Raw genomic sequence first — 72,089 nt, 5'->3', positions numbered from 1 at the left:
AGGACAGACCACACACTCCACTGTCAGGCGGACTGCACGCCCAAAGTGCCCTGAAAGGAAGCTGGAAGGGGGGCATCTTTAGGGGACTGCAGAAAATGAAAGAAGCACCCTTACACTCCTTGTACTGAAGCAACCTTGTGGTTATTACAAATCTAAGAAATACAACTTTAGTGTATGTATAACTTATTGGGGTTTATATAAACTTTTCTAGTGGAAGGTTTCCATATAAGCTTACACAGACTGAGGCTTTGATTATGTATTGTAAGAGGCTCCTGAAGCTTTCATCATGCAAATCAAATTTTTTTTTACATATATCTTGCATACTTTTCTATAAGATTATGTTTCAAATACACTTAACTATATGCACGCACATCTATCAGAACAATGTGGCCTAACCTTCCCACTTGGATACTTAAAGCAATATCAAATTATAAGGAGAGTGCGCTTTCCACACAAGTGATCTTGCGCAATTTCCAGAAATGTGAGTAAACCTGAACATACTTTCCCCTATGTCATCATCAAAGTAGTTATCGACGCATGGTTCTTGTAAGTCATCATCATCGCGAGAACATCGGGTCAGATGGCTGGAGCCGGCAGCTGACAGCCAATTAGCAGGCGCGTCGTGGCGTGCTTTCCAGCTCCATATTTTCAACAGGGCCGGCCCCTGCTGTGATGACAAAACCATTTGTTTCTCCGGCCCTGTAAATAGACAGTGTCCAACAGTATTTACTAATAGGGGTGGAGCTGGACAATGTCCTCTATAGCTGGGGCCACTGAAATTGCGCAGCAGGGTTGACTAAACTATGCGTACAAAATGGCAAATTATGCAGCATAATGCAGCACATTTTTTGATAGGATTAATTATTTTGTATTTTTTTAACATGTTAATACTGTATGAGCAAACATTTCACCTCATTACTACTGGTATAACAATCATATACATAAATGAGAAATTTATGAGCAAAAAGAGTCGTTAAGAATTTACAACCCCAATAGCTCTAACTCAAGCCAGTGTGAGACCCATTGCATTGCAAATGCTTGATTTCCTGGCGGTCCTGAACAGCAAAAAAAGTAAGTCAGAATGTCTGCCCTAAGTAAAGCGGATCACCTGAAGTGCTTAGCCTGATGCCCCAGGGTCTGTGGAGCCACTGGTCGAAGGTTTCTGCCAGCACAGCCAGAGGAGGCTTCGCCATCGAAAACATAATGGTTCACCCATGCCGTAAATACAGTCTGCAGACTATCGGTCTGATTCACAAAGCTAAACCTAGACGTGTGCCTAAGTTTACATTTGCTTTGGAATTCACAAACTCAAAGTCAAGTTTGCGACTGCGGAGACTCAACAGTTGGTGTGGAGAACTCTGCACTTATGAAGATGCAACATGCCTATCTTTTTATGTACGACTTCTCTGCCCGGACTGCGGAATACATTATGTACCTCATGATGTGATTGGAGTCCTTTCTGCAAATTTCTTTGGTCTTTGTATAGCATCTTCCTGTTAGACATGGCCCTTCTTAGGGGATTTTCCTAAAACATTTTTTTTTTTTCTCCTGGGTTTTTGCTGACTCTCTTTCCATGACCATAGGACTCTGGGCACCTTCCCCTTGTATTGCAGTGGGAAGTGCGCGCACCCTTCCTACATATGCAAGGAAGTGATGCAATAAGCCTATATCAGGGGGAGGGCACTGTCTCTCCAACTCATGAGTGTGAGGTCGTCGAGGTGAGCCGGAGGATGGCCTGGACCACAGTGTCTGCATTGTGCTAACCGTTGACCTTCTAGATTTTAGTTGCATCGCATACCGTGCTGCGTGCACACGTGTGCAAGTGTGTTCCATACAGACCTTTCTGATTTCTTTTCCACTGCGTACCAGTGCTGAGTGAGTGCGTCAATGTGGCAGTGATTGCCTGAGGACTGCCTGTCAGTGATTATATTGGCCAGCAATGTTGCTTTAAATGTTGATTTCTTGTCAACAGAATACTATGTTTGACATTAGTTTGACTCGTGCAGCCTTTGCCCACCAAGCTGCTTAAAATTGTTGTAATTATCTGTGTGTACACGGTTCTGATATCGTTATGATCTGGGGTGCACCCTAAACTGTGTGGTATTGCATATTATAATTGCCAGGGTGGGCCTAGGGTTGACAGCGTTATGCACTGCATAAGGGTGCTGGTGGATAACGTCGGATCTCTCCCTAGTGTGCATACTGCTGATGTCATTTTTAAGCTTATTGGGCCTAGTACTGCTTGGAATATTTCGGATTGTGATATATACCCAGAGGTTCATGATGTTCATATCGTGTTAATTAATGTGTGTGTTGAATACAACCTTTATTTACATACCACGTGTGAAGTCTATTTTGTGACTCTCAGTGTATTTATTATGGGAGTGCTGTGCCAATGTTCTACACATTGCCTCTGTGATAAGCCTGACCGCTCAGTGCCAAGCTACCCAAGGGGGAGTGTAGGTTTGTACAGTGAGTGTAATCACCCACCCCCTATGAGAGTGGTAGTTGCTGTCTGGCTGGGGCACCACCAAAAAATCACCCAGAATGGGCCACTACCAACATTTGTTGGTAAAGTGGTGAGATAGGACCTGCATTTGCACAGGATTGCACGGTAACTAACTGCGCGCCACACTTCATGTAGGCAAAGTGTTCCTTTATTTCCTAAGGTGTGCCTGAAGGATGGATTGACCTCAGTGTTGGTGAGTTTTCTTCATTATGGATCTCTGTTTCTGCTCCCTCTAGTTTTCCAACATGCCTGGGGTCCTACCCAAAGGGGACTTGTTCGAACTGACTGATCTAGACCTGTATAGGGTGGTGCAGCTGGAAGGGTTCAGCCAGGAGAGGCCAGTGTTTGACAGGGGAAGTGCCACAAAGGTGGATCATCAGAAAGCCCCAGAAGGGTCAGTGAATGGTGGGAGGGATCCCGAGTAAGGGGAGGGATCAGAGCTGATGGAGGGGTTTCCAGGTGGACTAACTATGGACTAATTATGAATGGGGGAGCCCCTGCCCTTTCAGACAGGGGGGAGTCTAATTGGCCACAGGTAGCAGTGTGTTCTTCAGGGGCATATCCTCTAAAGAGTTGGAGGACAGAAGGGAAGAAAGGACGCTAAAATTAGAATTTACCAGATAATACAAGGAGCAGGCCCTGGACCTAGCCTTTGCTAAATTAGAAAAAGAGCAGGTCCTTGCCAGATTGGAAACCAAGCAAGCCCTGGCTGAGAAGAGACTAGCCATGGAAGAGAAAAAGATGGTCCATGAGCTTAGCCTCCGAGAAGTGGATGTTAGAACCCTACAAATAGTGTCCAATTGCAGTAATGGTGGCAGCATACCTGCTGTGTCTGACAGTGAGAGGAGAGTTTGCATCCCCAAAAACATAATACCAGGATTCCATCAGGGGAGGGACATCAAGAAATGGCTGGAAACCTATACAGCTTTTACAAGGCACAGAGTCCCAGATCTGGTCAAGAATGCCATTTTGATCAACATGTTTGGAGGAGGACCCAAACCATCTGCCTTGGAGGGAATGGATTTCTTACGCTACCCTGGAAAGACATTGGGGGATGTTCTTCATTTGGATGGACTGGCATTCTCACAGCTATGGGTGGGGGAGATTTGGGTCAGTGTAGGCAGTTCCCCATAGAGCTGGGTGAACAATGGGTCCCATGTTCCTTCTCTCTTGAGGGAGGAGTTGGGGATAGGCCAAAGCCCAGGAGGCCCCATGTTCCTTTTCAAAGTGAACGGGGACTTGGAGCGGGCAAAAGCCCAGGAGGGCCCATGTTCCCTCACAAAGTGCGGGGGTAGTCGGGGAAGGGCAAAAGACAATAACACCTTACACCCAGCCCTTGAGCCTGGGGATCCCCAAATTGAGTGCCAGATGGGAAAGCTGGCCTGTGCTGGAAGAAAATGAACAATGGGGGGTTCCCTAGTAGCAGGGGTATGTGAGGGATCACCGGAGCCAGTAGCTCACCGGTTCGGGATCTGGGGGGCCCTTTTAAAAAAGGGAGCAGGGGGAAAAATAACTCACCCCTGGCCCCTTGCCAGTCCCAGGGTACAAACCCTATGCTGTAGGACCAGCTGCAGGAAGCCATCCCTGACCTGGTCAAAAGGAGAGTGGGAGAAAGGTGCAAGATATCTGGGGTCATTGGCCCTTCCTGTTGCCAGCCACAGAGGGCAGAGGTCCTTGGGTGGCTAGGTGCTGGGTTGTGGATGCTGGTGGCTGTTTGTTCTTTTGGCCAGGTGCTGTTCCAGTAAACTAAGGTGGCCCAGGGGTAGGGCCAGAAGTACCATACCATGACAGAAGGGGCCACACCCTAGAATGGTCCACGAGAGCAGCAAAAGAAAGGGATCCTACTCGGATCATGACGCCTTGAGCTGGAGAGGGTACACTGCAGTGGCGGACCATCAACCAGTCTCTATCACCCTGAGCCAGGTAGTTTATCAAGGAGTGTGATTAAACTACCCTGGCATTAGGCGGGAGGAGGGTCATGTTGGACATGGTCCTTCCTAGGAGATTTTCCTAAAATACTTTGCTTTTTCCTTCTGGGTTTTTTGCTCACTCTCTTTGCGCGGTCTTAGGTCTCTGGCACTTCCCTCTGTACTGCAGTGGAAAAGTGCGCACACCCTTCCTATACAGGCCAGGAAGGGGCACTGGTTCAGGTGCAGTACCCAGGATTGCCCTGAAAAAAAGGCACACCACATACCTGGAGTAGGTACAGCCCTGGCTAGCGGTTGGACACAGCACTGAGTGTTTCCACCACCAGAATAGCCTATCAAACATGTATCAGGCCCACCATTGCATGCCTGTGGAAGCGCGGTTGCACTTGTACTTAGGTTGGCATGACTCATTCCTTAGCCAACTGTGAGTGGGCCTTCTACTACCCTTGAGCACCCCTGAAGGGTGGAGCAGGTGGTAGATTAAAGCCTGGGCCATGGGTGTTCCATGTCCGAGTAGTGAAGAAAACCCACATGGGTTTTCCCTACCTAGGATGTAGGCTGTTCTCATAGGTTTGGTTGCTTCTCTTTAGTGGCCTTAAGGTTCTGGACATTTTCCCACTGTAAGTGCAGTGTGGAAGTGAACCCCTTTTTTTTTACACCTGTTAGGAAATTTTCACAATGCAGGGATGTGCCATATTTAATTGAATGCAGCGCACGCCTGTGTTGTCCTCTGCGCTGGCGCTAAATTTAGCTGCCAGCGCCAATGCAGGCATCCTTGCACCATCATTCAAGGATGTCTGTATTGAGGGATGTGCTTGTTTATGTACTGGAAGGTATCCCTTCATGCACATAAAGAATCACTAATGGCGATTTTGCACGTCTGTGTGTGCTGCAGAATGTAGCCCACACAGCCTGCAGCACATACAGAAGGGCCAAAGTGTAATTTTGAAATGATTGTTTATGTGCAGGAAGGGACACCTTCCTGCACATAAACTACCATGTCTGGCATTTTGCTCTTTCTATGTGTGCTGCAAAATGCAGCACACATAGACATAGCAAAAAATGAGGAGCAATAAAAGTATTCCTCCTCGTTGCGCCTTGTTAAGCTGGGGTTAAATTTTGGCGCTGCCTTAGGTTTTCTAAAACTCGTAAATCCGAGGCAGCATCAAAATGCAATGGGTATTGCTGTGGCACGCCCACAGCAACACCCTTTGCACGCCCCTTCCACGCAAAGGGCTCCGCATGAAGGGGCTGTATTGACAAGGTGGAGTCAAGCTACAAAATGTGGCTTAACACCACCTCTTACATACGGCACAGGGCATAAAAGTGACGCTCTGCTGGTGCTAGGGGCTCTCAAATATGCCCCTAAGTGTCACCCTGCATGCATAGTGCAAAATGGTAATATGGACGGCACAGTCTGGCTTTGTAGGGCAACTATGCTGTATCAACATCTGACACCATTGTGCTGCTCGGAAGTGGCATGTGCCATGTAAGAATAGAACACTGCTACAAATATGGACTACACAACACATGCACCTAAATAATAATCATCACTTTTGGGAACAACATAAAAATTTCCCAGGCCCTTGAGCCACTACCCAAGTTTGTCAAGTCCATCAACACAGTCCATAGAAACCATTTCACAAGAACAGGAACATACACTACACCACAAGCAAGTCTGTGTCACCACTCCAACTTAAAAGTACAACTGCCATGGGATGTTCAAACCACTATCAATACTTATCAACACATCTCTTCTCTATCCTTTGCAGCTGATCAAGGGTACGGCATCCAGCAGTGGGTGATGACCCCTTTTGCCAAACCCACAATGTGGAACGGCGGGCCCACAACGAGGGACACAGGAAAATTCACAATGTGGTGGAGAGGACATTTGGCCTCCTGAAATCAAGGTTCAGGTGCCTGGCCCTGACAGATGAAGCATCTTGTATGCTCCACCACTTGTTTGCAAGATCATCCTGGCATGTGCAATCCTGCGCAACATTTCTGTCCTGACAAAATATCGAGGGAGCAGATAATGTGGAGAGGGAACAAATTAACACTGCTGCAGGAGTTTGTAGGAGACTCCACATTGTGGAGAACTTCTACACATAATCACAATACTTTAAACATCACTTTGTAAATAGCCCTAATAAATCACTGTGCACCTGAATCCCCTTGGTCTACTCATTCTCCACTACATACACTATTGGAATGCGACTCAAACCTCAGTGAGCAGGTAGGTAACACAAAGGTGACCAGTATGGTAGCAACAAAGTTTGTGACATGAGTGGGTCTAAAGCCACATCTCAGATATCAGTTACACGTAATATGCGGGCATGTGGCTCCTGAAGGTCTAGATCCATGCATCACCACATATATTGTCCTGTCAAGTGTCAATAACTAGGCCCTCCACTTCAACAACATCAGCTTTTCCTGCAAGGTACATGTGTGACAAGGGTGGAACATCATTGTGAACTTTGGTCCCTCAGTAAATGCCCAGGGATTCTAACCAATGACCGATGCTGAGCCCGCACAGTGTATCCATGGGATTGTGTCCCTGCACTGCCAATGTGCACAACCCTGGCACATGGTTGACTGTACCTGACGTATGGCACACACACATTAGCTGTGGAGTGCGCAATGGGTTGCCTTGACTACATAATCAGCTATGAGTGAAGAATCACTATTCAAACACATGACCCAGAGTCACCATCCATGGAATTTTTGGAATAATGCACCACCACATGTTCAACTAGGTTGAATGTAGGCAGAGTAGAAAAATATTCACTATGTACATAAGGTGCACGGGGCCAAGATGGCAAGCGTGAAGGATTGCTGTGCGCGAAGCTCCGAGCAAGCCCTAAAAATATCCTTACTCAATTTGCGACATCCACCCCTTATGACAGCGAAAGGGGAGAACTTGACATACTGAGGAGGACTCGAGGTAACAGTACTACCTCGAAGAGGTAACCGGCAGACAGCTGCACACACAGAAGGCAGGCAAACGGGTGTGCTGCATCCAGAGTATGTGCGGCTCGGTCCGGTATGAGAGAGAGCTCCTCCAGAGAGAGGTTGGAGAGAGTGAAGGTGCAGCAGCTGGGCCCAGGGACACCCATCGACGCCCCCCGACATCGGGGGTCACATCTACCCGCTGCGGTCACGCAGGCCTACATGGAGGTCTGCAGCTGACACAAGGGTGGCCGGAGCAGTGCCGGGGTCTTTGCCGAGGGCGACTCCCCAGATGCCGGCTGGCTAAGTGTACCCAGTGTCGGACAGACGAAGGCTCCCAAGCAGTGCGAAGGCACGGCCCGACTGGGCCTGAGGTGAGCTGCGGCAGTGTGAGGCCCATGAGGAGGGAGACGGTGCGCCATCTGGGCTCCGCCGACTACCATCAAGGATCCTTCCTGGACCCCATCTACTAGCGATGCTGGCTCAGACCAACCAGGTGGTGAGTGGCAGCCGTGCAGTGCCTCCAAAAATGAGGACAGCGCTGTATCGAGATCCCTGCAACAGCCGTTGACGGTCCCCCCTCTCTCTGGAGCCAAGAGACGCGCTTCCCTGATGCCCTTGCGTGGGCCTGGAGATAAGGGAGCTACTGGGGGTTTGCCATTGGAGACAGGGTGGCACCAGAGAAGGCCCGGGCGGCCACCCTGAGGGTGCATTGGGAAACCTCTACACCGCGGCAGTGCAGTCAGCCCTCTCAGGAGGAGATAACAGCTTCCTATTCCCTCGTCCATCAAAACACCATCAAATATGATGGGGAAGACTAGGGCCATCAAGACACTGTCGATGGAGGTGCCTGTGACCCGAACACCCTCCAATCTCCAGAGAAAGATTCCAATGGCCTACAGCACCTCGTAGCCACACTGGCAGCACATTCCATACAATTTGCTAAGGTATTGTAGGCCATATCGTACATGACGTTCTCCTTGGAAGCCCGGATCAACACAATTTCGTTGGAGGATGTCTTGCTACAAGCAGATTACTGCAAGCTAGCCGATCGGGTTGGCGACACTGAATCTACCCTTGATTTTGTGAACTCATCGGTCCAGGAAATGAAGGATCAGCTGAAGCGTGGGGAGGCCGAGATGGCCACGCTTCAATGCAGAGCAGAGAATACGGAAGGACGTGCTCGTCGAAATAATATCTGCTTGTTAGAACCGACAGCCTTAGGGTGGTCACCCCTAACTTTTTGCCTGCCTGCCTCCCTCCACATTTTGGACACTGTTTTTGCTGGCTTTTAGACTCTGCACACTTTACCACTGCTAACCAGTGCTAAAGTGCATATGCTCTCTCCCTTTAAACATGGTAACCTTGGATCATACCCAATTGGACTATTTAATCTATTTATAAGCCCCTAGTAATGTGCACTATATGTGCCTAGAGCCTGTAGATTAAATGCGACTAGTGGGCCTGCAGCACTGGTTGTGCCACCCACTTAAGTAGCCCCTTTACCTTGTCTCAGGCCTGCCATTGCAAGGCCTGTGTGTGCAGTTTCACGGTCACCTCGACTTGGCATTTAAAAGTACTTGCCAAGCCTAAACCTCCCCTTTCTCTACATATAAGTCACCTCTAATGGGTGCCCTAGGTAACCCCTAGGGCAGGGTGCTGTGTGGGTGAAAGGCAGGACATGTACCTGTGTAGTTTACATGTCCTGGTAGTGTAAAACCCCTAAATTCGTTTTTACACTACTGTGAGGCCTGCTCCCTTCATAGGCTAACATTGGGGCTGCCCTCATACATTATTGAAGTGGTAGCTGATGATCTGAAAGGAGTAGGAAGGTCATATTTAGTATGGCCAGAATGGTAATACAAAACCCTGCTGACTGGTGAAGTTGGATTTAATATTACTATTCTAGAAATGCCACTTTTAGAAAGTGAGCATTTCTTTGCACCTAAATCTTTCTGTGCCTTACAATCCACGTCTGGCTGGGTTTAGTTGACAGCTCCATGTGCATTCACTCAGACACACCCCAAGCACAGGGTGCTCAGCCTCACTTGCATACATCTGCATTTTGAATGGGTCTTCCTGGGCTGGGAGGGTAGAGGGCCTGCTCTCACACAAAGACTGCCACACCCCCTACTGGGACCCTGGCAGACAGGATTGAACTGAAAGGGGACCTGGTGCACTTCTAAGCCACTCTCTGAAGTCTCCCCCACTTCAAAGGCACATTAGGGTATAAAACAGGGCCTCTGGCCTACCACCTCAGACACTTGCTGGAGAAGAAACCTGAACCAGAACCTGCACCCTGACAAGAAGAACTGCCTGGCTGCCTAAAGGACTCACCTGACTGCTTTCTACAAAGGACTGCTGCCTTGCTATTGCCCTGCTGTCTTGCTGAACTCTTGCCCTGCTGCAGAGGTGCTCTCCAAGGGCTTGGATAGGGCTTGCCTCCTGTTCCCTGAAGTCTCAGGACCAAAAAGACTTCCATCTTTCAACTGGACTCCTTATGCGGTGAAAAATTTGATGCACAGCTTACTCCGCGGTGAAAAATTCACTGCACGCTGAACCGGAAAGACGCCGCTCGACCCCACAAGGAAAAGATCGACCCCTGCGACCGGAACTTCGACGCACGGCCCGCCTGGACAACGCTGCCCGACTTCCATAGAGGAAATCAACGCAGCGCCGGCCGTGAGGAAGAAAATTCCACGCACAGCCCACCGGAATGATGCACAGCCGGAAAACAAGCCCAGGATTCCACGCACAGACCTAGGGGCATCTGAAAATTCCACGACCCACAGAGGAGACCTGTCCGCGCTTCAGAAATTGATGCACGTCTTCCCCGCGTGAAAAATAACGATGCAAGTCTGTGTGTGAAGGGGCGAAACCGACGCACACACCATTTTTCCACGCATCTCCTCCTCTGGGCCCTTTGCGCAGATTTTTCACTCCAAACCAGGTACTTTGTGCTTGAAAGAGACTTTGTTTGCTTTTTAAAGACTTAAGACACTTTTATCACTTTTCAGTGATATCTTTACAATCTCTTATTACATCTTTTATCGTTTTGACCTGCAAATATCCAAATAGATATTATATATTTTCTGAACACTGCGTGGTGTATTTTTATGGTGCTATATTGTGTTATTGTATGATTTATTGCACAAATACTTTACACATTGCCTTCGAAGTTAAGCCTGACTGCTCAGTGCCAAGCTACCGAAGGGTGGGCACAGGATAATTTGGATTGTGTGTGACTTACCCTGACTAGAGTGAGGGTCCTCGCTTGGACCGGGGGTAACCTGACTGCCAACAAAAGACCCCATTTTTAACACCGCTTCCTTGGATTTCGAGAACGCTCAAAAGGTCCCAGTTTAGAATTATTCCTAGAGAGCTGGCTTACTGACAGAGTGCTGGAAGGTAAGGTCCCGAAGTTTTTCACCATTGAACGGGCACACCGTCTCCTGGGACGGCCTCCACTACCTGGCGCTATACCACGACCATTAATAGCCCGGCTGCTTAACTACCAAGACCAAGACCTGCTCTCACAGAGTTTTGGGACCAAAGGAGCTTGGAAATATGAAGACAGCATGATCACAACCTATCCAGATTTCACCATGACAGTGCAACGTCAACGTAATTCCTACGCCAAGGTGAAGGCATGGCTACGCAAAGTAAAGTTTAAATATGCCCTGCTGTTTCCAGCAAAGCTCTGCTTTTTCTCTCTCCAGAAGACGTTTGGACATGGCTTCACGCTAAGAACCTATCAGGATCACTGGGTGAGAACACGGAAAGTATGCTCTGGCTCATGCCTAAGAATCGATCTCTGAAAAAGAAAGCACTCAAGTCAAAGCCAAGTAAGGATCAAATGGAAGCAGCTCAAGCACAAGCGGTCAAAGAAGCATCACTGCATTGCCAACCCATACTCCTCACTACATACCAAGCAGACTCTGGACTCAGGTTCATCTTCTTCCACTGTACTCTCACGCCTGGGCCCACAGGTCACACCTCGCTCTGCAGACGACTTATAAAGACAATGTTCTTTTTGGCAGCACTTAATGAGGCACCAGGAAAGTATTTGACCTGGGGGCCCTAAGGTAGACATGGGGGTCAGCTGTTGCAAACAAACTCGGGGGCCTGCCTCAGAAGAATCCGGGAGGGCACACACTGACACCATTAGATATTCTCAATTGGACAAGCCTCCCCTTGTTGGACTTTGCAGCACGGACATGACTGAAATGCAAGTACATGCTGTTCACTTATTACCTAGTTTGTTAAGGGGTGGCATGAGGTTGTTCCACACTCAGGCCTTGGGAATGTGAGTTCTTCACTTAGTTGTTTTTTTGGTTTACTCTATGCTATCTGGAGACCCTGATGGGGGTAACAGTAGTGGCAGGGATGGATATGATACAGGTGGGGTTGGAAACCGTCTAGACATGGACACATTTACCTATTCCTTACGGCCACTAACAATAATGTGCTTATAAGGAATATCAGGGGCATAGCTACGCCAGCCAGAAGGTACAAGATTTATGCATACCTTAGGCGACGACACATACATCTGGCCTGCTTATAGGAAAACCACCTTGCCAAACGTGAATTAGATAAGGTGAGCAAGAGTTGTGGTGGGCAAGTGTATGGCATGAGATACAGTACTTATGCACGAGGGGTCCTTGTCTGGTTTGCTCCTGAGGTCCCTTTTGTGAAGGAAAGAGTTTTGATGGATACCAAGGGTCGATGGGTGGCGGTCGAGTGTAATCTTAATGGATGCCCATTTTACATAATTTCAATCTATGTGCTGAACACTGCCCAAGCTACTTTCCTGTATTCTCTAACACCCATTGCACTCTTAATGCCACAAGCACCTGGGATTTGGGGAGGGGATTTTAATTGTATACAAGATGTGCACTGGGACAGATCTTTCCCCCCTTCCTGGTACAGCGGGCATCCACGTCACAAAATACTTTCAGCAGTGGTCTAGGAACACAGGCCTCCTTGACGTTTGGCAGATGGGTCATCCGGGTGAGCGTGAATACTCCTACTATGCACCAGGACACCAGGTACACACACGCTTAGATTACCTTTTCTGTAATTCGGAGTGTTGGCTGCTGATATGAATACCTGTGCAGAACACCATAACCTGCTCAAGGTTACCCTTCAATGGGGATGGCTGTGACTTGTTATATACTCCTGGTGCTTGTGCACTGAGGCCTTACAGAACACTGTGTTTCACATGACAATAGCCACACAGATAACCATATATTTCACTGATAAAACAGGAACTGGACCAACTAGAGGAGGGGAATAGAGGGGAATGGGAAGCTATGAAAGTCACTATGCAAGGACTCTGCATCTTTACCACATGGGGGATGCATAGCGTGCTGACCTGCTATGTGCTGGAGTTGGAGACACAACTCCGCACCATAGAGCAGGAAGCGGTCACATCGCCCCAGGCCAGATCAGGACTGGCGCCTATGCGACGCAGATACTGGGAGGAACACCAATATATGAGTGATCTGGAATATAAAGTCTTGATGGCTTGCCAGCATGCGGAGGGGGACAAACCTGGTGCTGGTGTGGCTGTTGCGGATGGAGGTACCCAAAACACTAAAAGGAGCTATCTGGGATCATAAAGGTGATGTCAAAACCACTCAGATAGGCATTAATGGCGTGTTTACTAAATATTATGAGGAGCTATATTCATCCCCTTGGGATGCGCCCTTACAACTTTTACAGGAATATCTGCGAGAGGGATCACTTCCCACTTTGAAATCATCACAAAGACGGGAACTGGAACTGGGACAACTGAAATTAGAGGAAATTAAGATAGCTACCCAACAGATGGCATGTGGTAAGACACCGGGCACTGATGGGTTCCCTGTTGAATTTTACGCAACATATAGTGAGGCCCTTGCCACGTGCCTCTTAGAAGTCTATATGGCGGCCCACAAGCACGTCACCCTCCCCACGTCCCTCAGTGAAGCCCTAATTATTGTACTACCTAAACCAGGCGGTGAGTTCTTACCGACCACTTTCCATGTCAAATATAGACTATGAAATATTGAGCAAAATCCTTGCTAATAGGCTACTCCCCCTAATGAAGACTTTAATTCATGCGGACCAGAACGGCTTCATACCGGGTAGAGCCACACCTTTCAACATCAGACGCCTATGCCTTATAGTGGATGCCTTAGAAGCGGACGCCAATGTCTCAGTTGCGGTGTCCTTAGATTTTGAAAAGGCATTTGATATGATGAATTGGAGCTACCTGCTTCAAGTATTACAAGCTTTTGTCATGGGCCCCAATTTTTTTAGATGGATTAAAATATTATACACTAATCCCAAACCCCTGGTTCGGACAGGCCAATATATATCACACTCCTTTAGTATAGAAAGGGGCACTCAACAGGGTTGCTCTTTGTCACCTGTGCTGTTTGCCTTAGCTATGGAGCCACTTGCTGCCTTACTATGTAAGAAAGGGCCGGACTGCCATTGTCGCCCACGGGGAGGGTGTCGCTTGCACAGATGTTGTCCTCCAAAGACTACTGTATTTCTTCACAACCATACCGGTGCTTCCGCCGACATCCTTTTTTGCCACCTTATGTGGCTTGCCGTCAACCCTCATTTGGGGTCAGGCAACGAAAAGGACGTCACTATCAGTTCTCCAATGCCATAGCTTAAAAGTGGGTCCGTGGGTCCCGGATCTTGAATTGTACTTCCCAGCAGCACAACTCCAGTGGCCAATGAAGTGGCTGATGGAGGTGGCGGCGGAAGAAGGTAACTTGGTGAAAGAACTCCTAGGAAATACAGACCTTTTGGGATGGCTTTTTTCCCCAGATAAACCAAGGGGAGGCGGGAGTATACTATTACAGGTTGCCAAACAAACATGGAAGCGCTACATACACACCAAATGAGCCCCACATCCCTATGCGTCCCAGAGTCCCTTATGGAGCCTACCAACATTAAACAAACTCCTAGAAATATATGACTTGACACCATGGCAAGAGACTGGTCTGTCCCAGTTGGGTGCATTGTATTAAGAGGGTGCTCTGCTTTCTTTTCCTGACATATGTGCTCAGTTTGACGTAGGAGCTGGTCAGTTTTTGTTTTATTTGGCACTTAGAGCGGGAATCACGACCATCTGGCCTCAGGGATTAGCAGAACCACCAATACACCTGGTACTCCAATGTACACTAACCCATGACTTGGGGCGTAAGGCAATTTCAACCTTATACACAGCGCTAGGAGCGGAGGAAAGAACCCCCCCATCTAAATGTAGGGAGTGATGGGAGGACTACTTGTCCACAACACTTACATTTCACCAATGGAGCATGGCTCTTGAGCAAGTTCAAAGTGTCTCCCGCAATGCATGCCTGAAATACACATATTTTAATTATGTGCACAAAACTTATCTCACACCACATTGTCTCAGCAAAATATTTCCTGCGACACATCCTAAATGTCCTAGATGTAATTTACATGGTGCGACATTTATACATATGGTTTGGGAGTGTCCTCCACTGAGACGCGCATGGGACCGGGTAATAGAGCTGATATCAGCTATTGTGAAAGTCCATATCCCCTCAAATCTGCTGGTTTGCCTGCCACTATATTATACAAGCCCCTTATCGCAATGCAGTGGAAGGCCCCACACGCCCCTACAGTAAATATTTGGCTGAGAGCGACTCACAAATGGGCAGTAGCCGAGGCCGAGGCGATGACTCATTGCCACAGATTGCAGGGAGACACTACTTACACTGCGTCCTGGGATGGATAAATACAAAATGTATCCGACTAGATAAACTCGCCTGAGATAGCGTGACACTGGTAGAGGGTGCTACCTTGGGTTGCCCGCTTGACACTCAGCTTAGGTTTGAGTTGCCGAACATGATGCCAATGAGGAGTGCTGACCTAACCCGAAAACACACACCTTCATCGTGCACGGGCTGTGCACTTCCCTTCCTTGCATCCCCCCCTTCCACTTACTTAATGGGACTCAGTACATATATATCCTTTACCCTCTGTTTCCCCTCCCCTTTCCACATCGAACTCTGTCAATGATAAGATACAACTGCTTGACCCAGATAGATGTTTATTTGTTTGTTCTGCAAAGTTGCAATGTTTTTTGAGGATATTATTGTTGTATTGCAATTTCTTTAATTGGCAGATCCTGGGATTAATCTGTTGAGTCGTGACTTTCTCTCCCCAGGCTTGCATATTGCCACTTTGTTAGGGTGGCCTTGAACTCATGTCCAGCATCCAGCATCCATTGTTCTACAGACTGTACTTCATATCACTTGTGATGTAATGTCATGTTACATACAGACTATGACTTTTGTATTACCTCTCTGTATAAGTATGATGATTAATACGCAATAAAAACATTAAAAAAAGTAACTAAACTGTGCCACCCTAACTGTTTAAACCCAGAGTCGACATTTGTATTTCTTGGATTGTTTTTGTTCCTTTTAGTTTAACCCTATGCATGCAAGAAAGTTATATGTGATATAATTAATGCCCTTGTTTGTTTTTCTTGTGTATGATAAGTGCAACCACAGTTCTATTTGTAGTGTCCAACAGTTAATCTCTGTGAAGCCAGCCCTAGTGTCACAGTACTTATTGTTATGATACTCAGTTTGGGTTTTTGGTAACGCAGTGTTAATAATTGTGCCAACAGTTATTATTATACAAGAAAAGTGCTGGAGCATCCCGGCATTCTTATATGCTCTGGTGCCCATATCTGAAAGAGAGATTCAGTTTCAAGGAAGTTGAGTGCACTAATTCTACTATCACTCTGTCAACAATGACCTGCCCCCCGAAGATACAGGGTGCCTGGCTAGACCGGCAAGACGTGGCAGTGTTTTGTATCATTCTCTTCCACTCCTACTTTCCTTTTGGGACACCTGCCGGGGTTTTCTGTGTCCACCAGGAAATGCCAAGAGGTGTTCCAGGAGGTAGGGGGCATACCATCACCCCTGTAGACATCCTGCTTTTCAGGTGAGTGGCCCGTCTTGACAGCTTGAAACGGCTACCACCCATGAAATGTGAGACCCCAGGCCTACTGCTAGCAGCAGATGGCTTCCCCCTTTGTAAGCCCCCACTTTTGGTGGGAGCAAAGGCAGGAAACCTCACAAAGGATAGGAGGAGGGGTCTCACTGAGCATACACCACCCCTAGGGGCTTGAAGATGAAATGGACCCCCATTTAATTTTCGTCCATGTTGGATGGCACAAAAACATCTAATGATTTAGGGAAGTGACCCTTCCCACAGGAAGTGGTCACTATTGTGGGGGTAGCCATCCAAGGGTAAGTGGCCCATTGGGACACTACCGGGTTCCCCCAAAAACAAACAATAAATTCAGTATTTAGTGGGCTCCCCTAGACCAAGATTTTAGATTCATCTAGAAGAAAAGAAGACAGCACCAAAGAGCCCACCAGGACGAGAACAGAGGACCTGCTGCACCAGAAGAGGCTCCAAGACCCCTGCTGGCTGTTCCAGAAACCCGATAATCACAGCTGCGAAGGAGATGACCACTGGACCAACCTCAAAAGACCCCGAGGACCTCCAAGCTTTGCAAATAGCCTGAGATCTCCCTCCTGAGTGGAGGTACCACTCAAGAAACCAACGGAACCTGCAAGGAACATGCAAATCGGTGAGGGGCACTTCACCGACCGGATGATATCCCCGCAACTGGAAGTCACAGCCAGACCCAACAACACACCAACAACAGCCTGGACAAGACCTTAAAGTGTGCCAACCTTGGTGGCACAGCACCCTCCAGTGGCTGAGTTGTGCCAATGCCCCAGGTACTGGTCAGTGCACATCAGACAACCCCAAAAACAGCTCACCCAGAGCTGTAACTGGACCAGGAGGAAGCCCCTGTCGAGGGACTTCAGTGACACCCTGGACCTCCAACCAGAGCACCCACGACATCCTGCAAAGCCCACAGAAGAAGACTTACCTCCAGCTCCAAAGGTGCCTTTGCGCACAACATCCAAGACCTTCAACTCGCCCTGCATCCGGCTGCCCTGAGCCCTGCATCACGAGATCTGCTTTGTGCCCTGGGTCTCAACCCCTTGTGACCTCAACAGCCCAAGAGGACCCCCAGGCACCATCTTTAAATCTGCAAATCACCTCCTTTTCCAAGTGGCCCCACCAGATGGGCCTGTGCCTGTGCCAAGAAACTTTCCAATGCTGCACCTGCCAGAACCGGGAGCAGCCCGTGGCTCTCCGTCTGGCACAGTGTGTCCACCAACTACCTGCAAAAGAAGATACTGGTAACTCAACTGTACGATTTTTAATGCATTTTTAAAGGTGACAGCCTATTTATTCCTATGGTGCTTAATTATGCACAGAAAGACTAACTTTATGAAAAGTTTGAAAAGTCATAACTCAAAAAGTACTTAACGTATCTTAAAGATCTTGGTCTTAAAATGTATATACATGTCTGAAGCATTTTTATAAATTCTGGTATTGAGTTATTCATTGAGTGTGTGTGAGAGACACATGATTGGATCTGCGAGTACAGCAAATACTTAGCACATCTCCTGGATTAGCTTAACTACTCGGTCAGCTACCTTAAAAACTGGAGCATTAGGTGGTCTAATACCTCTGGAAACCAACATGTGGTTGCCTGGACCCCCTGCACAGTGTGCATAGTTTTGCACACTACATAGAGGGCCAACCTCCTACATGGATTTTAGGTTTTGCAGTTTGGAGCATAAACCCAGTTTAGAGAAACACATTTGTATGTATTCACATCTTAAGAAATCCCACGATAGCAGCCTTTTCAAGGACATTTTCCAATCCAATATGCTATTTCTTACATTGGATGTCTGTCAGCACAATGTTTTCTAATAAAAAAAAATTCTGTCCAATTATTGGCAGCCACTGTCTCACATTAATATCCCTGCTTCTACAGGTTCAGTGTCACAGGCGCTTCTGATGGAGAACAGTGTGGAACGATAAACAGAGGCTCCATTGTATCTTCACGTTGCATCAACAGTTTATACTGGATCTGACAGAGGGAGGCAGAAATATACAGTTCCGGGGTGTGAACCTGGAGTCAATGACTTCAACAGCAAGGAAAGCACAGCAGGATTAACCTTATGGTACTCAAATACTAGGAAATTGTTTGTACCTCAAGGGCAATGCAGAAAACCTTGGAAGTGATGGGTGCAATTAAATAAAGGTGTTAGCCAGGCCAGGCTTGAATTTGATAAAGTAGCGATAACTACACTCATTTTCAACATATATCTTGTTACAAGCGCTATAAAAGCCTAATACGGGTCTTTGCTCTTTCTCCAACCATCAGCATTTCAAGGTGATTCAACACCCTTGTTATATTTTATATGGGAGTGGATGTATAAATTAGGTAATGAGTTGCAGAGTACATTTGAGTGTTTGTTTCAAAAATGCCACAATGTGAAATTCCATCTCATCCACATGTCCAGGAACGTCCAATTCTGACTACAACACTATGGCCCATATTTAAGTAAAAGTGGCGCATCATAAGTGATGCACCACTTTTCTTGCGCCACCCTACCGGCACCTAACAACACCATGGTTATGCCGTATTTATAATATGGCACATCGTGGCAATCGTTAGCACAGTAGCATCAAAAAGTTTCATGCTATTGTGGCACTGGTGCAGCAAAGTGCAAGGAGGCCCTTTCATTTCAATGGGTGTGTCATTATAAGGCCTGCTCTGAGAAAAAGACAAAGAGAAGTATAGCACACACTTTAACTCAAAGAATAAGTCAAATGTCTGCTTCTCGCTTCTAAATCCGCCATGGGTTAGTGGATGGATGGAATTCCTTACTGTTTAGAACCTGAAATAATACGAGGTTACTCAAACATACACATGAAAAAACAAAATGTGATATTTAAAAAAAGGCTCGGTAAACATGAAGGAAATTGAAACTGCATTAAGAAAAGAAGTTGGTGCCCTTAGATTGATTCATGGAAGCAGTGCACGTATGGAAAACAGACCCGAGTATGGGCGATTAGTCACCTCAATTAAAGCTGTGGTGTGAGCCGACAAAGTAATCATTAGGAACAACAAAAAAAAGTCTAAGTGATAATCAAGAGGCTAGCATTGTGCTTAGGCTTTTAGAAATAAAAGCACATTTTGAAAAGGTCTAAACTTCCAATTATATAAAAATTACAAAGTTCGTACTTTTTGGTTTGTGAATTAAATAAAATATATTGTGTATTTTGATGTGCACTTGTTTACGTGGTTTTGTTGATTGTTTTGTGGTTTCAATGATAGAAATTGGCCGGGGGGGGGGGTCCCCGGCCTCCAGTAGTGATTTAGTGGGGGTCCACAAATGAGAAAAGTTTAAGATGCTACCAAGAGCTTAGCCTGGCACAGGCTGACAGCATTCAAGAAGCACTAGCTGGTTTTCCATTCAGCTCACTCTTTTTTCTTTTACAAATAATGAGTAAGAGGAAAGTGCCTTGAGTCAGGCACTTTCTTTCTTCAGGAGGAAATTGGAGCATGGCAGGTTGTTCCAGTCTTAATAAGCAGGGGAATGCAATATATTGCCTTATTTTTTACTCAGTTAAAATGTGCACAGAAAACCACCTCCTGCCTGCACTGGATAACTAACTTTGTAGCCAATTCTAAGACTACTTGGCGACACGTATAATGGTTGACACAGTAGTAGATGTATCGTAAAATGAAAACTTCATCAGGCTGTGAAATACTAAGATTATATGTAGATATTTTTTTAACCGATGTTTGCTTATTTCTAGCCCTGCTCAAGGGCAGGCATACAGAATCCCACCTTCTATTCCCACTCATCTCCTAATGGACATCAATGCAACCATCCCCATTAGAACCAGGGATGAAAGCGCACGGGCATGAAACAGGCTTCTCTGGACCATATCCCGGACTATTCATTGCTACCGACCTGAAAGTTGTAATCCTCCACTGTCTTGTGGGGCCCATCCAGCTCTGCTCCTCCAAGGAAAAGAACAGAAAAGGTCACAAATTTGGGGCATGGAGGTGCTTTATGACTTACTGGAACCCCTCCTTTGACTGACGAGAATCTTGATGCATGGTTCAGTAATTTATCAACCACAAGTCAAACAGACTCCGATCCAATGCCATTTCGGGGGCAGAGAAAAAGCATAATGGTGACTGATGCGCCTTGGAGTATAACAAAGGGGAACGTCAAGAAAAGGTGACAGAGCGAGTATTGTTGTGAGTAGACAAGCAGATGCCGGCAAAATATTTCCTCATTCAGAATTTTGGTTTTTACACTGGGAAAATGGTGATCCCAAAATAAGAATACATGAAACTAAAGGTTTTGCTATTATACCATTGATCAGCAGTTCTTAACCTTTTGACTTCTGTAGACCCCCACTTCCACATTATTAGAATCCGGGGACCACCACAGAGTGATCATTGGAATCTCAGGACCCCACTGTGTCATCATTAGAAGCTGGGGACCCCGATCTAAGCAATTTAGGTGATTTAAACTGTAAAAATACTGAAACAAGCATTCAAACACATGAACAAATAATGGAATACTCAATTCAATTCACAAATATAAAATTAAATCCTAATTTTGATTTGATTGTACTGGGAAGTTTGGGGCTTTTCTAACCTTAATTGAGACCACCAATTGCCCCTACTATATTCTAGGTAACGCACTTGCACAGCACCAATAAATCAATCAGGACTAAGGGTACCAACCTAAAATGTAACCTCCAGTTTCGAATTCCTTCACACTTACAGAGTGTTTTAAAATTTTGCAGTTTATATTTTGCCTCCTTATTTATCTGAACTTCAGTAAACTTTATTATTTAATTTTGAAGCAGTTGTGGGACTAGCATGAGAGTTCTTGGGGGGGGGGTTCAGACCACAGGTTTGGAATCACTGCCCTTGCTAGGTTAAACAATCTTTTAAGCTGTATGCAAATTTTGTATTTTAACATACTTGAATTTTCAAAATGTCAGGGCACAATCCCATTATTGTTTACAAAACTTGTGTTGAAAAAGGTTTTTGGTAAAAACCTCGAATAATTAAAACAGAAACAAAATTAAACAGAAAATATATATATATATCTTTATTGAAACATTTGAATGTTGGTAGCTCCATTGAAGACGATGAAGTGCCTTAGGGCTTATAATAGCTGGCAGAAGCCGTATGCTCCAACACACCAGTGTTTGTCTTTATGTTTCTCCCTCCTTAATTTAGATCATTCTACCCTCAGTGGGTTGAATGATCTACTAGCCTGATAGCCTTACAGCCCCTCTGCCTCAGGCTATACCGGTCGACAACCAACCTCTCCTAGGCCATATATCTTTGGTTCAGGCCCTTTAACAACTGCTATAGCCCTCAGTAGTGGACTATAAGGGTACTTCATGGGCTTATATAGTTGAGAAACTGTAACCTCTGAAATTCATCCTTACCAATTCCTGGGATTTCCTGTGAAAGTGATGGAAAGCGCACAGTTTTGATACATTGAGTGACTCTATAATTGAAAATATATAACATGTAAACATGGGAAGCAGCACACTTATTTCGACTTTCTTGAGTCTCATCAGTACAGTGCAACTTGTGAGAAATCCACCCATTCTCCAAAGGAAGCTTCTGGGATGGAGAGAGTCACAAATAACTGCAGATAAGTGTGTGCTGTACATTCTCTCAATTACACTAAAGAAAGGGCTGTAAGATTAAGGATCTTTTGTTGCGCTTTCGTCCATATGCGGACACTTGGGTGCAGATCCACTTGCGTTTGCCGTAACATTCTGCACTCTTAACTCTCCCATGATTCAGGTAGGCGCATTCCGAGTAGTCTTCCACCACAAACCTACAATATAAAGAAAACAATCTGGATTTTCTGCAACTTTCCATTTGGTACATATGCAATGCTGCTTGAAGGCTTAGACACCAATACATATTTGATATACAATATAATACAGAAAAAACAATATACAAGCGCAAGGAATGGGAGCCTGGCAGGACAGGCACTGGTCAGTGATGGAGAGAACTGGATGTACTGCTGGGTAATATAAGTATCGTGATTTTCAAGGGAACCAGGTCTCAGCCTAGTGAGCCTCCAGTCCCTCTTATGTAACACTGTGCAGCAGAGGGCAAGAACTACACGGCTACTTAATGAAGCAAGCGTTGGCAAAGCCAATAGGTCTCGCCTACGGGAGCTGTTGTCTTTGGTAATGATTTCTAGCCAGGTTGTAATGCAGAGTGGCTGCCATGCAGCATGGCTAAAAATAATTTTATAAAGTGGTATGACATGGATAGGACAGATGGGGAAGCAAGCCAAGAACGGAGGTGGAAGAGGCTGTGGCCACTGAGTGACAACGGAGTCTGGGTGTAAGGGAATGATGCAGCAAATGGACAACAGAACACAGGCAGATGGATGGGAGGGAAAGTGAAAGAAGGGCAGGCAGGACGGGCTGGGGAAGCAAACTGACAACATGTGGAACGGGAGGAGCTAGGGAAGCCAGCTGTCAATGGAGGAAAGGCATGGCTGGGGCAGCAAGATGACAAAGGAGGGCGGACCTGGAAAGCCAGGTCACAAAGAAGGGTGGGCGGAAGGGATGGGAAAGCAAACAGACAAGAGGATCATTAGGAACCAAGAATTTCAACTGAGAAGGGGCAAGAAAGAGGAACTTGGGTGAGATCTTAAAAAATATATAAAATTTTAACCATGGCAACTTGTGAACCCAGATAAGTGAAAACTAAATGAAAAAAAACGGGTGTCAGGTTTAAAATCATGCTGTTAAGTAGGCAACAAGCATCATTAGGTTCAAAACTTTTAGATTAAAACGCAAATCCCTGACTCGGGACAGTCTTAGCTTCAATTTTGCCACTCACCTGTCACAAAGTGATGAGGATGAGAACGGATTATGGGGCCCATTAGGAGTGTGGCAGATAGAAACACCTGTCAGTCAAACTTCAGATGGAGTGGTGCCGCCCTGCTGGTGACCTCACCGTTGGCCCCATTGCGACTTTCTGACTGGGCTGACTGGAAGAAACCAAGGTTTCCGACCGTCAGCCCAGTGGGACAGGTGCGGCAGCATTGTCACCGGCTCATAACTGAGATGGAAGTAATGCTGCCACATGCAGGGGGGCACCAGCACCCTTAAAAAGCCCCCCTGAGGTCCCTGCACCTGTTCTCTGACAGCCTTTTTACGGCATGGCAGAGAACAGGATTGTAATCAGCAGGGCAGTGCTGCGTTCAGCATTGCCCTGGCTGATTACAACCTGCACTGCCGTCAGCCCGTCTGGATCCCCGAGATCCTGGTGGGGACGTGGTAGGTTTGGTGGGGGGGGTGGGGGGGGGGGGGGGTTGGGGGGGGGGTTCTGCCTGCCAACCTCATAATGTGGCGGTCGGACCACCACAGCCACGGTGGTCGGTCCCTAGTATAAGCCCCTATGTTACATTTCTACGTGTATGGAAAACTGCTTCATAGCAGTCAGACGTGGAACCTTTCCATACGTGTACCAAACCTCAGAATTGGGATTCAATCTGCAAAGGATTTATGTCAATATGGATCTCTGGTAATCCCCCCAATCAGGGATTTAAATGGGCCGGGTCCGGCTGGTGCTAAGCAACCACAGTTCTAAAAAGTAGGTGCTGAGACGGGTCCATATCAGGCTCTACAATTTGACCTCACCCTCATAGTGAAAAAAAAATCTTAACTCTGTAGCAGTATCACCCTTCAGTGCCTTTGATGTAACTTCAAAGAGACTTGGTATAGTTCTTTCACATTCTCATTTCAGTACGGATACATTTTGAATGCTATATACAATAATGCCTTTATTGCTTTTTTATCTTATGCAACCAACAACTGTTGACAAAGCTAGCTAAGATTCCAATGTTGAGTTTTTTATGTTATTGATCACATTTGTTTATTGATGAGATGTTTTGTGACCAAACCCCTTCTCGTTATCCAATTCCAAAGACCCATATGACCTCTTGAAGGTAATGGTTGTTCACCTTAACGTGTCCCCTTATAAAATAAACTATCAAAGTAAATATAAGGTTTAAAGGATGCGCCCAAAGATTTTGGTATCAGTTTTAGGATGGTTTTGTCTTCTAGGAGGGTTTTAGTCTTCTCCTGGTAGGGGTTAGCTTTTGCCATCTGGAAATTTTGAAATTTGGTTTTGCCAATGCTTGTTTGGAGATATTCTCAGCGTTCCTAGAGCGATTTTGGGATTGGATTAGGGTTTGCGCTTGCACAGTTTAAGCAAATTGCAGGTGAATTGTGATATTTGTGAGAATTGCAGAGTTGGTATACTCCAATGTAGTTTGTTAGGGAGTGGGCGTATTCCAAAGGGTGAGTGTAGAGAGGTCGTCGAACTTCAATTGTGTGTGGTGCTTTGTGGTCAAAAATTCCCCATGTGGTTGTTGATATACAGTCCTTCCGTGGTCTAAGACTCCAGAGTATTGGTACAAGTATGTGGTATACTTGGTTGTTGTTGTAAATTGTCTGTTTTAGTGGGTCAATTGGGCATGGTTGACAAAATTCCTAGAGTGTGTGTTAAAAGGAGTGTTAGTTTGACCAATATTGGTGATTCCTGGGTGAACAAGGAGGATCTAGTATTAGTCAAGGGTAAATTTTGCTGGTCGAATTTTACGTGAGTCAGAGAAAGCTGAAGAATAGGTAGTCGTTAGAGCTAAATGCAGCAATCAAAAATTCTGTGAGACTTCTGAAGTGATTGTGTTCCCTACCTATAGCAAGCAGACAAATTGGTGTGCTGATTTTTTCATTAGTGCTCGCAATACTTTGCATTAGTTTTGTGAGATTTTGAGTTACGGGAGGATAAGCTGCAAGACTTTGACAGCCTCTATGTGAGAGTGTGATGTCACATAGGTCCGCGCTGGGATAGGTCGGTTGGTGAAAGGGAACCACGAGCAGGGTGGTGATAAACCGTAAAGGGCAATTGGTCGAGAGAAGCAAGCAAAAAGGACTTTGGGATTGAATTACTTCCCGTTTTAAATGTAAGTCATAGTTCAGACTCAGATTTGAGTAAAAATGAACTTTTTCAAAGCGTTAAAGAGTGCACTTAGGAGAGATGAGTATATTCCAGCTAGAGTAGGAGAAATTTGCCCGCCTGAAAGTACTCCAGCATATATCATTATTGAAGAGAGAGGTACCGGGCGTGTATTTGGTTTAAACACTGGTGCAAAATTACAGAGAAGGTAGGGAGTTCAGCATTTCCTGTCCATGGAACTTTTAACATACTCATTTTAGAGAATTTGAGAAAAGTGCTGTATGGTTTAAAACCTCCTCCGAGACCAGCACAATTTGAAGCTTTAGCCATTTGGGAATTAGTGGACAGACAACAAGAAAAATTAAAATTTGACAGTAGAATGAGAAAGGCAGAGACAACATTAGCAGAAGATAGATGGGACATTGAGTTAAATTTTGGAGAACTGAGACTTTACAGGGAATTAAAATGTTTCCTACAATTATACAAGAGAAAGAGAGCAGTGTCAAACAAAAGACTAAAAAGAAAAATAAAGACTCTTCTGAAGATGAGTCGAAGTCAGCTGAAGCTAGAAAATGATTGACTTATGATGAAGAATCAGATGATGAGAAATTCATACTACAATTATTGAGAAGTCGTCCTCCACCATATGCAGCACAAGAGCCAATTCCAAGTACTAGTGCCAGTCCAAGTGCCCCAATACCAGTACCAGTTGCAATTACACAGAGGTACAGGTCGCAACTAATGTTCCTGCTGTCACAGTTACACAAACACCCATGATTCAGACAGTAGAACAGCCTGGGATTTATCCTACTATTCCTGTTGTGTTTTCCTCACCGAGTGTTACAGTACCTGTGGTACAACCACAAGTCTATCAGAAACCAGTGATGGTCTAAATGGAGTCTACACCTAGCCTGGTGTCTCCAGTACAGGTTCAGAATATTCAGGGGTACACACCTGTTATGCGTTCACAGTCAAATTCTTCACTGTTAACCGGTCAGAATTCAGGAGTAATTTACTCGAAAAATCAAAATGTTCTGACAAGTCCAGACGCTTAAACAGTACCGGTTACTATTAGTCCTGTTGTTCTGTTGATTGTCCAGGGAAATAATGAGAAGTGTGCGCAGAATATTTTCAATTCGAATGCAGAAATGGAGAGATTAAATGTTCATACTGGAGTTATGTCTCCAAATAACCTGACTCTTGACAAGACAGGTCCGCTGATTGATTTCAGTTATTCCAGGTCTTCACAGACTTCAGAAACATCAAGATTCACACCACAGGACATGTCCAGTGTGAATATTAATAATGTTTCATTACAAGGTTTGCCTACTCAGCAGTTAGCGGATTGGTTAGAAAAGATGAGTTGAATGAAGACAAATACAAATACTGAGAGGGGGAATTCTTTGAACCTGGCAATGCTTAAATTAGAAATAAATGAGGGAGCAATTGATGTACAAAGAATTGACTTGTATAATGAAGATGAGTCATTCTTTACATGTAAAATAATTACACACAGAGCAGGATTGATTCCCCAGAAATTAGCAGACCTTGCAAAGAAGTTAAAAAAAGAAATATTGAGAAAACCAAGCAGCTCAGAAGCTACAGATTAGAATTTGATTAAAAAGATTGTGAGAACATGAGAATACCAGGAATGAAAATTCACATTAGGGAATTAATTCAAAGTGTCCAATTATGGGGAGCATTAGATAAATGGGAAAGCAAATGGGTGAAGAAAAGAGATCACAACAAAAAGGAGCCTGTGACTATGAATACAAATTTGAATGCAAATGTGCAACAGACTGATGGAAGTTTCCAATGAGGGAAATTCCTGGAGGGATTTTGTACATGTCCCTTGCAGCAGAAGTAATATGCTATCATTTACAAATGATTACCAGAGATTGAAAGAGAAACCAGTGGAATGGTACCAGCAAACAGATAGGTTTGTGAAGCTTGCAAAATGCCTGTGGGAGGACTTAAATACATTGTTAGAAATAGTGGTTCAGGCTGATTAATGGATTGAATGCAAAAGAAGTGTAGACTAGTCAATGAGAGAGCCTCCACGAGATCCAGTCACAAGTGCACTGTCTCCTAAAGTAATGAAAATCAATTACAAAAGTGATTGAGTTCCTGGAAGCAAACATTTCCCCTAAAAGTATTCATTGGCAGAGAATTGATAGACCAGCACAGGAAGTGAAATAATCAATACATGCATACTATGAGATTGCTTCAGGCATTTAAACATTGCTGTGGGACTGAAGCAATTGAGCCGAAAGACACGATTCATTTCGTGCTCAGATTTGTCAAAGGTTTGAGACCTGAAATTGGACAGATGATTAAGAGTAATTTGATTTGCTGGCAAGCAAAATCGGTTGATGAGGTGCTACAGTTTGCGAAATATTGTAGTGACGAGATTGAAATGAAGCAGAAGAAATTGAAGGAAAAGGCAATGGTGATGCAGAGTAAAAGTGACACAATAAGGGATGCAGGGAACTTTTCCTCAGCAACAGGGAATCTTTCCACAGCAGCAGGGAACCATGTTGTTGCAGAATCAGGCAAGTGGTAGAGGTTGTAGTAATCCCGTTGATTCGAATAGGATGTCATAATCCAGGTGATATGCAGGCAATGAACAGGATGTTACCTTGTCACAATTGCTAGAATTTCAGGCATTGGAAGCAGGAATGTCCGATGATGGTGCAGGAAGGCATGGTTACGCAGATGAATGAAAACAATATTTTCCCCAAATTCAAAAGGTCTGAGAATGAAGGGTCCTAATCTAAATGTCCAAAATATTCAGATGCAGATTCCTCAACATATGCAAAGTCCTCAACCAATGCAACAAATGGAGGATCAGAAAGGTCCTTATGGAAATGGTAAAGTAACGTGTCATAATGTCTCATTTCTAGTCGGTACAGGAGCTACACACTCCACAATAAGAACAGCAGATGTCCCAAACGTACCACTTTCTGGGAAAACAGTCCTGATTGTAGGAATTGCAAATCAGCACCAGACAAAATCAATTACTGAACCAGTTCCTATTATAATTGGAAACTTTGAAGCACTACACAAATTCGTAATTTATGACTCGAGTCCAGTTTCCTTGCTAGGAAGAGATCTATTGTGCAAAACAAAATGTTTGATTAGCTTTACAAATGATGGAATTGCTATTCCGATGAATAGTGACGATGATGATGATTCAGGCATATAAACTGAACGTGATTCAGTTAATGAAGAATATCCTCTGGTTAGTTTCTACCCTACATTCACAATACAAGACCTGCCAACTGATTTACAGGGCACAGCTAATTTGAAAGTTTGTGACTTATCAGGAAAAGATACTGGTCTGATCAAAGGAGTAGAACCAGTCAAAGTCACAATAAAGGCCAATGTAGATTTTCCACAGACACAGCAATATCACATGGCACCAGACACAATTGAAGGAGTCACTCCTGTAATTGCAGATTTTGTGAAGCAGGGAGTTTTAAAAGAAGTGCTGAGCAGCCCATGCAATTCGCCTATTATGGATTTGTGAAAACCAAGTGGGAAATTCAGAATTGTCCAGGATTTGATGAAAATTAAGGACAGTGGCGAAATGTTGTCCACTGGTACCAAATCCAGCAGTGATTTTGTTTCAGATCCCATGTGATGCAGAATGGTTCACGGTGGTGGATCTTTCACAGAAATTTTTCACTATGTTTCTTCACGAGGATAGTCAATATCTTTTCTGTTTTAAATTTCGTAACAAAGTCTACAGTTGGTGCAAAATTCCACGAGGTTTTTCAGAATCACCATCAATCTTTAACCAGGTGCTGAAAAAGAACTTGGAATCATTGGTAATGCCTTTCCAAACAGCATTAGTTCAGTACATTGATGATCTTGTGGTTGCTTCAAAGACAAGGGAAGCATGCAGGCAAGATACGATTGCTTTGTTGAGTCATTTGGGAGAGAATGAACATAAAGTGTCCCCACCGAATTACAGAGTTCTGTAATTCGGTGGGGACACTTTATGTTCATTCTCTCCCAAATGACTCAACAAAGCAATCGTATCTTGCCTGAAAGAAAGAAGTGAAATATTTGGGACACCAAATAGAGAAAGGTGCGAGAAAAGCTTCCAGAGCGAGAGTTACAGCTATTTTGCAAATGAATCCTCCAGTCACACAAAGATGTCAGGATGTTTCTGGGAACGATGACTTATTGTTGCCAGTGGATTCCAAATTTTTCAGTAATTTCAAAGCCATTGCAGAGACTGCCCCACCAGGACGTTACAGAACCTGTCCCTTTTGATGAAGCTTGCATGAAACCTTTTACTGAGTTGAGAGAAAGTTTGTGCAGACCACCAGCTTTGGGAATGCCTAACTACAAGAAACCATTTATGTTGTTCTGTGATTAGTGATTTCTGTGCTCTTTCGGTCTTGACACAGGTACAAGGTGGTGTTAATTTCCCTGTAGCATATTTTCCTGCTACTTTGGAGCCAGTCACACAACTTTACCTGGCTGGTTGCGAGCTGTGTCAGAGGTTGGTTTATCACTAGCTCAATGTGAAGCTATTGTGATGGGATATCCTTTAACTGTTTAAGTCCCTCACTCTGTTGAAGTTTTGTTGACCCGTACAAAAACGCAATATCTGACAAATGCGAGATTGACATGTTATGAAACTCTACTTTTGGGTTACCCTGAAAAGATGTACAGTGCTTAACCCAGCAACCTTATTCCCAATTGACAATATCGAAATTGAAAAACTGAAAGAAGTTGAACATGATTGTCTAGAGGTTTCTGAATTGTGAACGATACCCAGACGTGATATTCAAGATACTGCGTTAGAGGAAAATAACCAGATTATTTTTGTTGATGGTTCCGGTTTAAAAGATAACACAGGAACACTGAAAGCTGGATATGCTGTGTGCACAATTACTGGTATACTCAAAGCTTTATGGCTTCAAAGAGTATTTTCTGCACAAGTTGCTGAATTAGTTGCCCTCACTTGAGCCTGCTGTTTTAGTGTACAGCTTAAAGTCACAATGTTTACAGATAGTCAGTACACATTTGGAATTGTCCATGACTTTGGCCAGCTGTGGTCACAGAGAGGTTTCATGACCTCTTCTGGTTCACCAATCGGAAATGGTGATAGAATTCATGATTTGTTACAAGCCCTACAATTACCCGAGAAGATTGCTGTGGTTAAATGCAGGCACATCAGAGATTCAATTATTTTGTTTCAAGAGGAAATGCTTATGCAGACCAAGTCGCAAGACATTGTGCATTGAATTGTATCACAATTACTGAAGAATGTCAGAAACTTGAAATTGATTAAACAAAGGCAAATTACTTGTTATCTACTGTTGATAAATGGGACGAGATCAAATATCTGCAAGAGAATGCATCTGATGAAGAGAAGAAACTGGGAGAAATCTAAATGTGTTCAAAGAGATGTAGATGATCTTTGGGTCTCAAATGAAGGACAGGTATTGCCAAACTGTCTACTGACACAAATGGCGAGACATTAACATGGTCAAGCACCCATTGGCAGGGATGCAATGATTCGGACATTTAAACAGTTCTGGGTTAATCCAAAATTTAGGCAGGTTGCCGAAGCAATTTGTCACAGGTGTATTACATGGCAACAAAATAATGTGGGAAAAAGAACAGTTGTCAATTTGAGTCACATTGGAAGAGCAAGAGGGCCGTTCAGCAGAATGCAAATGGATTTCATTGAGATGCCTGTGTGTGGGGGTTTGAGATATGTGCTGGTGATTGTTTGTATTTTCAGTCACTGGATTGAAGCTTACCCTACACGTAGAAATGATAGTCTCACAGTAGCAAAGCTCCTACTTAGAGAGTTGATAACACGGTTTGGAATCACAGCCTCTGCAGAATCAGATAGAGGAAGTCACTTCAATAACAAAAGTAATAAAATTACTATGTTCAGCATTAAAAATTGAGCAGAAGATGCACTGCAGCTATCGACCGGAAGCATCTGGATTGGGAGAGCAAATGAATGGTACTTTGAAAGTACAACTGGCAAAAATGTGTGCATCTACGAATTTGCAATGGCCAGATGCCTTGCCTTTGGTTTTGATGAGCATGAGAAACACACCTGATAGAAATACAGGACTTTCTCCCCATGAAATCCTTATGGGCAGAGCAATGAGATTACCGGCTGTTACTGCAAATGCTCTTGTGAATATGACCGATGTATGGTGCTGGATTACTGCAAGAATCTAGCTGACGTGGTTCGCTCCATTGCTCATCAGGTGGAAGCGACAAGTGTGCCACCATCCCAAGAGCAGTGCCGCAGTCTGCAGGCTGGCGGTTGAGTGATGATCAAGAAGCACGTAAGAAAAATGTTTCTGGAACCTAGGTGGAAGGGTCCCCACCAAGTGGTGCTCGTCGCGCCGACTGCTGTGAAGTGCACTGGGATCCCGAACTGGATTCATGCCAGCCACATGGGGAAAGAGCCCTATCCGCTGGAAGAAAATTAAGAGGAGTTGTTGACAGTACCGACAACTAATATGCAGTCTCAAGAAGAAAGACTGTAGAGGCAGAAGCAGAAGCTGAGACAGTGCAAACTGTTGAAGATCCAGGAACACCTCGGAGAGATGAGATAGAGTTTCCTGAGGGTGCTCATGCATCAGCAAATGAAACAGGAGAGTTAAGTCTAAGGAGAACTCTCCCAGAAGCAGATGAGTGGGAAGATCATTTAAAACTAGTTCTGTTTCCGGAATTGGCAGCTGATGAAGGAGTTGAGTTGGATAAAAGTCATGCAGATTTGACGTGTGGTGCAGGAACATCAAGTCAATGTGAAAATCCTGCCGAAGCAAGTAGAGAAGAAAGTCCCATTTTGCAAAAGAGGCTGTAAAAAAATAAACTCTGAAGGGAGAGAAATGCCCTAAATTTCAGGCAAAAGGAAAGGTTCAATTTGTACTGCAGACAATAACTGAAGAGCCAGACACCACAATATGGGCAATCACAGATGACGATCTGAGTGTATGACAAATAATTGCAAATCGGAGAACGAAAGGAAAACGAGTTGCAAGTCAGAGATACTGTGGTCCTGAATGGGCATACTGTAAGGCAAATGAGTGGCGACGTGAATCTTTGTCTTTTGATCGTGGTCTTCCAGATCAATATAATGGAACTTGAACTTTCTTTTGAAGTAAAGCTTGAGATTAAAGTACCAGCTGATCAAGAGGGACATTATGTTCTACAAGTGCAAATTAAAACTGATGTTTAAGAGACTGTGATTAACTGAAAGACTTTGAAATCTGATTTTTGACAAGGTGAACCTGATTTTGACAAGCTGCTAATGCGATTTTGACAACAAGTTCTGTAGAAGAGACTGAAAGCTGAAAATATATTGCAAATAAGATTTTTATTTTTGCTGCATAGTATAATAATTTTTCCTTTTTCTTATTACTTCTACTTTCTCATTCTTTACAGGATGGATAGCAATCATAAGAGAGTAAAACTTAATAGGTGTTGTAAGTGCATATGTATTGCTTTGGTAATTGTGTGTTAGTGTGTCTGTTCCTGATTATAAGTATGAGTGTTTATCACACACCCGATAATAGCTATATTAGTCCTTTAGATACTACTACACTTTCAAAGCTAGAAAAGTTTAACAGGGATGAAAAATACTTACACTTAGACAACACACAAGGAGATCTTTCCTTTAATGTTTCTATTGCATGCTGTGTGAATATGTTGAAACAATGAATGTAAGAGAGTGTTATGTTTGTACGCAAATTCCTTCATCAGTGCAAGAAGGAGTAAGTGATCACAGCTTACCGCTAACATATGGAATTAGTTGCAGTCTTTTACTAACAAGGCTTTATAACCAGGAATACATCCAATATTTTTACTCAAAATTGGGATGTTGTGTTTTCTTTTGTTCCGATTAACCGAGTAACATTGCCAAAGAAAGAAACATAGATATTGTGGGAGGTTTCTATGAGCCTACACTAACATTTGGCACAGCTTATGCACACAGGAATAACCTGACGAACGAGTTACTTACCTTCGGTAACGACTTTTCTGGTGGATACATTAGCTACCTGTGGATTCCTCACCTAATGAATACTCCCATGGCGCCAGCATTCGACGGAAATCTTCTTCCTAGCTTCTGCACGTCGACGAGGACGTCACATTTGCCCACGCGACGCCGTCTGACGTCACACAGGCAATAAGAGGTCCTCGCCGACGTGCCGATGTCAGTACCAACATTTTTTACGTGCCTGAGAACAATAACCCAATGCAATGAAAGATAAAGGCAATATCTCATGACATTGTAAACTACACATCATTGCAAGAAGATGGCTATAGATTTAATATAACCTTTTTTTTTTTAAACAATACAAATATACACTAAAGATATATATATATATATATATATATACATAAATAAATATATATATATACACAAATGTCCATTTATACATAATCTATTGCAATCTTAAAGACCAAGAGGAGCACACTCAAGGGTTACTTGGTGAGACCAAAAAGGCAACGGGGAGGCGGGTGGGACCGTGAGGAATCCACAGGTAGCTAATGTATCCACCAGAAAAGTCGTTACCGAAGGTAAGTAACTCGTTCTTCTGATGGATACAACTACCTGTGGATTCCTCACCTAATGAATAGAGTCCCAAAGCAGTACCGTGCCCGGTGGTGGGTGCCTGTATGGTCAAACCAAGAAATCCTGCAGCACTGACCGTGCAAAATGGCCGTCCCTTCTAACCTCAGAGTCCAAGCAGTAATGCTTCGCAAAAGTGTGAAGGGATGTCGACCACAGGAACACCCCTAGCCAAAGCCGAAGTGGCCGACTTAGCTCTGGTGGAATGAGCTCTAATACCATCAGGAGGATTCTTCTTTGCTAAAGAGTAACACATTTTAATGCAAAGAACAACCCACCTGGAGAGTGTTCTCTTGTGGACTGCCTTTCCTCTCCTCTTGTCCACGTATCCGATGAAAAGCTGATCATCCAGCCTGAAATCCTTCGTTCTGTCTTTGAAGAAGCTTAACGCCCTCTTTGGGTCCAAGCAATGTAGTCTCTCTTCTTCCTTTGAAGGATGAGGCGGAGGATAGAACGTGGACAGAGTAATTGTCTGGGCCAAATGGAAGGGTGAAACAACCTTCGGGAGGAAAGCAGCCTTGGTCCTCAACACCACCTTATCCCCATAAAAAGTCGTATAAGGGGGTTTTACAGATAAAGCCTGCAACTCACTCACTCTCCTTGCAGATGTTATGGCCACCAGGAAAACTGTTTTAATAACTAAGAACCTTAAGGGGCAAGAATGCATAGGCTCAAAAGGGGACCCCATAAGGAAAGTCAGGACCAAGGACAAATCCCATTGGGGCATAACAAAAGGTTTAGGAGGATATTTATTCATAAGGCCCTTCAAGAATCGAAGTACTATAGGATATTTAAATAACAATGGTTGGTCTGGAAGACAAATGAAGGCTGACAAGGCAGACAAGTAACCTTTAATAGTAGCCACTGCACAACCTTTCTGCGCTAAAGACAAAGCAAAAGATAAAACATCTGACAAATGAGCACGTAAGGGATCAATCTGTCTCTCTCCACACCATACCACAAATTTAGACCACCTATTAGCGTAGATAGTTTTAGTGGAGTGTCGCCTGGCCGCTAAGATAACATCCACTACATCAGGTAGGAGAGAGAAGGAACTCAGGTTGCCCCGTTCAATCTCCAGGCATGTAGGTGCAGACTCTGAAGGTTGGGGTGTAAAACCTACCCCTGCGACTGCGAGAGGAGGTCTGCCCTGAGAGGGAGACGGAGCGGAGGGCACAGTGAGAGTTGGAGAAGGTCAGAATACCACACCCTCCTTGGCCAATCCGGAGCTATTAAGATGACTTGGGCCCGGTCTTGCCAAATTTTCCTCAACACTTGAGGAATCAAGGGTATGGGGGGAAATGCGTAAAGCAATTGGTCGCACCAGGTTTTCTGAAACGCATCCCCCAAAGCCCCCTGCACCGGATACTGGAGGCTGCAGAATAACGGGCAGTGCAAGTTCTCCCAGGTGGCAAACAGATCTATCCGAGGAAACCCCCACATCTGGAAGATTAGACGGACTTGATCTGGATGGAGACGCCACTCGTGGTCGGCCGAGAAATGGCGACTGAGACTGTCCGCACGTACATTCAAGACTCCGGGCAGATGATTTGCTACCAAGCAAATCTGATGGTCCTTTGCCCAGGACCATAGCCGAAGATCTTCTCTGCTCTAGGTGAGATTTGGGCACGTTCACTGAAAAGCCCAGGTCGAACAACAACTGAGTTGTCGACTGCAGATGATGCAGCACAAGCTCCGGGGACTTGGCTTTGATCAACCAGTCGTCCAAGTAAGGGAATACTGCTATCCCCTTCCTTCTGAGCTCTGACGCAACCACCGACATCACCTTCGTGAAGACTCGAGGTGCTGAAGTAAGACCAAACGGGAGGACCGCAAACTGATAGTGCTGAGACCCCACCACAAAACGGAGATACTTCCTGTGCGACTTGAGAATCGGGATGTGAAAATAAGCATCCTGTAAGTCGACAGACACCATCCAATCTCCCTTGTTCCACGCCAAAAGCACCTGAGCTAGGGTCAGCATCTTGAACTTTTCCTGTTTGAGGAACCAATTCAAAATCCTCAGGTCCAGGATGGTCGCAATCGACCATCCTTCTTGGGAATCAGGAAGTACCTTGAGTAACAACCTTGACCCTTTTCCTGCTCTGGAACCAACTCCACCGCGCCCTTTGAAAGGAGGACTTGAACCTCCTGTTCTAACAACAGGAGGTGTTCTTTTGAACAATAAGATGGGCGGGGCGGGATGGGGGGCGGGAACTCCCGAAAAGGAAGGGTGTAGCCTTTTCCCACAATGCTGGTAACCCAGGTGTCTGATGTGATAATTTCCCACTTGTGAAGAAAATGCCGTAACCTTCCCCTTACAGGAGAGGAGTGAGTGGGAATTGGTGGAAGCCTAAGGCTGCTTCCCCTGCTGCACCCCTCCAGAGGACGAGGAAGAGGCAGAGTGCTGCTGAGAGGCTCCCCTGGTACGGAACCTACCCCTCCCTCTAATTGATCTAAAGGTGAGAGAGGAGGTAGGCTGTTGGAATCTCCCCCGAAAGGAAGAGGAGGATGAGCCACGTCCAAGTCCTCGAAACCTCCTAAAAAACCTGGAGGAGGCAGCAGAAGCGGCTTGCAGTCCTAATGACTTGGCGGTGGCCCTGCTCTCTTTAAACCTCTCCAAGGCCGAATCCGCTTTGGCACCAAAAAGTTTGTCCCCATCAAACGGGAGGTCCAACAGGGTCGACTGCACGTCCGAAGAGAACCCTGAGTTGCGAAGCCAAGCCTGTCTCCTTGCAACCACCGCCGTGCCCATCGCTCTAGCCACTGGGTCAGTTGTATCCAACCCAGATTCGATAACCTGGGTTACAGCAGCCTGAGCATCCGACACGATAGTCCTTGAGGAAGCTCTGTATGTGATGATGTGATCTTGTCCATAAGAGCATAGATGTACCTCCCCAAGATACATGTAGCGTTGGTGGACTTCAGCGCCATGCTACAAGAGGAAAATATTTTCTTCGACTGTGAGTCCAACTTTTTGGAGTCTCTGTCCCCCGGCACTGTCGGAAAAGATCCAGGCGCAGATCTAGCAGAACAGGAAGCCTGGACCACCAAGCTCTCCGGCGTAGGGTGTCTGGACAGAAAGCCAGGGTCAGATGGTGCAGCCCGATACCTCCTGGCCACAGCCCTATTAACAGCCGAGGAAGATACCGGCTTCTTCCAAACCTCCAATACCGGTTCAAGCAAAGCCTCGTTAAATGGTAAAAGAGGCTCTGCCGCAGTAGAGGCCAGATGTAGGACCTCAGTCACCAAATTCTGTTTCGCCTCAGCCACCGGCAAAGGCAGTTTGAGGAAATTAGCTGCCTTCCCAACTACAGCATGAAAAGTGGCTGCCTCCTCAGTATACTCCCCTGGAGATGACAAGTCCCAATCAGGGGAAGTATCAAGGCCACTCGCTGTATCCAGTCCATGAAGACCCTCGCCAGGATCCTCAATCTCTCCTTCCTCCAGGACTCGTTGGTACTCCTGTTCCTCCAAGAGACGGAGAGCACGTCTCCTAGAATGTAGCCTCTCTTCAATGCGCGGCGTCGACATGGCATCTGCCGAAGTCGAGGAACGACGCCGATCGCCGGATCCATCCGACGCCGTGTCAGGCGCCACAGGAAGCTTTGACGCCGATCCAGGAGCCGGATGAAGAGAGGTGCGTCTCGGAGCCTCAGATGGTCCTGACGGGGTCACAGGCCGAAACCCCGAAGTCGATGGGACAGAAACCTCCGGGGCCGAAACCTCTGGAGCCACCGGAGCCAACACCGGCGCCGAGCCCACATTCCCCAAGGGGAGAAAGGCCATGAAGGGTGCTGGCCGTAGCGGCGCCGGAGCACCCAAGCTGAAAGCCAACGGCCCCGAAGGACCAATCGGAGCACCGCCTGGAGCCATCTGCTGGAAGATGGTAAACATCGTATTTAAAAATGCGGTATTATCGGCTCCAGGGGCAGGGAAAGCCAGATACTGGGGTGCCTGGATCGAAGGCGACCCCGACGCCTGCCTCGACGTCTGCGACGCCGGAGAAAACACCTGAGGCTGTGTCACTTCAACCACTGAAGATGTCTGCCCAGGCGAAGTCGGCGAAGCCGGAGAAGGCAACGGCGTCGATGGATGTGGGGTGACTGTGGGACTGACCTCCCAAGTCTTCAGACGCCGAGCCGAAGGCGACCTCGATCGAGACCTCTCCTTGCTCGAATGGCGCCGTGAGTCCCTACGGCGCCGGGAGTCTCGAGGACGCCGATGAGTCTTCGGCGAGGAGGACTTCCTATGATGTTTCTTCTCCTTTCTCTTTGACTTCGCCATGAAAAGTTTGGCTTCACGCTCCTTTAGGGCTTTCGGATTCATGTGTTGACATGAATCACATGTTGCCACGTCGTGGTCGGAGCTTAAGCACCACAAGCAGTCCGAATGTGGGTCAGTAACGGACATCTTGTCCCCACACTCCCGACAGGGCTTGAACCAGACTTTCTCTGAGACATAGTAACCTCAGAGAAAAAACACGCAGCAGAAAAACACACTGTAACTTCGAAAGCAACAGTAGCTCCCTCGAAGATAACCGTTTCGAATGCACGGAAAAAAGGGAACTGACGTCGGCACGTCGGCGAGGAACTCTTATTGCCTGTATGACGTCAGACGGTGTCGTGTGGGCAAATGTGACGTCCTTGTCGACGTGCAGAAGCTAGGAAGAAGATTTCCGTCGAATGCTGGCGCCATGGGAGTATTCATTAGGTGAGGAATCCACAGGTAGTTGTATCCATCAGACATGCTTGCTTCCACCAGCAGAAAAGCGCGTCTTAGATCAAAAAGACAACAGGAGAAAAGCATTGAAGGAGACGATGGAGAAAGGGTTAGGGAAAGGGACATACAAGAATGATTACTCTTTTAGTGAAACTAAAACACAAGGGAAGCTTGCTCTAGATGCCACATACGTAGGAGAGCTGTGTGTGTATAAACCATGATCTAAGTCTGACACTAACTTTGTGGGAACTAGTTAATGCAGACGTATTTATTTTCAGGAATACGTGAGACTTTATGCTGAATAGCAAGAATCCCACGATTCCTGGAATTTATTACACCTGTGGAAAGAATGCTTATTATTGTCTCACAAGGGGATGGTATGGGACTTATTTGGGAGTTGTATTCCGGAAAATATACCAAGTTGACAAAAGAGATGACACAACAAATTGGAATGAATTGTTGAAACCAAGATCAAAAAGAGAAACATATACTAAAATAACTGGGCATATATTTGGGGCAATTATTCCTTCTGTATGAGTTGTTCTGAATGCTCTGAAAATTAGAAAGCTGTCTAATATTGTGGATAACATGTTAACTGATTATTCTGAAGCTGTATTATTTATGGATACTGAAATGGCTCCGGTACGTTTAATGGTTCTTCAGAAACGCCTTGTGTTAGACATCCTTTTAGCAAAGGAAGGTGGAGTCTGTCGAATTTTAAAATCAAGGCATTGCTTTACTTTCATACCAGATAATAGTAAAGGATTTAGAAATTTCATCAAGAACCTGACAAATTTGAATTCAGGCTTAAAAGATCTGAAAAAGCCAAGGGTTTGGGAAAATGTTGGCAAAGGTGTTGCAAAAGTGAAACATTGGCTGGGTAATCTTGGAAATGAGATTGTGGGATAAGTGCTCAAACCATTAATAATCATAATTGCTTGTGTCATCTGTACTATCGGACTTTACAAACTGTATAAACTGATTAAAAGAAAATGGATGAAAAATGACCAGGGGAGGGAGGAGATTAGGCTTGGGAAACTGAGAAGCAGACATTTTTGTGATCTGAGATAAACTGATAAATGGAAAAATAAAAAATAGATATATTAGGGAAACTAAATTTTTAACTAATGAGAATGAATACAAGTATTAATTAATTTAGTTTGTGATGACACATAGTCAGAGGAGGGATTGATAGAGCATAATTATTACAAATTAATTGAGTGCCTAATCAAAGAAATAATGTGCGTTTAAAAGCACTCAGACATATACTTTTGAAAACGTGGCCTTCTTTAGAGTGAATTATGAATGTAACTTGAAAGTAATAATAAATGACTAACGAGATAATTACACTTTGCTAATTAAGAACAACAAAGAAATAATGATTTTATGTAATAAAGATGTTTTGTTTAAGTTTTATGAAATGTTGTACATTGCATATTTTATTAACGTGTGTTTTTGAACAAGGCCTATGTCAAGCTAGCTAATTCACAAAATACAATGCTTAGAAATTGCTGATGTTTAAGGAAAATTACTGTCTTGTCCTTTCCTGAAGCATCCTGTTAACACCAGGGGAAATGTTGCAACACTGCAATAAAGTTTGTAGCTTCCTGGGAGACAAAGGGCTAGGTAGAGAACAATGGGGTTTTAATCTGCATTCATACTTTGCTACTGTTAACACCCTGCAATGGAACTGGTGAAAAGGAAGTTGAAAACAGATACAAGATGGAACATGCTTCAGTTTTAATTGGCTCTAACCATAACCACCCCACTTACTGACCAATGGCAATCTTCCTAGTTACTTTTTGGGACTTTAATTATGTGATGTTAGCTCAGTCTTGCTCAGAACTCTTTTTGCTGCGGTCGTTGTTAGACCTACTCTGATGGTGTTCAGGCCCTTTAATAAATGTCTTTAGTTTTCTGTCATTGACAGATCAGATGCATTAAGGCCAAACTTTACTGAACTGTATCCCTTATGTCACTGTCCTCTCAAGCGGACCATGAAGATGCTCAACTGATGAATAACTTTGCTGCCTGCTGAATCTATTAAGGAGAGGTATAAATGTGTACATTTGTGATTTATGCAGTTTTTTAATGTTTTTCTCTTCTAGAAACTAAACTGCTGATTTTTGTTAGCTCTTTAACAAGATGTTTTCCAAACTAATTTTTGTCTTTCTTTTTGCATGACGTCCAACATGCTTAATCTAATTAGGGCAATAGCTAGAATGTCACATACTGAATGTGACTGCTCCATGAACTGATTGTGAATAATTAGTCTGCAATAACTCAATGTATACTATCTCAATCATACACCTGCTATTGTTATCCTGCATGGTAATTCTCGAGTGTATAATAATGCATATTCATCCATGGAACAGCTAGAGACTATTATGGGGCTTATATCAAGGGAAGGCAGGAATTTAGCAGAAGTGCCAAAGAATTCCAGATCTTCTTTTTTTTCAGGGCTTTCTTACTGATTCCTAAACCTTCTAGAGACTGAAATATAATGCGGTAACCCTGTGTCCCTCAGAACCTGTGTACTAGATACTATGACCCTACGATGGGACCACTCTGCTAAAGGAAATATTGCATACTTTATCTATATAACTCAGACATAAATAAATGATCCCCAAACACACAACAGTCTACCGTTGTATATCACCAGTCATATAGTGAGGGTTACAAAAAAAGAATTTCAGCAAGACTATTTTAAGAGTGACATAAAGTTCTCACACTGTGCTTTTGCCTGTGGGCAAGGAATTTTGCTCCATGGATCTACATAGATTAACGTAGTAGGCAAGAGTTTTGGTGATTCACCCAAACAAACTGCAGATAGAAGATATGTACCACAGATATGTACCTTAAGCTCTCTTAAGAGAGATAGTATTTTGCTTTGCTAACTGTAATTTTGTATACACTTGCTATTGTATGACTGTACCTGAGGGTTCCCTTGAGAGAAGCTTACACTACTAAACGGGGATGAGAATAACTACATATCTGATTGTTTATTAACAAAAGTTATGATAAAGGCAGATGGCCTGTCATATTTGTGTGTGAAAAACGTATGTTGAAATCAATAGGCATTTTAGTGTGAATTAGGTTTACTCTGAATTAAACCCTACAGATTTTTTTGTTAAGTGGAATCTCAGACTACACCTACTGCAGATTTTGGAGTTTGTTACTCCCTCTGACAAACCATGATTATAGAAGGTTTGCGCCAACTGTAGTTTTGTTACCATTTGCAATTTTATGGCCGTACTCCTGATGGTTGCCTTGTGGGAAAGCATACACCCAGTACAGGAGGCCTGAGTTGGTTATAGTGACAAGTTAATGATAACAGCTATAGGCTTGACTGGTGTGCAGGGAAATGCTATGCCTGTTGCCACAGGGCTGGCCTGTTTATTATGAAAAGTGATACCCAAGGCAGTAGGCCAGGCCTGTTTATTGTGAAACGCATATGGTAATGCAAATCGGACTCTAACAGTGGACTGTTGCCACGTTATGTTACAGGCCCTAGGAAGGTATTTGATCACATGTAATCTCACAGATTGCCATTGTAGGTGAGGGCTGTGATGTTGGTCACTCCCTCTGACAAACCCTGGGAGCAGAATGGCACTGTGATGATTCCTGTTAGGCCCTAATGAGAGGGGCTGTATGTTGTTTTGCCAACAGTAACTTTGTAAATAGTCCTAATTGTATTAATGTATGCCAGATGGTTTCCAGCTCCTGCGCACTTCAGTAGGCCTGGGTTGTATATAGGATCAAGCCAGTGGTAAAGGTTACAGGCCCAGTAAGTTCAATGGGAAAAGTCAATTTGGATTCCTTAGGTGTGATATGTTTATAATTTCAAAAATTACCAAAGCAACTAGGCCTTTCTTAAGAAAAGCAAGTGTTAAAGCCAATAGGCATTAAGTGATGGATTGTTATTACACTGTGCAAAAGCATGTAGGAAGGTAGAGTGATACATGGAATCCCTCAGATTACTGTAATAGGCTCAGGATTTGGCGACCCACCTGAATAAACCATGTGGTAAACTATTTGCACAATTGTAATCCTTATTATGCACTATTGGTAGGGACTTTATATTGTTTCTGACAACAGTGTTTAGTACATATTCGTAATATTCTTACGGTATACCTGATGGCTGCCTTGTGAGAATGTTTATCACCAAACACAGTAGATCTGACTTGGTTATGGTGGCAAGTCAGTGATAAAGCTCATAGAGGGCTGATTGGTTATAATGAATAGTTATAGTAAAGGCAGCAGGCATACCATATTTGTGAAAAGCATATTTTATAGTCAATGGGCATTTATTGTTCTAATCTGTTTTGAGTTTACAGAGAGGAGTAATACAAACAGTAAGCCCCTGATTAACGTGTTGCTCGAGGGGTCAGTTGTGCCATGATAAGCCTTTGAGAAATAACGATTACAGTAAATAAACAATACCCGACAGGCTGCCTCCTCCCTATCACTCCCCCTCCCTTGTCAGCGCTCTAGTAATGTGCACCTGACATTCCCTACCCTGGTTGGCCACTAGTCCCTCCCGATGTGCCAGTGTCCGCTGCGTGGATATCATCGGTCGAGGCAATCAGATGCAACTGACGGAAGAATTTAGGGCACATCGTTTGCGAAACGCTGCGGAGAGCAGTATTATGTACGTGGCCAACAACTTCCGGTATGCTTCTGACTTAAGTGTTGACGTCACAGTTATCTTTTCCATACTCAGGATGCGCCGGAGTCTATGCAGCCAAACTGAGTGCGTAGATCCCTTGTCTGGGCTGCAGGACGGTGATCGTCTGGAGTGCCGCGCCAAGTACCAGACTGATGTGCTGACCTTGTCTGGATTTCAGAGGAAAGGCTAGAGGTTTGGGGAGCCCCAAAATATACGCTGGGTAGCGCAGGAGTTGCGTGCCGGGATAGGTGTCTATGTCCGACAGGGATACGTCCTAATATTGCATCAGTTCTGGACAAGCCAACGGTGGGTGTAGCAGTGTCCCAGGTGCACCACAACCCTTCAGCAGTCTTCACTGCGAGCGGGTTTGCCCCTGCAGAGCCTGAAGGGGGTGAGATACCAGTAAGTTGCTATCTTGGTGGCGGTTTCCACACACTCTGTGTTACAAGGCGCATGGTGAGCCCTGTGGTAAGTGTCCCCCAATTCTTTGTGTGTCAGGGGACGTCCCAGCTCCTGTTCCCACCTTTTCTGACCTGGGGTCTTCTCAGTGTGAGGTTGGAGCAGCAGGGCATATAATTCAGTGATGATACAATTATCCCCATCCTTGATGAGGAGTCATTTCTGAAAGGGGGTGAGTACTCTGTGCACGCCAGGGTGGGTATCCCACTGCTTGAACTGTAGATACCAGAGTCATTCCTTGTCAGGAACCCCGTAGTCAGTTTTCAAGTGGTCGAATAGGGTGGGCCAATCCACGTCGAAGAAGCGTTTGATGAACCCACGTCTTGCTTGATGACACTCAAAAAAACTGTGGGATGAAGGCCTGGAGCAAAGTCCGGTTTACCCAATATGGGTGTAAGCAGTGAGGAGTAGGGAGATCAGCCTATTCCAAATGGCCAGTCTATCGCAGACCACCAGCAAGGTTCTAATTACTGGGGAGGAGTAGAAGCCCCAGGCCCTATGCTTCCGCTGAATCTATGTAATTTTCCTGGGCTAGTAGTAGCAATCTGCACTCCGAGGTACATTATCGAGGAAGCCGCCCATGTTAAAGGGCATTGGGCAGCCAGCTGCTCCTGCAGCCAGGTGCGAGTGGCAAGTTGAAAGCCTGTGACTTCTGGAGGTTAATGGGCAAACTGGACACCTTCATGAATCGCTTCAATTCACCCAGGAATGCTGGCAGTGAGTGCAAGGGGTCTTCTAGTGCAACAAGATCATCCAAGTAGAGGTTGATGGTATGTACGTCCCCTCAAGCCGAAACCCTGTGATCATCTGTTTCTTTGTACCTTGGGGTCCATCTGTAGGGCAAATGTGGGGGGCGGGGGCAACAATGTGCAGCCTTGGAGGGTCCCTCTGCATCTGGAGCCCAGAGTCAGCCACTGACACAAACCGCCTTTCTAGGCTTGCTATAGCAGCTGAGCACCGAATTTCTGAATTTGGTTCCAAAACCAAATTAGTCTAGGGTGGACTCCAGATGGGGCCACTGCACTCAGCAACTATTGCCAGGAGCATCACCTCTCATGCGAGCACTTTAGTCACACTCATGTTTTTGTAGCAATCAGGTATGGAGACCTTCCAGCTGTGATAGATTGCTCTCATGAGCAAGAGAAGTATAATTTAAGAGTGGCCAACCTCAAGAACAAAACATTTCCAAGACAGACACTAAGGGCCAGATGTAGCAAAGGGTTTTTCCCATTCCGTGTCAATGGGAAAATGTGTTTGTACATATGGCCCTAAATCACATTTATGTAAGGAAATATATTATAAAGAGGGGAGCATGAGACTCCTACATTGCCAAACTGATTCTATACATCAGCTTGGAGAATGTCAGCACAAGTTCCTTTGGTTGTGAGCGGGACTGGGGAAATGAGGGCCCAACAGTCTCTCATGTTAGGAGAGAGGACCTCACCCAGGAGAATCAAGAACACTCACCTGCAGCACCAGCTAAAGCCTGACCTGACACCAGAGGACCCTATGAGATGGAGATTGCCTGGAGGGAGCAGTGTTGAGTGGGGATCCTGCAGAGTGGATCATGAAGCGGAGTGTGAGATTCTGGTCCAACAGGACTGCCACGCTATTCAGGCCACCTGCCTGTGTGTATTGTTCACGACTGCCGCAGATCAGGTGGGGGCTGCGGTACATCTCAAGGGTCGTCACCCTGGTGCAGCGCTGTGATCTGAAGAGGAACGCCACCATGAGTGCATGAAACTCAAACCCAGTGTGCAACGATGAGCTCAAAGCTACGAGTACCCCGGGTCTCCCGTCAGAGACAGACAGTAGTTACTATGACAATGGAAGAGCACTGTGGAGGTCTAGACCCAGCGTTGGGAACAACATGAATGCCGCTCATTGCTGGCACCAACCAAAGTCAACTTCAACCCAGGACTTCCGTCTTAACTCCAGTGGGAGAGGGTAAGACTGCAGCTCGAATCACAAAGCCTTTGTGGGGGAAATCTGCTCCGACTGGAGCACCGAAGGTGCAGGAACATGATTTTAAATAGCCACTGTGGGACTTCTAAAACTTGTAGTCACTAGAGGGGTCTAACCTGGAGAATAAACCCAGTCTGTAGTTAAAAGAGTGAGATACTGGTGTCCGCATGGACAGTGTTAGAATACAGATCTTCTGAAGAGTGTGTTATCTAGTGTGTACTGTATTTTGCTTCATACGTGTGCAATAATTCTATTTGTTATAAAAGCAAATATTTGGTTGCACATTCAATTGTTGAGGTTACTAAACGTATATTAAATTGTGAGCCTGTGTTCATGATAAGACACTAGCAACCGGGAAGAGAAGACATAGTATTGGGCGCTCACAATGAGTCCACATAGTGATAGACAGACATAGTAGATAAGGCATGGTGCTCCTGGCTGGAGGATCTTCCCTTGTCCTCTAAGGTTTCCAAGGAAACCATCCACAGATAAGTACAGAAGTCAAGGCACTCGTGAATCACAATATAGTTAGATATAGGAATGTATAGAGTCCATATTGTACCAATAGAGAATCACGTTGAGAAACTGGCAATCATGTGCAAATAGAACCTTCAATTTATTCCTGAAAGATAAGTTACATCACAGTAATAGAAAGCAATCCTTAAGGTCAACACACTGTGACCATAAGGGCTAACATGTAGTCAATAACAACCAACGCCAACACGTGTTTCGTCTTGAGAGAGAATAGAATCTCCAAAGACTTCATCAGGGCTGTGTTGAAATCTAGAATCTGTCAATTCTGTGAGCCTGGACATTCCCAGGAATCTTGTGGTAACTAGAAAGTGAGATAGATATCAGGAAATAAAAACGTCTAAGCAGTCGAGTGTCCTATTGAGACGAAGAGGTAGAGAAAGCGGGAGACCACGTGCATATTCTAGCGTGGTATCCCGCAGTGTCCGGTCAGAAAGTAAAGTCTTTACAGTCTACAGTCTACATGTTAGCCCTTATGGTCACAGTGTGTTGACCTTAAGGATTGCTTTCTATTACTGTGATGTAACTTATCTTTCAGGAATAAATTGAAGGTTCTATTTGCACATGATTGCCAGTTTCTCAACGTGATTCTCTATTGGTACAATATGGACTCTATACATTCCTATATCTAACTATATTGTGATTCACGAGTGCCTTGACTTCTGTACTTATCTGTGAGCCTGTGTTCACCCTAAACCTACCTCCTCCTCAAGAAGCCTTGAACCGCTCGACCGCACAACCATTGACAGGCAAGAGCCGAAGAGGTACTTAGCCCAGTAGCTAAGGACCCATAACTGGTCCCGGGGCTCGACATTATGAGTAAAAGGCCCCAAATACAACGGTTGGGCCCTGGAACTTCTGCTTGCCCCTGGCCCTCTGAAAGGGGTTCTCACAAGGACACATGATGCACATGGTTTTGCCATATGCTTATTGGTCCTGGGCACTAGGTGAGACAAAAGGGGGCTTCGGGGCACAAGGGTCACTGATTACCTCTGCCTTCTCCCCGGTCGTTATTAAGTCAATTTTGGCACAAATGGAGCCCTAGTCTCTCAATTCAAGACTGCTACCCGTCTCTTTCTTGCAGAGAGTCCACCTCTAACTGGGGACCCCGCCATCAGAAAGCTTGTCATTTGAGTCCTCTAATAGCCCAACAAAAAGATGTTTCTGTGATAAATTCATGGTATGGATTAGTGACAAACATGTCAGCGGTGAGTTAAGGAAAAGACCGAGTACTTGCCAGTTGCTGAATTCGGTGCCATTGACCCATTTCCATTGTTGATCAGTTTCCCTCTGCAGACCAATCCAGTGATCGCGCTTCCCTTTGTAGCGAAACATGAAATCCTGGAAACAACAAAATAAAGGGACATTCAGAAACGCACGGATTAGGGTTGCGCGCAAGAGTTCGTGGAGCTGCAGAGTGCAGACAGAGATTTCCAAAATGGAATAATATATTTAGGCGAAAGCTGTGACCTGCAAAGAGAAAAACAGGGCTGTAATCTGAAGCAGAACATTCATTGTTTGACGCACTCATTTGGCCAACTTGTTAGTTTGTTGCTAAAATCTAGCTATGTTGATTCACATAAGTGTTCTACTGTGTTTATATTCTTCTGCAAAAGACTGATAAAATCATTTGATATGCATTTGCAATAAGAGAACTGTGGAGAGAAGAGGGTAAATATCAAAGTTAATTTCTACAAAATTGTAGGACAGCCACTTTGTTACGTAGAGGTAGCAGCTTATAACCACAAACAAGCATTTGCAATGCAATAGGTCTGGTATTTGTGAGTTAGAGTTTTTGTTGTAAATGCTGGTGTGCGGCCATGCTGGACTCGAAAAAGGGAAGGGGCTTTGTAAAACAATATTGGCGATCTATGCTACAGTCGCCGCCCACCAAAAGAAAGTGTCCTAAAATATTTAACAGAAACAGTACCCCGATATTAATCATGCCGCCATTAATCTCCCGAGATTAATCTAGAAGTGAATAATGCTTCTGTCAAAAGCGCGTGGAACCGGATCGGGCTGTCAACAGTTCCAGCTTCACTGTGAACAGCAAAAGCTGCGCCTCGGAGCGCTTGATCTAGTGAGAAGTGTTGATGGCCTTACTGTAATGGGAACAGCGCAGATGTTTAGCCTGGATCTCACCTGTGAGCTGTGTCTGAGACGTGAAGAACCCCTGAGGTGTCCCCCCTTGGGCCCAGGGCTCACATTCCCGAGGAGGGGGCCTGCCTTCTGCCCAGTGCCAGTGTGTGCAGAGTGTAACCCCCTCCCCCGCGGCGGTGTCACGGGGCCTGCCTTCTGCCCAGTGCCAGTGTGTGCAGAGTGTAATGCCCTCCCCCGCGGCGGTGCCAACGGGGCCTGCCTTCTGCCCAGTGCCAGTGTGTGCAGAGTGTAACGCCCTCCCCCGCGGCGGTGTCAAGGGGGCCTGCCTTCTGCCCCAGTGCCAGTGTGTGCAGAGTGTAACCCCCTCCCCCGCGGCGGTGTCACGGGGCCTGCCTTCTGCCCAGTGCCAGTGTGTGCAGAGTGTAATGCCCTCCCCCGCGGCGGTGCCAACGGGGCCTGCCTTCTGCCCAGTGCCAGTGTGTGCAGAGTGTAACGCCCTCCCCCGCGGCGTTGTCACGGGGGCCTGCCTTCTGCCCCAGTGCCAGTGTGTGCAGAGTGTAACGCCCTCGTGTGCAGAGTGTAACGCCCTCCCCGCTGCGGTGCCAAGGGGGCCTGCCTTCTGCCTCAGTGCCAGTATGTGCAGAGTGTAACGCCCTCCCCCGCGGTGGTGTCAAGGGGGCCTGCCTTCTGCCTCAGTGCCAGTATGTGCAGAGTGTAACGCCCTCACCCGTGGCGGTGTCAAGGGGGCCTGCCTTCTGCCCCAGTGCCAGTGTGTGCAGAGTGTAACGCCCTCCCCCGCGGCGGTGTCACGGGGGCCTGCCTTCTGCCCCAGTGCCAGTGTGTGCAGAGTGTAACGCCCTCCCCGCTGCAGTGTCAGGGGGGCCTGCCTTCTGCCCTAGTGCCAGTGTGTGCAGAGTGTAACGCCCTCCCCGCTGCGGTGCCAAGTGCAGCGGTACAATGTTCATAAATTCAATTCCTGTGCCATTTAACTCTCGCCATGCATTTTCTGTGGCAGCGCTAGTTTGGCCTCTAGTGCCAAGAAAGGGTGCCCCGTGGAGTAAAAAAGATGCAGCATTCCTCTCAGAAGTAGATGACCACTTTCCATTTTTGAGGGGATACGCCTCCTACATTTTTGAAACGTAGGATTTCTGAACTTTTCTTTGTTCTCTGTTGTGAAATATTCCGGCCCCAAAGCCAGTGATGGGTACAGAACGCGCGCGTTGCTTCCAGCCCACCATCGCCTGGGAGGATGCTCCTGTACCAAGCTGACCTGTTGGCAGCCTACCGGGTGAAGAAGCGCCGAGAAGTAGGAGGGCCTCTGGAGGGATACCCACGGCTACAGCCCCTCCTTTCAAACCAATAGTCAAGTGTGAACTTTAAGGTCAAAACGATACGTTAATTAAATATAACTTGAAGTGTGGGACCAGATCCCATGCAGTGATTTGACGACTTAGAAATAACTTTCTGTAAACATCACAACAGAAATAAGTTAGCAAGGTATTAGGAATAAACACACATGCTTCCAAGTATGGCAAAAGTCTGAGAGAAGCTCAAGTTGAATGAGAATACCTCCAGTTCAAGGTGCCATGACCGCAATGGAGTGCGAAGGAGACTGAAAAAAGAAACAAGCATTTGCAATGCAATAGGTCTCGCGTTTACTCGAGTTAAAGCTACTAGCGCTGTAAACTCCTAACCAGACTTTTCTTGCCACATAAACTGGAAAGTAAAACAGTTTCACATAGGCGAGCCGACAGCCCCATGAGCGCAAAGGAAACACACAAAAGGAAAGTCTGCTCCCAGTGAAAATTATCAGCAAAAGAACAATTATCCATGTAACCACAAAAGTGCAAATATATCCATGTAACAGGGTCGATGTCATGGGAACACATTTTTAGTGTTCTACCGAAATAAAAGGCAAAGAGTGAAACAAAGCAGCATCTACTAAAATATCAAAGGGGCTGGTCCACCTACAGCATAGCATGCCTGTGTACATGCACAAAGAACAGGGAAATACTCAATAAAAATCCTGAAATGCTGGACTTGTTAGAGGGTACCAAATATTATTTTATGAAAATGAAAGCGTGCCTTTGCCTGGGCACAGAATAGTTTAACATAAGAATGGATGCAGGAAAAATGAAGTGCTTGGAGTCCCTGCCACTTGAGAACGCTACAGTCACGTCTATGCCTGGGCGGGACTAATGGACAGGGCAGGCCCATGCATTATAAAGACCAATAGGACCACCACGGGACAGAGAGGAAGAGTGCTGGTTCTCCAAAATATGTACTGGTGGGCCCACTGGCACCCCCCCCGGTGCAATGTAACCACTGGGTTAAGGAGAGGGCACTGTAGGGCCATAAAGATAGGGTGGTGGGTAGGTATAAAATAAGGTTTCATTTTAAGATGTAGGTTAGCATAGGGTCAGTACACTTACTCTTGAATCTATTTTACTCAATCTAGTGGTAATCTCAGAAGTGGTAATCTCAACAGTGGTAATCCCTGCAGCGATAATCTCAGAGGTTGTAATCACAGTAGTGGTAATCTCAGCAGTCGTAATCTCAGAGGTAGTAATCACAGTAGTTGTAATATCAGTAGTGGAAATCTCAGGGGTAGTAATCACATCAGTGGTAATCTCAGAGGTAGTAATCCCAGTAGTGGTAATCTCAGCAGTGGTAATCCCTACAGTGATCATTTCAACTGTGGTAATCTGAGCAGAGGTAATCCCTGCACTGGCAATCTCACTAGTAATAATCACAGTAGTGGTAACCTCAGCAGTGGTAACCCCTACAGGGGTAACGTCAGAGGTAGTAATGACAGTAGTGGTAGTATCAGCAGTGGTACACTCAGAGGTAGTAATCACAGTAGTGGTAATTCAGCAGTGGTACGCCCTGCAGTGGTAATCTCAGCGGTAGTAATCACAGTAGTGGTAATCAAAGTAGTGGTAATCCCAGCAGCGATACTCTCAGAGGTAGTAATCACAGTAGTGGTAATCCCTGCAGGGGTAATTTGAGAGGTAGTAGTCATAGTAATGCTAATAACAGCAGTGGTAATCTCAGCAGTGGTAATCCAGGCAGTGGTACTCTCAGAGGTAGTAATCACAGACGTGGTAATAAAGTAGTGGTACTCCCTGCAGTAGTAATCTCAGCAGTAGCAATCACAGTAGTGGTAATCTCAGCCATGGTAATATCAGCCATGGTAATGACAAGTGGTAATAACAGCAGTGGTTATCCCTGCAGGGGTAAATTCAGAGGTAGTAATCACAGTAGTGGTAACCCCTGCAGGTGTTATTTCAGAAGTAGTAATCACAGTAGTGGTAATCACAGCAGTGGTATTCCCTGCAGTGGTACTCTCAGAGGTAACAATCACAGTAGTGGAAATTCAGCAGTGGTACTCCCTGCAATGGTAATCTCAGCTGTAGTAAACACAGTAGTATTAATCCCTGCAGTGGTAATCTCAGAGGTAGTAATCACAGTAGTGGTAATATCAGTAGTGTAAATCTCAGTGGTAGTAATCACATCAGTGGTAAACCCTGAAATGGTAATCTCAGAGGGAGTAATACCAGTGGTAGTAATCTCAGCAGTGGTAATCCCTGCAGTGATAATTTCAACAGTGGTAATTTTAGCAGAGGTAATCCCTGTACTGGTAATCTCGGAGGTGGTAATCACAGTAATGGTAACCTCTGCAGGGATAATTTCAGAGGTAGTAATCACAGTAGTGGTAATCTCAGCAGCGGTAATCCCAGCAGTGGTACTCTCAGTGGTAGTAATCACAATAGTGGTAATTCAGCAGTGGTACTCCCTGCAGTGGTAATCTCAGCAGTAGTAATCACAGTAGTGGTAATATCAGTAGTGTAGAGGTAACTCCTGCAGGGGTTATGTCAGAGGTAGTAATCACAGTAGTGGTAACATCAGCAGTGGTAATTTCAGCAGTAGTAATCCCTGCAGTTGTACTCTCAGAGGTAGTAATCACAGTAGTGGTAATTCATCAGTGGTACTCTCTGCAGTGGTAATCTCAGCAGTAGGAAACAGTAGTGGTAATCCCTGCACTGGTAATCTCAGCGGTAGTAATCACAGTAACGGTAATATCAATATTGGTAATCTCAGTGGTAGTAATCACATCAGTGGTACCTGCATTGATAATCCTGGTGGTAGTAATCACAGTAGTGGTAATATCAGTAGTGGTAATCTCAGTGGTAGTAATCACAGCAGTGGTACTATCAGTAGTGGTAACCCCTGCAGGGGTAATTTCAGTGGTAGTTATCACAGTATTGGTAATATCAACAGTGGTAGTCTCTGAGATCTTAATCACAGTAGTGGTAATTCAGCAGTGATACTCCCTGCAATGGTAATCTCAGTGGTAGTACTCACAGCAGTAGTAATCCCTGCAGTGGTAATCTCAGAGATAGTAATCACAGTAGTGGTAATCCCTGAAGTGGTACTCACAGCAGTAGTACTCCCTGCAGTGGTAATCTCAGAGGTAGTAATCATAGTAGCAGTACTCACAGCATAGGTAATATTAGCAGTGGTACCCCTTGGACACTTGGCACAAGAGCAAGCCGTAATTACTCACGAAGCACGTTCCTGTCCGCTTGCTGTAATAAGAGTGTTTTTCCTGGACTGGAGGCTTCCGAAAAGCCATCAACCTGGGGAGTTGTTGAAGTTCTTCTCGCTCCTGCACTGAATCCTCGGTACAACCAGTGTTTATTATGCAGTGGCAGCCATCACCACCACAGTAGTTCCTTGGTGGTATTTGCCCCATGAACCACGAGGTGCTGGATCCCACAATGCCCTCAGTTTCCTTTACAAGTTGTGCGTTTCCTGTTGAGCGTGGACGCGCCTGCTAGTGCACAAGCAGCAGTTACATCCACATGCATTAGAAGATAAGAAACACAGAGCCTTTCACCAACTCGGCTGCTAAGAAACCTTGCTACAACAGATGCAAGATGTTAGCACATTACCCGTCCACAGAGCGGGGTTACTCCTCAGGACACAAGGCTTCTCTGCACAAGTGTCTCCCCTGGTTAAACAGTGTTTCTCCCGCCCGCCATCTCACAAACACACGGCTCCAAAACATGAAGTCAGACATGGAAAGCAACAAGGGCTGCCTTTCATCCAGAGAGCAGGGCTTCAAGGGACGCCTTAAAGAGGCAATGCCAGTTATAGCCTTGTGGGGCCCAGAGTGGTCCTCGCAGTGCTGTGTGTGTTTTCTGCCTGTTTCTTATTTTTCCAATGTACTTAGATTGTTTAAATAAACTCTATATTTAAATGCACACCTGCCTCCCCTTCAAGACATCTCCACGCCGCCAGCTGGGCTTCTGTGCTCTGCTCGCAGATCGGCGCTGTTGGACTCCCCTAACAAATTCTAATAAATACATTTTAAAAAGAATCATGTTAAAAGAATGCATTATTCTGAGCTCCGTGATTCTTGATAACTGTGGATCCTTGTGTGAAGGGCTCAGAACTGCGCATCAAGGGGCGGAAGAGGAGGAGACAGCGAGCAGCCTCTTTAAAATCCAAACCCGAGCAAGTTAGTTGGGGAGGCCCAGCGGGCAGGACTCAAAGGACCCACAGAGAAGTGACTCCCATCAAGAAACACAGTCCCAGGAAGACTTCGGTGTGGACGAAAACCATAAGACTTGCCTCAAGCATCTTCAAATTACCCTCTGCTTAGATACATATCAATCTCTCTCAACAAGTGCACAAAGCACCAACCAAAACATGACCCCCACCGCCCATCTCACACTCTCCAAGCAAAGACCCCGCGAGCCCCCTAAATGTATATCAAGGGTTGTTTTTAACATTCATTTAGCCACTACCTGATCCAAGATTTGAACCATTCATCGCACTAAATAACTCATCCTTTGCTTCCGCCTAGATGTTCTGATTGTGTAACAGCCACTAGGCCTGCATTACTAACCATCTCCACGACTGGAACCACTTCACACAGAGGTGGACAAACCAACCTCAGTGCTCTGCCTTAAATGCAACATTCAGCTTAGAAGTTCGCTCCCAGGATAAAACTTTGGAAACACATTTCATTGCTCCCTTTCATTATTGCATTTACATCGAATAATTCTGACACTGGGTCTTACTCTGTGGTCTGGGAACCCCCTGGGGGCTCTTACGCCTATGCAGAGGGTCCACAACTGGTTAGAAAATTAATATTAACAGTTAAATTAGGTGCATATAAATGAAGAAAGATTGAAAACTTTAAAATGTTCTGTACGGTGAAGACAATTGAAATTGAAGGCTAAATATTAAGTTAGTATCCTCGGGTTGATTCGTGGGACCAGGCTTAATGCATCAAACAGTATATTATGGATGGCTTCAAGTGAAGTTAGAAAAGCTCCAACCTTCCCATTAAGGTCAAAATGTATATATTTTTTTAATTTGTTTGGGAAGTCAATAATATAGTTGATCATCTGTGTATATGTTTGATGAATGCTCCTTTTTGTCTCTTTTTAGTATTGTTTTGCGGTTCATATCATCGATTATACTTAGGGGGCCCTGGCATTCAGTAATGACTCAATGGTGGTCTCTGGATTCTAATGAATCAGTGGGGGTACCCAGGTTCCATTAATGAATGAGTGGGGGGGGGGGCAAAAAAGTCAAAAGGTTAAGAACTACAATGTAGCCACAACCCCCTGCACACTCATAAATTTGTCTGTTCTTAAGTAACCCATTTAAAAAACAAGTTTACAATGCAGAAACACAGCTCCTTCAGCTGACTGGCAGATTCTTTAGAGCCATCTCTGTTGTACATCATTTAGAGCAGTAACTGTGCTTCTGCTATTCACGTTCTTCATATATTGTGTTAGAAACCTGTGCAGTAAAAACAGGCTCCTCAAAGAGGCCAAGTCCCAGGATTTGTAGATTAAAATCATCAACCATGTTTGTAGCAGCTTCCTGAAGCAAAGATGAATAGTCTACAAAGGAAGATTATTGCGCTGGGATGGTGCTGGGACAGTGAAGTCCAAAGAAAGGCAAAAAAAAACTAATTTCAATCCATCATAATTACCAACCAGTGGGAATTCACCCTTCTAGCCAAGGCTGTAGCATCAGAAAACATGAAGAAGGTTCCCAAAGAAGAAATTCCAAATTACTTATACCCAAATCTCCCCCACAGGGATGGCGAACAAGTCAGCGCTCAACATCACACATTGCAGTTTAGTCCCTACATGAAGGTCAATTCAGTAAACTCCACTGGCCTTGGACTCCCAAAGCCAGTCACAAGGCTAAATGCTTATGCTCAAGTTTTCACTCCAGACAAAGATACAGGTCCATCTTCTGGGAAAATGTGTGACCCGTGGAGCGCCTTCAAGGAACTCAAACTCAGTCCGATTCCAAGATACATTTCAGGAGGGCCCCAGGACATCTTCAATGGGGGCAGTTCAGCAAGTTTAAATCACTGGAGTGATTCCATGATGTGACCTCAAATGATATATCCTAATTTGAATTTCTTACATGAGCCGAAGAAGGCAACAAAGAGGAAACAAAGATATGCCAGACGCCGGGGAACATTGTAAAACCCTGTGGGATCGCAGAGAGCAGTTGTCGAACCTAGCACGAAGGCTAACAAGGTGCCCCTCCTTTTCATTTGCTAAGGAACTTTAAGAAAAGTTCTGGATTTGGCTACTATTCTAATTCCAATAAGAGAAGAGGCAGCAAAGTCAGCAGCAGACTCATCAATCTAAGGGTCCTGAGGGTAACGACTAGTATGGGTTCAAGGCTGCAACTCAACAATAGGCCACTAGAAGGACAATAGAACATGATGCCCATAAAGAGAACTGGGTCATGCATTCATTGCCTGGAAGACAGCTGTGTCGTCCCGAACAGATGCATGGGAGAAACTTCTCTAATCTACCCTCACACCACATGGAGTCGCCGTTGGTACATCAGATTTGATTAAACGTAGTACTCCCTATACAATCAGGTTATCCATACTGGCAAGCAGTTACTGGGTATCCCCGGGCTAGACGAGTGTGTGAACACGTCAGCATCCCTCCAAAATGGTTAAGCTGGAATGTAGCAGGTCTTGTATAGAAACTAAGATTTGAAGATTAGTCAAACTTTGTGGTAGATTTTCCTGCGTGTATCTTCCAGGAATCCTGCACTACTTTAACGGTTAACATTTTTGGGAACATGGCGTTCATTTTCCCTGGAGTAATGGCTGTCAGAGCTAGACTCTGAGAGGTTGGCAATCTGGGTGCAGACTAGTTTTGCCTGCACTACAATGAAAATCATGAATTGTATCAACATCCAGCAACTTCTAACAACACATAAAACTGGACCACCGTTAATGGTTGTTGTTTACAAGAGGAATGCGAGATAGGACAGAAGGCTGCTATTCTGCATTGTTTCGATGCCTGCCTTAATTCGTTATCACACGTGTCTATCAACAAGGAATGCATCTTTGGTTTCAGCAGGTGATTTGAATACTTCGTTTGAACCATCAAATGACTATAGAACGGTCAGAGAAAAAAATAATCTGGCATCGGGTGTCCCTGGTTTACAGGAGAAGGATATCACACACTAAGCGAAGAGGGATCCAGCCAGCTAATTTAACCCTAGAACATGGCCCATGAGCCTGCACTGGCAGAATGAAATCAGACCCCACAAGTCATTACACCTTTGATACTGGTCTGTGTTAGGGGATCATAGATTATATCATGATTGATCTTTCTAGTTGGCACCTTGTTGATAGGACAGTGGCAGGGCGCTCAGGAAGCGACCATCACCATTTAGTTCTCCAACTGTTACTCCAAGCTTTTACCTTGCTTTCCGGGAAACCCGAGGATCACACATCTATATGGAACTGGAGAAAAATAAAATGGGGACAGTAATCTATTGCCAATCCAATAAAAGCATGACATATAATACTATGGGTTCAGGATTCCTGCCTCTACTTAACCCTGAGGAAAGTTTGAAACTCATTGGGCTGTTTTCAATAACATATATGATCAATTCTCTAAACCCATTGCTCATTGCTCGACCGCCAGTAGTGGATGACAGGCTTGGTGTTACAAAGACTGCAAACATGCAAATGAATCTTTACTTATGGTCCTAACAAAATCTAAGATAGATCAGGAACTGTAGATATCACAGCATGCTGTATGGATTGATTGAATGGCGAAAAATGGCATGGGATCATTCTACATGCAATAGCTCGAGGAGGCCGACTCCAAGGCTATGCAAACATTTTTGCACATGATTGCCCATCGCAGAACACCATTTGGAAAAGCCTGAAGTTCAGAACTTTAAAGATTGTCGTTTGATAATTTTGCAGGGCTCTACCTTGGTTGGGCAGCACCTCCGGGGAATGGGCTGTAACCTGGAGTTGTTTTGGGGAGGTCTGTAAAAATTGACCCCTTAACACAAAGAAATCCTGGCAGCTATTAATAAACAAGGCAAGGCTCTCTGTTGCAAAAACTTCCAGCTGATTTATGTAAATCAAACCTCATCTTATATGGATGTTTTAGGTTTGTTTTGTTTAATGCCATATTAGGAGTGGCTCCATGGCAGGGGCTATTTGATATATCTTGATCTCGAAGGGGTATTGTCTCCAGGCTTTTATACTGGCTACTGGTAAAGGTCCCTCTATATCCTTGGCCACCCTTTGAACTGGGACCCCTACTAAGGGAATGCTCTGCAGGGGGAATTGGCGGAACAGGGTTTGTATGGATTTTTTGTCTGCCATACTTGGCATTCCCAACAATCTCCCTTTATCTGGGTGTAAATTCTGGGATGAGAAAAACCCTACTCAAGAATCCTCCAACCCTTTTTTCTGCTCCAAAGTGCCCCCCTAGTAGATAACTATGAGGTAAAAACAGCCTTGCTGTTTAGCGGGTGCTAGAACTAACAACTGAGGCTGTTACCCTCTCCCTCCCACTATACAATAACTTGTTCCGATAAAGTACTGAGGACCTACCTAGGTTTCCAGTTTCCCTTTTAAACTTGTTTCCAGGCATTTTGTAGAGTAGGACCGTCTGACTGTAAAGCTATGAGGTTTCTGCCCCCTTTGCCATATTTCATGGGAGACTAAATCTGGTTTCAGGGGCAACCCTGTGTTGCTCTCCTGTTCATGTGCTCTTGTTATGTATAACCTTCCTAAACCTAAATCAGAAATCATATAAGTAGAAAGGGGGGCTTCAGCTGACTATCCTTTTTCCTCCTTAAGGGACCTTTTACTAAGGGAATGTAAGCCAAAGGATATTATTTCCGATACCCATGGAAACTTTTAATGGGAACTATCTCTGGGAGGACTTGTGGGGCTGTACAAGATTTTGATGGATAACTGACCGCGTATACTCCGAACCTAACACTCACCTGTACAGGTCAAGAAAAGGGTGTCCCTGGATCTGTTTTTATAAAATATTGATCTTTCAAGATACCTGAAATCCATAGCTTCCTCTTCTTTCCTACAGGCAGATTCTCGCTATGTGTCTCTGCTTCCCACATTCAAAGCACCGGGTTATTATTGCCCACATCAGGCTTGAGAATGGACGTGAGCGTTGAAGGCTCTACCTTGATCGAACTCGATCTCTGATAGGAGTGGGCGGGAATCAGATCACTGAGGTATATAGCTTGAGACCTGAGGATCCATAGGAAGAGACAGCAGCAAGACTACAGGATGTGACATCAGGAGTTGTAGCTGTACACTCTGCATGTGACAGAAGCATTGCAGAGAATATCACACCGACAGGAGGCGCAACAGAAAGTGTGCAGACATCTGACTAGACAGAAGCGCTCACAAACTGACTCACTAACCCACCTCTATACACAACTCTGGAGGCTCAAGCACCTGCTCCAGTGAGCTCTGTAGCCTACATGCCGCTCATACCGTGACTGTACGTGTTCTGTGAGTGGCTGAAGCTTGAACTTCTACTCCTGCAGTGCTGATCTGTTCTGCAGGGAAGTGAAGCATGCACTGCAGTTACCTGTCCTTGCTGCTGCCATACTGGTGCTGTCCTATGAAGACTGGGCTCTTCCACTGCTGTTTCCTTGTCTGGTGAGGGGAAGCTTGCACTGTTGCTCCCCAAGCTGTACCAGTGCAGTTATATAAAGAAGTAACCTCTTCCCTGTCATCCCCTTCCGTGTCTGTTATGAGGGAGAGATGTGTGCACTGCATATGCTCCAGCTGTGCATATTCTGTAAGGAAAGGAAGCTTGCACTATTGCTCCCCAAGCTGTGCCAGTGCAGTTATACAAAGTAACATCTTCCCTGACATCAGCTTCTGTGCCTCTTATGAGGGAGAGATGTGTGCACTGCATATGCTCCAGCTGTTCATATTCTGTAAGGAAAGGAAGCTTGCACTGTTGCTCCCCAAGCTGTGCCAGTGCATTTATACAAAGAAGTCACATCTTCCCTGACATCACCTTCCGTGCCTCTTATGAGGGAGATATGTGTGCACTATATCTGCTCCAGTTGTGCATATTCTGTAAGGAAAGGAAGCTTGCACTGCTGCTCCCCAAGCTGTACCCCTTTGGTGAGAGAGGGATGCTTACACTGCTGCACCTGTTAGATAAAGAAGTAACCTATTCATTGCCTTCGGTGTCTGTTATGAGGGAGAGATGTGTGCACTGCATATGCTCCAGTTGTGCATATTCTGTAAGGAAAGGAAGCTTGCACTGCTGCTCCCCAAGCTGTACCCCTTTGGTGAGAGAGGGATGCTTACACTGCTGCACCTGTTAGATAAAGAAGTGACTTATTCATTGCCTTCGGTGTCTGTTATGAGGGAGAGATGTGTGCACTGTATCTGCTCCAGTTGGGCATATTCTGTAAGGAAAGGAAGCTTGAACTGTTACTACCTGTTCTGGGAGTAAAAACCTTGTGCCGCTCATCTTGCTGCTCACACCTATTTATTATTTAATCGTAGTGTCCTGTATACCAGTGAAGATCGTGGTGAAACGTTTCGGTTAACAAAAAATCAGCGAAAATGATTGGCATTGCCAGTGCTTCTTTTAATGCATGACAATGTGCGAGCCAAGCTAACTTCCGGTTTTTGTGAGGGGGGGGGTGGGGGTAAACCGGCAGAGTAACACTGTCTAGAAACAGAAGTGGGTGTGAAACAGTCTAAATGGGTACAAGGAAGTGACGTGTGCAATACGCGTAGAATCCTTTTCTGTAACTGTGTGAAGCTGATAAAAGTATATGATGTTATTTTAAAACCCTGCTTCCATTATTTTAGATTTTCTGCATTTTTTTACCAATATCACTCGGCGCTACCCGAGAGAGCTTCTCTCCGCTCGTCTTTGCCCTTTGCCTCCTTGCACTTTTCTTCCCACCACTGCTAGGTTTCTCTTTGAAGATAAACGCTGGATACAAACTCCTGTCCCTGCTGCCCCCCTGTGCCTCTTCCCCTTCACAGCCGCACAGTGCCCTGGATACACTCTAATGCACACACATTACCTGCGCTTCCCGCTCCCACCGGCAGCCTCTAGAAACAGCTCCCACCAAGTTAACCATTGGATCCTGGATAAAAGAAATAGGAGATACTGAGTATCACGACTCTTACCAGTTCCTGCTGTGTATCAACCAGAGCCAGGGAGGAGTTCAGAGCAGCGCAGGAGCCTTCCGCCTCTGTCCAGTTTCCTTCATCTTCAGAGAAATAGAAACACTTGTTCCGGTACCAGATCCAGCCATCACCGCAAGGGGGCAGCAAGTGACCGTCTTTTCCAGGCTCTGCAGCGCGGCTCTCTGCAGACTCGTTCATGATTTGAGGCTCAGAAAACTGGCTGTTCTTTAGAACTGGTAAAGCAGGCATGGAACGAAAAAGAAGAAAGATAAAAGCACTGTTCATAAGAAAATGTGTGATGAAATACAGTGAGCACTGCTATAAAACGTGGTTAAGGACGGTGTGTACTCCAATTGTCTGGAGTGGGCAGGGGCGGACTGGCCTAGAGGGCAATCGGGCAGTGCGGGGGGCTGGGCTAGCCTTTGGTGTGCGGGCGGTTTTGGGCGGTTTTGGGCCTATTTTATGGTCAGCTGGGCTGGTTCTTACTTTTAATTTATAATGTCCCTGCTAATAAAATAAACATTGCCCGCAACAAACTGATACCCACGCAGTCTTCCAGACCTTGGAAAACACTTATAGAGCGTCTTTACAAGTTTAAAATGTGCACAACGGGACCCTTGTCTGACTATACGATTGGCTAATAGGGGCCCTTATTTGGCAAGCACTAGGGGGTAATCTCTCACCACACAAGGACAGGCACTAGGGGGTAATCTCTCACCACACAAGGACAGGCACTAGGGGGTAATCTCTCACGACACAAGGACAGGCACTAGGGGGCTAATCTCTCACCACACAAGGACAGGCACTACTGAGTAATCTCTCACCACACAAGGAGAGGCACTACTGAGTAATCTCTCACCACACAAGGACAGGCCCTAGGGGGATAATCTCTCACCACACAAGGACAGGCCCTATGGTGGTATTCTCTCACGACACAAGGACAGGCCCTAGGGGGATAATCTCTCACCACACAAGGACAGGCACTAGGGGGTAATCTCTCACCACACAAGGACAGGCACTAGGGGGTAATCTCTCACCACACAAAGACAGGCACTAGGGGGTAATCTCTCACCACACAAGGACAGGCACTAGGGGGTTATTCTCTCACGACAAGGGCATGCACGGGGGTGTAACCTCTGACAACAAGGGCAGGTACGGGGGGTAACCTCTCATGACAAAAGGGCAAGCTCAGGGCCCAAGGACGGGCACTGGGCGGGGGGGAGTGATCTCTCATGATACAAAGTCAGGCACAGCAGGGGTAATATAATGACAGGACAGGCTCCGCAGGAGTAATCTCAACACACAATGGAAGTTTCTATGGGGGTAATCTTTTATGACACAAGGCAGTACGGGGTAATCTCTCACGACATGGGCAGGCAGTAGGGGGTAATCTCTCACGACATGGGCAGGCAGTAGGGGAGGTAATCTCTCACAAGGGCAGGCAATGAACTTGTCCCAAACGCAGCAGATAAGGGGGTTCAGGGGTTTGGGCTCCTAAACCAAGGATGTGTGAAGGTTGCCAGATGCGTTTGACTCAAAGCTGGCGCAGTATCCAGGCCTCTCGTGTCTGCTAAAATAGCTCACAAGGGACTGGATCATAAGGACACCAAATACAGAAGCACCGACATACAACTGATTGCATGACGTGCACATCGGTGTGGGACTTAAATACAAAACAGTGTCGATTCTTATGCACACCCCTCTTTTACATGATGAAATGCCCCGTTGCCCGGGCACAAGATTCCACTGTTGGGGCGTGGGGTAAAGCAAAGGGGCCCCGGGGGCACGCGCTAAACATGGACCTTCTGGAAGGGGCGGCACTGTCAGTATCTGCACGAGCAGCCTTCCTCTCAGCCCAGGAGGGTAGTTCTCAAGCCCCCCACCCCGGGTGGCAGCAGTCGTGGGGTGCCTTCATCTCTGCCCAGGAGGGCGGGTCTCAAGCCCCCCACACCACACCCCGGGTGCCAGCAGTCGTGGGGGACCTTCATCTCAGCCCAGGAGGGCGGTTCTCAAGCTCTCTCACCCCCCGGGTGGGAGCAGTCGTAGGGTGCCTTCATCTCAGCCCAGGAGGGGGTTCTGAAACCCAGCCCCCCACCCAGAATGGAAGCAGTCGTTGGGTGCAGCCACCCTCATGGGGGCATCACTGCCACCTCAAGGGTCTGGCCCCAAACACACAGACCTCAGGGTCCACCATCCCAGAAAAAATAATACAACATGTTGTGAAATCGCGTTTGCCTTGGTGTACAAATATTCACTGTTCCCCAAAGGGGTGCGATGGGATTAACACCTCGGTCACAAGGCAGAGAGGTTTTTGTATTCGTTAATATTCGAGGTAAGATTTCTGTGGGCTGGGCGGACAATATGGAATTAGGCTTCCTTTTTGGGAGATGAGACAGATAAGAGGCGTTTTGTTATTATTTAAACATTATGTTAGTAAAAAAAGATACACATCGGTTTCCTTTAAATATTTGCAAATAGTGTCCAGGCACAATGTTTATTAAACACTTGTATTAATAAATTGAAAGCAGAGCCAGCAGTGACCGCTGGGTGTCGCAGTCCTCCATGTACGAGGTCTGCTTACCAGGGGTGAACCACGGAATGACGTGATCGCTACTCACCCGTGATGTACACTGCGAGCCCCACTACAGTGATGAGCAGAGCAGCCGCCAGCGCCAGCGCCCCACGGAGTCTGCGCACTCGGGTCAGCGCGGTCCTCACACCGATCTCGGGATCTACAAAAGAAACAGATGTCCTTCCAGCTAAATTTTGAGTTTTTCAGCCATCTTAGGTGTCGCTAAAGAGAGCTTTAAGGTGCGCGCTGGTAAAAGACTTATGCTACATTGTGTGAAATTTGTCTCCGCCAGTAGACACCCTCTCAAGCGAGCCTTACTGGGACCTGAAGGACGCAGACTTGTGGGACATTAATCCTGACACTCTCAGAGTGCTGCACACATAGAGGTGCCCGATGGGACGGATATTGTAGTCCCCCCTCCTGATTCTGCACTATTGAGGTATTCGGGCTATAGACGTTGTGGTGACCTTTAACTGCGCACATTCGGCGTCAGTAAACCTACATTACATTTTAATATGAGAGCATCACACGTGACGAGTCGGAGATTTATAAACCACGCACAGTCATTCTTGTATTTTAGTTAAACATATGAACATTTTCCACACAAGCGTTGTTAAGCACATGAAATGGCCAGAGTACAATTGTTATCCTGAATTTCACTGATAAGAGATACTAAAACAATGTGTCCCCGGCTCCATGCAAGAGTAAAATACCCTTTATCCTACAATGTCGAGCAGTGAAAAGACGATACGTGGCCTTACGACCACAGCTGTCGACTTCAGAACCGGGAACCAGGTTTGGATCTCGGCGTCGGCTCAACACCTGCTGATTGTTGGCAAATCACCTGATCTCCCAGTGCAAAAAAAATAAATACAAAACTGAACGCGTCCTTGTGTAATGCAACTGGTGTTCATGCAGAGTGCTCCGATACATATGGGTCGTGTTTGCGCTACATAAAAACTGCGAAAAAAAACTTAACTTTGTTACCAAAAACACTGACTGACTCCTGATAAATGAATGTTAAACATGTTAATGTCAGTGATTCAATTCTTCTTCACAGTCCAGGTTTTCCCTCACCTGTGATCCCCTGGAGTGTATTATAATTCCAGGATGGTGTGTTTTTGTTTGTTTTTGTCAAGCAGCACATTACTCTTGTATAGTGCCTACTCAGAACCGAGTCCCTCTAGGTGCTTATAATGGTTAAATCCTGTTTCTTCCATTGCCTGTCAAGGGTGAGAAGGGTGTTCACAATGCATGGCCATCTGGTCCTTGGCCTCTCTGCAGAGAGCACAGACAATGGTCAGGTACTCCCAGTTGTAGCTCTAATCCCAAATGTGTGTGAAGGAGGGAAACAGCTGTCGAGGTGAAAGGAAAAGACAATGCAGCGCTTCCGGGGAGTGGGAGCAGAGAGGGGGGGCATTCAGAAGAAGTGAAATGGGGGCTGAAGAGGAGAGAGATGGGGTGTAAGCTGTGCAGATGGAGATGTGGAGACAAACAAGGGGTTTATGTCCAACAGAATGAATATAACAGGAGTGACAGACACTGAATACCATTACCCCTCCCCAAGTAAACTTTAATTCAATGTCACAATGTCACAATGAAAAAGCAGCTGTATTATTATTATTTACTTACAACTAAATATTTGTTACTCGTTAGTGTTAAACAGCTAAGAAGCAATGCCAAAGCCAATAGTCCTGGCAGGCGTTAGGTGATGTGTTACACATCTGGATGCAATAAGAAAGCTCAGCGACACCAAAATACCGGTCCGGTGGCACACTATGGAAACATTTAGTTTACATGCTAAAGCCACACCCCCAAGAACAACGGCCACGCCCCTTAAGCCGACGCCCCCACCACCTCCAAATCCCAGTTGGGGCCGTGCACTGGCCCCCCTCGGAAGGTCCGCATCTATCACATTAAACGGCCGACCATTTACAGCGGTGACTCCGTGAGGAGAAGGGTCCTGGTGCAAGGGGCGCTGCGCACTAGTGCTGGGGGTCTGCGCGTGAGTGTGAAGGGATGGTATTGGGTGGTGCCCGGGGGGCACTGGCTCACCTGGCACTGCGTAGAGAGTCATTTTATGTTTTGTCCCCTCGGCGCAGCCCCCGGTCACGAGCTCCGGGGGTTCAGCGAGTGCGCGCTCTTCGGGGGCCCCCATGGCCGGGGAGCGAGAGGGGCTCACTACTCACAAGTCACCAGAGGGAGCGGCGTCTGATGTGAGACGGACTGAAGCCCCCGCTCCTGGTTACACCTGCGCCCTTGTGAGGCAACAAGACATAGTCCTTTTACTGGGTGAAGCGGGGACTCGGATCTGTGCCGGACCCACGGGGGCCAAGTCCCGGGGGATGGAGGTGCGGGGTCCCCTCACCGCTTCCGGAGTGCTGCTCTGTGGACAGTGTGCACAGAGGGGTCCGGAGTGCTGCTCCGTGGAGTGTGCACAGAGGGGGTCCGGTGTGCTGCTCCGTGGACAGTGTGCACAGAGGGGGTGGGTCGGAGTGCAGCTCCGTGGACAGTGTGCACAGAGGGGGAGAGTCGGTGTGCTGCTCCGTGGACAGGGTGCACAGAGGGGGTCGGTGTGCAGCTCCGTGGACAGTGTGCACAGAGGAGGTGGGTCGGTGTGCTGTTCCGTGGACAGTGTGCACAGAGGAGGTGCGCCGGTGTGCTGCTCCGTGGACAGTGTGCACAGAGGGGGAGGGTCGGTGTGCTGCTCCGTGGACAGTGTGCACAGAGGGGGTCGGTGTGCAGCTCCGTGGACAGTGTGCACAGAGGAGGTGGGTCGGTGTGCTGTTCCGTGGAGAGTGTGCACAGCGGAGGTGGTCGGTGTGCTGCTCCGTGGACAGTGTGCACAGAGGGGGAGGGTCTGTGTGCTGCTCCGTGGACAGTGTGCACAGAGGAGGTGGGTCGGTGTGCTGTTCCGTGGACAGTGTGCACAGAGGGGGTGGGTCTGTGTGCTGCTCCGTGGACAGTGTGCACAGAGGAGGTGGGTCGGTGTGCTGTTCCGTGGACAGTGTGCACAGAGGGGGAGGGTCTGTGTGCTGCTCCGTGGACAGGGTGCACAGAGGGGGTCGGTGTGCAGCTCCGTGGACAGTGTGCACAGAGGAGGTGGGTCGGTGTGCTGTTCCGTGGACAGTGTGCACAGAGGAGGTGCGCCGGTGTGCTGCTCCGTGGACAGTGTGCACAGAGGGGGAGGGTCGGTGTGCTGCTCCGTGGACAGTGTGCACAGAGGGGGTCGGTGTGCAGCTCCGTGGACAGTGTGCACAGAGGAGGTGGGTCGGTGTGCTGTTCCGTGGAGAGTGTGGACAGCGGAGGTGGTCGGTGTGGTGCTCCGTGGACAGTGTGCAGAGAGGGGGAGGGTCTGTGTGCTGCTCCGTGGACAGTGTGCACAGAGGAGGTGGGTCGGTGTGCTGTTCCGTGGACAGTGTGCACAGAGGGGGTGGGTCTGTGTGCTGCTCCGTGGACAGTGTGCACAGAGGAGGTGGGTCGGTGTGCTGTTCCGTGGACAGTGTGCACAGAGGGGGAGGGTCTGTGTGCTGCTCCGTGGACAGTGTGCACAGAGGAGGTGGGTCGGTGTGCTGTTCCGTGGACAGTGTGCAGAGAGGGGGTGGGTCTGTGTGGTGCTCCGTGCAAAGTGTGCACAAAGGAGGTGGTCTGTGTGCTGCTCCGTGGAAAGTGTGCAGAGAGGGGGTGGGTCTGTGTGCTGCTCCTTGCAAAGTGTGCACAGACGGGGAGGGTCGGTGTGCTCAAGGCCCCCCTCGCCCCTCAACAGAGTATCCCGTCCAGTGCAAGCCCCTCTCCCCACAGCACCGTGCAGCGCAAGCCCCTCTCCCCACAGCACCGTGCAGCGCAAGCCCCTCTCCCCACAGCACCCCGTCCAGCGCAACCCCTCTCCCCACAGCACCGTGCAGCGCAGGCTCCGACTCCAGAGCGCGTCCGGACACCTTTATATATGGGTATAAGTAGCGCACACCCTGGAAACTGTTATTGAGACATCACCGTGTCCTCCCCTCCACGGGTCACACGCTGGGGTGCAGCCCCCGCCCCGCCCCGCCTCTTTCTATCAGGGTTTCACTTTCTTTATGAGTCCTCGCTCGGTGGGGGGGGGGGGGGGGGGCGTCTCCCCCCGTACCCCCCTACTGTGAATCCCTGCAGCCTCCAGCACAGCACAAGCATCACTGAGACCCGTGAGTCTTCAGCCCGCACACGGGGCGATCCGCGGAATCTGACACCGGGTGAAAACAGCGAGAGCCGCGTCAGAGGATTTCATTCCTGAGGCGCTTCCTGTCCCGGAGCGTCCCCTCGCGGGTGAGGGGCTTTCGGGGTCTCCCCCGGGGGGCGCTGCGGCCCTGAGGGCGCGTGAAGGCTGCGCGTGAGTGTGTATAGTGCTGCGAGTTCACCTGTCCAGATGTGCGCACAGGTGTGTTGCGCTCTCATCATGTCTGTAAACTGCGCGGGTACAGATGTGGGTGAACAAAGGTACTGATGGCGGGGTGTCGGTGCTCTCCGTGCGCGCACACGATGTCACCACCCCGTGTGTAGAGGGGCCTCTGGTGGGCGCAGCGGCGCGAATACACGTTCACAGAAACAACATAAAGTAAACGGGTTTGTCTACGGGGGGGATGCGGTGACCCGCCCGGAGCCGTCGCTGTCCCTGTTACATAGACTTCTTGTTGCACCAAACCGCGGCACCAAGCGCTGCTCCTGTACAAATGAGGCGGAGCCGCCTGTAGACCGGCAGTAACAGCTTAGGGCGGGCACAAGTACTCAGGGCGCGGGATCTGAAAACTCCCGGAACTAGCAGGTCCAGGGGCTCCTTGTCTCGTCTGTTTTTACTGGGCTTAGTAAACGAGTTGGTGCGGATATTTTCAAATTTGTCAGTTAGGCAGCGCTGCCTTGCTTTAGGCTGTAAGGCCACGCCCCTGACCTTTTGCTGCTCATGAAGAGTGGTGTCAGGCTGAACAAAGGTCAGCCTGACAGGCATTTTTCATTTCACATCAGGCAGCCAGGAGGGTGACATGCGCAATTTGCTCGCTCCTGGCTGCCTGAGCCCAAGGTGCTAGGCTGAAGAGGTGTTAGCGGTCAGACCTTAATAAGTAAACTTACAAGGGAGGCACCAATAGGTCGATTAACCTTCTGACTCGCTTTGAGGTTTTCCCACTATATATCCTGTACATGCAAATCAATAATCAAACAATAGCATCAATAACCAATGACAATCAATAACATTAGTTATCAATGGGAGTTAGTAATTCTCACACTCCATGACCTTTCAGTCATGAATAACCAACGTTTATGTAAAAGTTAGAATATTTATTTCCCTATATTAACAATGTTAATGTCACGTAAAATAATCTCAAAATCAAATGATAAACATACAGGAACAACACTGGCTGGCCGAAGCGGCAAAAAAACCTTAATCTAATCAAAGGATCGTATTGGCCGACAGACACTGTTTCTGATTGGTAGTTTTTGAAAATACAGCAACCTCGCAGCGACGCACCTATCTTCCAGCACTGAACCCAAGTATCCTTGCAGCCACGCACCTATCTTCCCTCTGTGGACCGAGTATCCTCACGCACATGCCCCTCTCTTCCTTGCGCACATGCCCCTCTCTTCCAGAGGGACTGAGTATCCTCACGCTCACACCCCTCTCTTCCCTCTGTGGACCGAGTATCGTTGCACCCGACCCTCTCTTCCATCTGTGGACTGAGTATCCATGTACATGCCCCTCTCTTCCCTCTGGGGACCGAGTATCCTCGCGCACACTCCCCTCTCTACCTGGGTCGACTCAGGTGTTTCTAACGGAGACCATTTGCACTTTTTTTTCGTTTCCGGCTGCTCCATGTAACTGGCTGTAGCTTGAGGGCGTAAATAATCCAGCTATGTCAGTAGTGCATTTTTAGGCAGTTCCCAGTTTTTGTTCTGTTCAGTTGTGTCCTCAGGGCAGATTTGGTTCCTTAGCAGCTCACAGTACGAAGCAGCAGCAAGCTGTGGTTGGTCCAAACAATGATAGGTGAAATAAAAACATTTCTAGCCTACAAGAATTTTAAATTCTATTAAGGACAGGGATGCGAGGATTATACTTCTCTCTTTACTGTGTAAAATAAATAGCTGCCAATCAAAACATTATAACTAAAAAAACTACATGACCCATGAATCTCTAGTCTATAGTAATCACATGCTCCAATCACCATTAACAGAGACCTATAAGAAATCTCACCTCCATTTTATACTCCTCTTTCTTTGCAATGGTGCTATAATTGTAATGAACTAACTTCTTTTCCAGACTCAAAATATGTCTCTACAAAAATGAACTTCTCCAACTCTCTCAACTGGGGAACCAAACCACAGCTCCTTCCAGGGAAGTGATGCACTGCTGATGAAGGCGCGCCATCTTCACATAGGTTAGGATGCTTGCTCGATACACCTGCTGGAAATCAGTTCACTTCATGTGCGCTTATTTTTATTTCTTGAGAAATCAGAAATTACAGGCATAATATCAATATTAACGGTTAATGTAAGCAAACAGAGAACACATAAAAGGTGGGAAATCAATATATAGCATCACAGTAGAAAACATTAGAAATGTACTTATACCTTATCTGTGCGCAGTTAGTAGAATCCAATCAGGGTGGGCTATTCTTCGTCTCCATGTCGTTAATAGAATTGAATATTCCTACCGCGTGAGCTAGAACATTTTTAGATCGAGCATTCAAGACCTCTTGTATATAGTTTAGCATATACTTCTATACTTCTTTGTGGGGTTTCTGCTTTTTCACTGGTTAGTTTCAGTGCCCTTGAAAATCCTTTCTTGCTAGTAGTCAATCCTTGCTCTTTGTCCCACCTTTTCCACAGTTGTACACTCCCTTGGAGCATGGCCCTGGTACTTGTACCCTTCCACTTGTGCCATGAAAGGATCTGCTCAGGGACTAATTTATTTTTAGGCTAAGAGCATTTGACCAGAGCAGTGGATTTTTTCAGTTGCTCCAGTCCGTTTGTGTAACAGGGCTGTAAATCATGTTTTTCTCTTGTTACAGTGCTGTGCATTCAAAGACCGAGGTAAAATGCAAGAGGCTGTTTTCGGGGGGCACCTGTTTCCATCCCCTGCCACTGTGTAAAGACAATCGTGGCCAGAACCATTTACATTGTTTTTGTTACGCGCTGCCAATGCGGAGATAAAGTCGCTATGATACGCGCTGCCGATGTGGAGATAAAATCGCAACATAAAATGTTTTCATGTTTATTGCCCATTTTAAGATGGTGGATACACGTCATGCGCAATGACGTCATTCACGTCACGACAAGGCCGGTTTGCGGCAGCCTCTATTTTTACCCACTTCCAAAGAGTCAATCTGCTGACACTCGTCGCCCACTTCTGACTTATGCAGAGACTGTCCCCGATCTATGCAGAGACTCATCCCGTTTCTACATACTCCTTTCCTTGGAGGGGTGGGCGGTAGCTGACAAGTAAGTCACTGTAGTATCAATGCAGGGAAATGCAGACTCCAGTAACTGTAGTTTATTTAAGTTGTAGATACACGCCAACACCTCCAAGACCTCTGTCTGCCACCCCGGTCATCTCCAACTGCCTCCCTTCCAACCCTTCACATTCCATTCCAACCCACATTCTTTTAGCTCATAACATTCTACATAAGCTCTACATTCCTAAAGGTAAACCACATTACATAACAGCCACGTATAGAGTTCTCACTGTCAACCCCCGCCGACCCCGCCCTCACCTTCTTGCCCTGTCCCCGTCGTAGCATACTTCCTGCACTGAGCCTACTATCTTTAAATATTACAAAATCAACAAAATAAGAAGAAAATAATAACATTTCTTTTTAGGTGCATGTCTCACCTGGGGACGCTGCTGTCTTTGTGCACTCTATCACTCACCGAACACACAGTACAGAATCTGGCTGCCTGGCAGACGTAAACAATATGAGCCTGCCTGTTACACAGACACACACTGGACCTGTCTGTCAGGCAAACGTTGCATGAGTTTGGTTGGTACATACACACGCACTCTTGTGCATGTCTGTCGGGTGCACACCGTGTGAGCCCGGCGTTCACACACACACGTAGTGACCCTGTCTGCTTCACATCAATACATTCTGAATATCTCTGTCAGGCACAGGCGCAGCATCCAGGGCCGCCTCTACTAATCCTTGATCAGCTTCCTTGTCAGATGCGGGAATCAACACTGTGGAGGGAGAGCTGTGGGCAGTGCGTTCCCTGCTATAAAGAGTGCAGGAAAGCGCTGGCAGCCTCTCCTTCCCTCTACTGTGTACAGTGTCCGGCCGCCAAGGGAGCACCAGGCCATTGGTGGGAAGGCAGCATGGCCTCAGCCCCCACAGGACCATCACCCCTGCCCCCCCGCCGTGAGCTATGACAGCGATCCATCCTGCACACTAGGAACATGTGCACCCACCTCGCCCCTGCCTTCTAGACACCTATGTGGGAGTAGCACGAATCCTGTATGTGTGGTCTGTACGTTGTGTGTGTGTGTGCAGGTACCCAGGCGCCACAGGTCTGCCTGAACTCCATATGATCTCCTCATTCTGTGCATAGTGTGTGCGAAGGGATCCGGGTGCC

The 72,089-nt window shown here is 46.3% G+C and overlaps 1 protein-coding gene across 2 annotated transcripts; it reads right to left on the bottom strand.

Moving 5' to 3' along the window:
- Window positions 1–21,422: 21,422 nt before the first annotated feature.
- On the bottom strand, window positions 21,423–65,923 carry LOC138303615 (C-type lectin domain family 2 member D-like). Of its 2 annotated transcripts, none has more exons than XM_069242904.1 (5): window positions 65,553–65,923; window positions 63,544–63,657; window positions 60,926–61,158; window positions 47,552–47,655; window positions 21,423–22,196 (listed from the first exon to the last, which is right to left on the bottom strand). In XM_069242904.1, the coding sequence occupies exons 1-5, from the start codon at window positions 65,653–65,655 to the stop codon at window positions 22,040–22,042; spliced, it is 711 nt and encodes a 236-aa protein (XP_069099005.1). In that variant the 5' UTR covers window positions 65,656–65,923; the 3' UTR covers window positions 21,423–22,039. The 2 variants fall into 2 exon arrangements, with proteins under 2 accessions (XP_069099005.1, XP_069099006.1); XM_069242905.1 differs by lacking the exon at window positions 65,553–65,923 and adding an exon at window positions 64,575–65,037.
- Between the last annotated feature and the right edge of the window lie 6,166 nt (window positions 65,924–72,089).

Source organism: Pleurodeles waltl, chromosome 7 (assembly GCF_031143425.1).
Source record: "Pleurodeles waltl isolate 20211129_DDA chromosome 7, aPleWal1.hap1.20221129, whole genome shotgun sequence".
NCBI classification, from domain to species: Eukaryota; Metazoa; Chordata; class Amphibia; order Caudata; family Salamandridae; genus Pleurodeles; species Pleurodeles waltl.
This window is presented reverse-complemented; position numbering and strand designations above follow the sequence as displayed.

Excerpts from the sequence above, each read along its gene's own strand:
- LOC138303615 (XM_069242904.1), bottom strand. The coding sequence starts at position 65,655 with ATGGGGGCCCCCGAAGAGCGCGCACTCGCTGAACCCCCGGAGCTCGTG. Across the intron at positions 63,658-65,552 it reads GACTCTCTACGCAGTGCCAG|ATCCCGAGATCGGTGTGAGG; the intron begins GTGAGCCAGTGC and ends TTTCTTTTGTAG. Across the intron at positions 22,197-47,551 it reads GGCACCGAATTCAGCAACTG|GTTTGTGGTGGAAGACTACT; the intron begins GCAAGTACTCGG and ends TTTATATTGTAG.